The following is a 69728-nucleotide window of genomic DNA, read 5'->3' on the forward strand; positions in this document are numbered from 1 at the left end:
CCCCAAATTTCTCCTACTTGTTGCTGAGTGATACTCACAGCCTATGACCACGTGTCTGTCCTAACCTCTCCTCCACGCCCTGCCCTCCCTGGAGGCATCCACTGGAAGGGTTTGGGTGACGACTCCAGGTCTTTCTGCTCTGATGACGCGTATATCTGTGCACACTTTTAACTAAGGCCACAGTTTCCCACATGATGACCGGGTGACCTTCATTCTTGTCCTCGGTTGGTCAGTTTAACAGACAAGGGAGGTCATGGCCTCCATCCCCCTGCTGCTCAGACAGGGTCCAGCAAGTGCCCATGTCTACAGATAAAACCTGCACTCTTAGTGGGGACAAGGGCTTCGTTTTTTTTTGTTTTAACAAACCCTTGTGTCGAGGACTGACATTCAATAGATGGTAGCGAGGAAGCTGCTTTGCCATGTATGAAATCCCAGCCCTGACAAGGTTCTTTTAAAACCCAAACTACTTTTGCATTAACAATGTTTTATGTATTTAAAAACTCATTTTTCTCTTGAGCTAGGTACAGCTGTAGTAATTCATGCGATGTTTAGCAGGGAGGAGTCTGAGTTCTAACAAAGCACAAATCGGCCTAAGGAAAGGATGAGAGCTAAAAGGGAACGTCTGAGTCCTGCATCTAGGCTTTAAAATATGTCGTGTGATCTCACCTGCAAAAAAACCATCCTGGGGTTGATGTGATCCATGGTGTCAAAGAGAAAAATCCAGCCCGAAAGGGCTTCAGAAGAGAATCAACCCTCAGAGAGGCATTTCTGGGAGAGTTCTCAGGGAGCTGTTCTAGCTCTTTTGTTGTAAGGAAAACTGAGGAAAGTATTGATGCTATAAGGAAACTGCAGCCAAGGAGTTTCCTGCTCAGAGACCACGTGGAATGAAACTGGGAAATATTCTAGTAGGTAGACACGAATGCTGAGAATGCCAATCAATGGAGATGGGTGTTATTCGAACCAGGTGATGGGTGCACCAGTTACAAACCACTAAGCTCGTCACTGGCATAAATTAAAACCTGAGTTTCCAATAAAAATAGTTGTGCCTTTGCATTCTCTCGCCCTCTCCCAAATGGCAGCCCCAGCAAAAAAGAAGAAGAAGAAGGGGAAGACTATCTCCCTGACAGACTTTCTGGCTGAGGATGGAAGGAATGGTGGCAGAAGCACCTATGTCCCCAAACCAGACAGCTGAGCTGATGAAACAGACGACCTAGAAGGACATGTTTCAACCACTGGCAGAGTAATGATGATGACGTGTATAGGGCACCTCCAGATGACCGTTCCATCCTGCCCACTGCTCCACGGGCTGCTTGGAAACCCGAGCCATTGACTGGAGCCATCTTCCCGAATTGCCACCCTACACTGCTTTTCTAGGGAACCTGCCCTATGATACGGCAGAAGACTCCATTAAGGAATTCTTTAGAGGATTCAACATCAGTACAGTGTGTCTACTGGGTGAACCCAGCAATCCTGAGAGGTTGAAAAGTTTGAGTTATGCTGAATTTGAGGACCTGGATTCCTTGCTCAGTGCCCTGAGCCTCAGTGAAGAGTTTCTAGGTAACAGGAGAATTCTGATTGTTCTTTCAGCTGAGACAGAAATCAGGATTCTGAAAAAACAGATACAGATTGGAGGCCTGTCGTGCTGCAGCTTTGATGGCCACCCACCTAGAACAGGTGATGAAGGCTTAGAGACAAATATAGAGATCGTTATTATTCAGACCGATAGCGTGATGGGTATCGGGACAGTTACCGTGATGGCCCACCCCAGGACATGGATCGATATGGAGCCAAGATTGCTATGATCACGGAGGCAGCAGAGATTACAGTAGAGGCTGCTATGCCAGGATGGGCAGTGGCAGAAGAGCGTTTGGTAGTGAGTACCATAGGATGACGTCTACAGAGGAGGTGAAGACTGCTATAAAGACGGATATGACAGACGAGATGACCAGTCATGGAGCTCCAGAGATGCGTACTCTTGGGATGACTGTAGGCATGATGATAGATGTCCCCCCAAAGACCCAAACTGAACCTAAAGCCTCGGAGTACTCCTAAGGAAGATGATTCCTCTGCTAGCATGTCCCAGTCCAGTCGAGCAGCCTCTCTCTTTGGAGGAGGAAAGCCTGTTGGCACAACTGCTAGAGAACAAGTAGAAGAGCCACTATAGAAGGAACAGGAGAAACTGCGACATCAGCTGGATGAGCCAAAGCTAGAACAACGGCCTCTGGAGAGATACCCAAGCTGGCAAAATGAAGAAACTCAGGAACGGGAATGGTCGAGGACAGGAAGTGAGTCATCACGGACTGGGACCTCAGCCACATCTGGCAGAAATGCACGAAGGAGAAAGAGTGAGAAGTCTCTAGAAAATGAAACATCCAATAAAGAGGAAAACTGTCAGTCTCTAACTTCTAAGCCTCCCAAACCTGAACAGCCTCTAAAGGTAATGCCAGCCCCTCCACCAAAGGAGAATGCTTGGATGAAGCGAAGTTCTAAACCTCCTGTTCGATCTCAGAGCTCAGACACAGAGCAGCAGCCCCCTACACGTGGTGGAGGGAAAGTAGTTCCAGCTCAGCCATCTGAGGGAAGACCAGCAAGGAAAGATGAAAATAGAGTAGTTGGGGTGAGTGTCCCAAAAGACCAGAGTGGTAACTCCAGCCGTGGTCCAGGAAATGGAGGGAACAGAGACCACTGGAAGGGGTCAGAGAGGAAAGATGGCAAAAAGGATCAAGATGCCAGATCTGCACCTGAGCCAAAGAAAACTGAAGAAGATCCAGCCTCTAAGTTCAGTTCTGCAAGGAAGTACGCTGCTCTCACCACTGATGGTGAAAATGAGGGAGAAGATGACACCAAACAGACCTCTGCACTCTGTGCTTTCTCCTAGTCTCTCTCCCTGCTGGAACATTCGAGAGCAAATCAAACCTCTATACAGACAAGAAAAAATAAAACTCACCATCTCTGGAAAAGAAAACTTTGTAAAAAGCACATACTCTTCCCATTCTCAAAGAAGTGTCTTCACTTTGTTTCTTAGAGACCTCCAACTCCACGTAAACTGCCTAGTGGTAAAGTGCACTCGACACCCAACCACACACTCCAGAGTTGCTGGGACACTCACGATGTTCTCGTCACAATTTCTCTACAGTCCTGGGATTGTTGATTATAATACTAACTGTATATTCACCTAAGAAGCTTTCTAAAAATCCAGTATGAACACAATTCACAAGTCGAAAAATGTATTGTCAAGTTATGCATCCTGCTTTTGAATTCAGGAGTGATGGTCACTAGCTCTGGCAGATGAAAGATGGGGTCGCCTTCTTTGACATGCCTTCCATGGAGACATGGGGTCTATGTCCCCTCCCCTTGGACCTGGGCCAGCTCTGTGACTGCTGACTAATAGAACACAGAGAAATGATGTGACTTTTCAAATCCAGGTCTTAAAAGAATGACAACTTCCTCTTCTGGTCTCTTGGAAAACTCACTCTTGGAGCCCAAGGTAACCGTGGAAGAAGTGTGACTCTCTTGCTGGAAAGATCATCTAGACAGACCTTTAGACAAGCGGAGGGGATGAGAGGCCCAGATGGGTCTGCCTTCCAGCCATCCCTTTCAAGGTACCTGAGAAGTGAGAGAGAAATCCACGTGAAAAGTGGACCCTCCTGCTGCAGCCACCTAGCCTGGCATGGATCAGTGAAACCTACTCAGAAAATCCCTTCCTGCACTCCTGAACCTACAAACCTTGAGCAAATAAATGGTTTGTTTCAAAGTATGACGTTTGGAGATAATTTATTTCGCAGTAATATCTTCCAGGAACTGAATTTGGTCCAGGGAATGGGGACCCACCATACCAAAAACTTCAGACAAGTGGCTGGAAGGGCCTTGAGCTGGTGGTGGATGAGGGTTTGAAGGACAGAAAGAAGACTGTCCTTTGGGGGCTAGAGAGAAGGCAGCCCACACTACACAGCAGCAGAAAATCCAGCTGCAATGCATCCCGTGCAGCACAGAGAGGAGAAAATATGCTTCCTGAGCTGGTGGATTTGGTGAAAGTATTTCCTGGCAGAAAGCTGAAAGTACCAACGAATTTCCTAGACACATATGATAGGATACAGACAGAGAGATGAGGGTATAAAAATATAAATAAATAAATAAGAAATATTTAGTTTTCAGACAGAGTTAGAGGAAACATAAACTGGGACCTGCTGAGTCAAAAAATAAGACTGCCTCTTGACTGGAGCCTCTTCAGTCTGCAAAAGACTCTCAAAATAAGAAATGACCTCAGGGAAAACATCAAACCAGGATGAGCACAGTTAAATTGTGGCCTTAGTATGAAGATCTCTGGGGTAGTTGTAAGACCCTTTGTTGAGACCTTAGAAGTATGTCTAAGGTCTCAACAAAGGGTCTTACAACTACCCCGGAGATGTACATAAAGGGTCTTACAACTACGCCCAGACATGTACATTACGATCTCTAAGAATCTTAAGAATTCTTTCAACTTGACTAGAAAGTTGCTAAGGATCTTATGACCCTGGCCCCATAGTTCCTGACGTGCAGTCCTGGAAGGGCCTGTTCCAGAAAGAGATGTGGTATAAACAGAATATATTATAATCTGATACACAGGAATCCCACAAGGTTTTTAAAGAAAATATATCCTCCAAGACTGAAAGAGGCAGAGACAGGACAAATACAGGACTTTGACTTTCCCCCAATTTTCACACACAGGAAGCAGGCAGAGAAGTCTTCTGATCTAGAAACATCCTGCCATTTCTTATGGAAAAGGAAGGATGTCTCAGAGGACAGAACCAAGTGCAGGAAGGTCCCAATCAAGTAACTGCCAACATGTGCCTGGTTGGACATCAGGGTTGCTGGGGACCAGTGACTTCACATGCTCTCTGCTGTCCCATTTTTTGAGCAGGCATGTCTACTTTCTCCTGTGTACGTCTCACCATTTTACACTGGATGCAAGAGGGAAAGATAATTTGTCTTCTTAGCTCAGAGCTTTTAAGATCAAAAGGAACCCTTTTAATGGAATCCTGCCCAAGGATCCTTATCCATTGGTCTGATTTAGTTCAGGAAATCCTGGACTTTGACCCTGAACCTGATGCTGTGATGAGATTAAACTTGCAGAGATCTTGGGAGGGAAGATGAGTATATTTCACATGCAGGAGAAACGTAAACAATTCCTGGCCAGAGAGAACACTGAGGCCCTCTCGAGATGCATATAAATGCATGCACTCTCCCTGCTTTGGGGTGTGGGACCTCTGTCGCCTCTCCTTAAATCTGGACAAGGCTTGTGACTGTTTCACGTGACAGAATGTGGCAGATATGGCCCCGGTTTCCAGACGCAGACGTCAGAGGTAAGGAAGGCCTCCACTTTCTCTCTTTTGGAATACCCGCTGGGTCACCATGTCAGCAGTCCAGCTACCCTGCTGGTGGCCATTAGGTGAGGCCCTGAGACCACGTGGAGTGGGGAAGGACATAGCTGCCCATCAGGCACCAGATGTGTGAGTGAAGGGACCGTCTTGGAAGTGGACCCCGAGCCAGCACCTCAAAGACCAGGGACAAGCCATCCGGCTGAACCCTGCCTCAGCTTCTGGCCACAAAGTCTGGGGCGAAACAAGGTGGTGGCCTTAAGCCACTGTTACACAGTGCTTGTGGCCTTGGAAGTACCCGAAGTATCCTCCTTATAACTTGTTGGCTTCATGTCGCTAAGAAACTTTACAGAGAGTGAACACTCCCTGCCTTAGCCTCCAGACAAGCAGAATGGCTACCAGTTACCAGGGCAACCAAGACCTGTGTGATTCATCTAAGATTAGACGGCAACAGCCTTGCACGAGGACAGCAGCTGTATTCTCACCCCCTCCTCTAAGCCCTGGATTTTCATGAAGCTTGGCATCTCCAGAGCCTACTTAGACTGTAACTTACCTTGTAAGTGAATGTCCTTTTCCCCGATTAGACTAGACTTGCAGTAGAAGGTGCAAGGAAGCCGCTTTCCGGATTCAGAGCTGGCAGATCCTTTAAGAGCAGTCATTTCTGAGCTGTCTCAGGTCATGATTGCTTTTCCTAACATTAGTTATACTAGAAATGATAAAATATTTACGTACGAGTGTTAGATCTTTATGTCCTTAGACTACAGACATTTAACATCTCTTGAAGTTTTTATTTACTCAGCCCATCAGCGTTCTGCAATTTGACCATCCAGTGATCAACCAAAACTGAAAAGTTTGTTTCTCACGAATTTTTGAAAGCCCTTCTACAGTTTTATCAAAGTCTTATAACTAAGAGGAGCTATAAAATGTATTATTTCAAAAGTTGAGAAAACGAATATTTGAACTTTATTATCGGAGCTCAGAGTCTTAAATGTGAACTATGCCATGAGCTACCCCACACCCTCAGTTTGCTCTGGAACCGACCAGAAGAGCAGAAAAATAGTTGTTGGTTTGCTTCTTTATGCAAAACCTGTCATCCCCAAATCAGCAAGTGCTCCATGGACTAGATCTGTGATGGGACCTGCGGGGTGTTATTATGAAGATACACACTTTCTCATATACTGTTATGTCACTCCCAGGCCCAAAGGAAAGGCACAGAGCCTAACATTAGATATTTGTAGGCTCTTCATGCTCGTGGAAAACTATGTGTAAGTTCTGCCCCTTTCCGAAGATTGGTCGTTGTCTTCAGTAAATTATCATTTAAAAATCAGTAAAGCACTCCATATGAAAGACAGATGGGGACTTCCCTGGTGGTACAGTCGTTAAGAATCTGCCTGGCAATGCAGGGGACACGGGTTCGATCCCTGGTCCGGGAAGATCCCACATGCCGCGGAGCAACTAAGCCCGTGCGCCACAACTACTGAGCCTGCGCTCTAGAGCCCGCAAGCCACAACTACTGAGCCCGCGTGCCACAGCTACTGAAGCCTGCGCACCTAGACCCCATTCTCCCTAACAAGAGAAGCCACAGCAATGAGAAGCCCGCGCACCGCAACAAAGAGTAGCCCCCGCTCGCCGCAACTAGAGAAAGCCCGCGTGCAGCAACGATGAACCAACACAAAGAAAAACAAAAAAAAAGACAGATGTATGTGTTGAATAACAAACATTTTGGAATAAAGCAATATTATTTCCAATGTGGCTTATGCTATAAGTATGGAACCCACAACAATAAAATTAGTTAGAAAATAATATTCAGATTTTTATTTCTTTGACTTTTAGCTGCAAGACTTGAAAAATACGTTCAGCCTTAGTTCATCTGAACGGCCAGAGTTCAAAATCCCAGCTGATTAGAGCTTTATTCTTAGCAAACAGCAATTCTGAGAAATTGAAGGTATATTTTCTGTGCAGTTCATGTATTCATTTCATTGTACAACACAACCCAGGAGATTTGAGGCATTTAAAAGAAACTTTCCTGTTTTCTCTCCCTGGCGATAGATTCTCACAGTACAGACTCTGCCAGTTCCACTGCTGACAACCCCAGCTGGTGGGTGAGGTGCGTGCCGAGCCCCCCTTCCCGGCTTCTCAGGCTCCCTTCCGGACTCCACGGCCAAGCAGCCAGCCCCTCAAGTGGTGACCTCGGTCCATCGGGAAGGCCGGCCTCAGGCAAGGATGGGAACCGCATCACGGGAGCATCGCTTCTCTCGTCAGCCCTGTGAGCCCCCAGACCCCCCCGCCTCCTGCCCCGTGGCTGCCTCCCCTGAAGGGGCCAAGGCTGATGCTGGGGTCCTGGTCAACCCGCTGGGCACCCTAGCTCCTCTCTGGCGACCACAGCTCCCACATCGGTGGTTTAATCCCCCAGCTGGTGGTGGGCCCGTGGTCCATCTGGGACCTCGGCAACCCCACCCTGAGCCTCCAGCATCTGTGCTCAACACTGTGGCACGTTGAGGGATGGGCCAACCAGAAGACCTCTCCACCCTCCCAGAGGGGCATCGAGGCCAGGAAGGAGGGAGCAAAGACACAGTCTAAAACAACTACCTGCAATGCAGAGGAAGCATGGTGTGTGGCGTGGGTGGGAGAGGGAGGCTGAGCCAGGGGGTGGCCAGAGGGAAGGGGTAGCGCGCGGGGGAAAGGTCTCAGATCTGGACGACCTGAAGGCAGATGCCAGCCCAACTCACAGCAGACCACAGGGGCCACACGCAGTCCCACGGGGATGGCACGTGGGCCAGCGAAGGAGAGGCTGGTCCATCTGTGAAATGCCAGCTGAGGGTCCCAAGCTGGGAAGCAGCGTGATGTGAGTTACATTTTTCGGGGTCTCTCTGACAGCGGTCAGGCAGGAGGCAGACCAGGGTGGACGCAGGGAGGGCAGGGCTCAAGGCAAGAAGTGGCCGAGCCCTGGAACTCGAGCACGAGAGGGCCTGGAGGGTGGGCAGGTCCCCCGAGCTCTGGGCCTGTTGCTGGGCTGGGGTCACCATGGGCCCCTCTGCCCAAGCCACGCTCAACAGGACCAGAGGCTGCCGTGGGCCCATAGGTGACCCCGCTGCTGCCCTGGCCCCATCCACTGCCCTCCCCACAGGGCTGCGGGCGTCCAGCGGGCTTTCCGGGCGGGAGACAGGGAGGGGCTGCTGTCAGGCCCTCATCCGGGACAGTGCAGGAATCCCCCCGCCCCGCATCGTACCCCCTCCTGCAGCTCTGAGCAACTGCGTGGCCTGTGCCCACCTCCTGCTCCAGGTCTCAGGACCGAGGTTTCGAGAATGGTGGGAGAGGCGGAGCCCGCGTGGCTAGTGGTACCCGCAGAAGGGCAGCCTCCCTGATGCTCATCTGACCGGGAACTCGGCAGCACAGGCTGGCCCCGAGGACACACGCCTCTATTTCTGAAGGACAGCAACACGCGTCTCACCTGTAGAGTGGGGGCTGACTTTCTGGAAAGTACCACCACCCAACGGCGAGACCCACTCCCCGCTGACACTGGGAGGTTCCCAGCTAAGGGGACCAGCACACGCTCGGTCGCGTGATCGTGTACGTCGTACCAGCAAAGCCCCGTGAAATGCAGAAACGCAGCCCCCAAGCAGCCCATCCTGGGAGGCCCTGAAGAGGCTCCGGGTCATCCAGAGGAAGGTCCCCCTAAGGCAACCGACAGACAGAACCCACGGCCCAGCCCCACGACTCGGCCCCAGCCTCGCCGTGGAGAGCATTCCTCGCTGTGCAGTCACAACGGGCCAAGCTGTCCCAGGCGGCTGAGTTTGGGATGATTATTTCCAGACCCGTTTCTCCCCTCCTTGTTCTAAGCTTCCAGCATGACCACGGGAGGCTGTACATTCCCATATGGGGACATTATCTGGTGAATGACTTTAACCGATGACTCGGTCCTGGGGTTTCTTTCTTCAGCTCGAGAACCTGAGGCCACCAAGCCTGATCTTCAAATTATTTATCAGTCTCGGCAGAAAAGTGAAAACTGACATTTAGTTCGAAGGAAGCCCTCTGTCTACTCATAACGCTCGCCCTAAGGGGTGAGGTCATTGTACCTGCAGCCTCCCGGGACACGCAAATCATTTCCCAGTCACATTTTCTAAACGATAACAGTGGCGTTACAATCGAATTCACTGGATAATGACTAAAATTTTAAAACACTCTCTATTTAAATCAAGGCATTATTTTTCTGATTCTTCTGTGCTTTGCAATCATAAGTTTCAAACTGGCTGATTAGCCATAAATCAAAATGTAAGGCTCTGGTATTACTTTTTTATACAGATGAAGATGTCTGAATCTTTGCCGGTGCTCACCCGGTGCCCTTCTGCATGCTTTACTCTTTCTTCCAGGTGTGTTGTGATTCCACAGGTGAGTAAACCGCAGCCATCGACATTGGACTAGACTCGACCTTTCCTACCCAGACATCCCTCTGCATGGAAGGTACGTGACTCAGACACAGTCCTCAGAGACCAGGAACTGCACGCCTGGCACACAGTGCTTCCTTTTACGCAAAAAGGACCTTGAAAGCAGCAACTTCCTCTAAACCTGTAAATTACACCGTAAAACCCTCAAGCAGGCAGGGCCTCTCCAAGCCTGGTCTGCACTGAGGGTCCCCGGCTCCTCCAGCACCCAGGTGTCCCCAGCCACAGGCCGAGGGCAGAGACCTCAGCAGGAAGGGGCCGCGCGAGGGGGAGAGGGGGGAAGGCGAGTCCGACGTAAAGGGCGCCCGGCGCACTGTTAACTCGCGGGAGGGCCTGACGGCGCCTCCCTTCTTCTCCCTGAGCCACCTGGAAGTGAAGGTCCAGGCACCTGCATCACACCTTTGTTCTGAAGCATCTCAGGTCCGGGTCCGTGCAGATGTGGCCCAGGTGGGAGCCCCGGACTTCGGCAGAGAGAGGGCAGATGCCTGCGATTGGCCAACGTGCTGAACCTCCACCCACCCAGAGCCCACAGCAGCATCGCCCTGACGAGGGCAGAGGAGGGAGAGATACCCCAGAAGAACACCAAACCCCATCTTCACGGAGAGCATCCTTCGTCATAAAGTCTTAGAAAGGAAAGACGGAGGCAAGGAGGAGTGTTCCAGCTTTCAGGTCTTGTAAACTGTGATAAAAATCCAGCAGTGATAAAGAAACTCAAAAGTTCAGAGAGAAACTACTTTTACGACATTCTTCTTCCTTAATAGCAGGCTTCTGGGGGCGGGCTGCAAGCTACAACAGCAGGCAAGCACCAGACATCCTGATACATTTATCAAGGAAATAAAAAAGACTTTTCCGTTGCAGAAGTATATTTAAGGACAGAGAAATATGTCAAAACTAAGATGATGAGGAAAACGTCAGGTTCAGAACAGCTGCTCCGTGTGAATGCATTTTGTTCAAATAATTCGGCTCTAAAGATGGAGAAGCCCGAACACGTGTTTGCCGAGCTGTAACAGTGGTGATCTCTAGGTATTGGGATTATTATTATACATTAGTATTATTATTACTGCTACTATCATTTGCTTCTCTGATGTGCATTTGCCATTTGTGTAACATTTGCAAAGGTAAAAAGGTCGTTAAACACTTTTTGGACAAATAGCCTACTATCGCTTTCATGCTAGAAATTGATGCAAACCTGCTCTTCCTATCATTGGCACTTTAGAAAGCGTAGCCTCTGGAATTTTTGATGAAAAAGTCCAAGAAGCCTGCCGTCCGTCCCGTCTGTAGGGGGGTGGGGCGCATCCCCCAGACCTCCGCTGCCACCGTTGTTTCCTCGGCAAGCCAGGTCCTGCGATGGACCCTCCGTTCAGCAGGGCAGAGTCAGCGCCGGCCCAACCAGAGGAGGCTCCCCAGAGACAGGCCCCAGCTCCCGGCGCAGCCCCGCCTGTCCTCGGGGGTCCCCCGTGCAAGGCAGCTGCACCAGACACTTGTTAAGACAAGACTCAGCCCAAGGCCCTGCAGCAGGATGGAGCCTGAACTCAACTCCGAATGCGACGGGGCAAGCGGCGATTTGCAGGGACAGGACGGCCCCTGAGAGCAGCCGGCTGGGGTCTCAGCAGGGAGGGTCCTAACCGGATGCCGGGGCAGAGGGAGCAGGTGCAGCCGCTCGGCAGGACGCTGTCACAGCCAGGCAGCATCCCTGGCGCGTGGGAGCCATGCCGGCCCAGATTGCACGCACGCCTCCCAGCCCCGCCTGCCTTCCAAAGACGCCGTCCCTCCGGCCTGGGCACAGAAATCCACTTGCTGTCGAGGAACGCGCGGAGGCTGTTGGCTGTCACGACTGCGCTTCACGCTCTAGGCTCCTGCGCTCGCGTCCCGTCTGACCAGGGCCACCTGGACATTACTGTCCCGCAGGGTCACGTTCTCCCCAGAACCTGGGAGGAGGACGGGGCTGCGGGCGCATCTCAGGCGTCACCCACCTGGAGGGTCCCCCGGGCATGGGCGGAAAGCACGGTCAGAGGGCAAAGCGGGGCCCTGTTCTCTTTCTCCGTGTCCAAGGTCGCACACAGAATCCTGGCCTGAGCGCGAACGTCCCCACAAAGGAGCAGAACCCGGCACAGTGACATGGGGCAAGGGGCCGTCCTCACTCCTCTCATACATTGATTAATCTGATTCACAGATGTATCCAATCAACCGATCGGAGCATATTGACTGCACGCCTGCCGGGCCAGACACCAAGCAGGGCCCTGGGCAGAGGGTCAGCGGGGGGGGGGCGCGGTCCTGCCCCGTGGCACCAGGTCTGCTGGGGTGAATGCCACGGAGTCCTTAGAACAGCTTGTGTCTCCTGGTTCTTAGGATGAGGATGAAGCCACTAATACCTGGGGAAAGAGGCAGGATAAAGAGAAGCAGGGCATCTTCTGCTCCAACGTACGTGTGGCCGTGCGGCCAGGGTGGCTTCCCCCGCGTGCCAGCAGACAGCCCGAGAGGCAAGGCTCAGGCGCGGCGTACAGAAGCCCTCGCCTCAGCTCCAGGCCAAAGGAAACCTTTAACTTACTGTGTTCACTATGATGAAGCTCTCATTTCTGCCGCCCCTCTGTGTGGGCCACGGGGAAAGGCCGAGAGGAAGGGGAGGTGGGCAGATCTGGCAGCCGGCCTGGGACTGGACCCGAGGGCAGAGGGCACAGGACGAGCAGTGGATGCTGCCCCCGGAGCCCCTGTGCCTCCGAGTGGAAGGAGATGGACGTTCTGATGCCTGGATGGTCAGGCCACCTCCAAGCTGCTTGCTCAATTCCCACTGGCTCCAGAGAGAAAGTCTGGAAATGCAGTGGCTGGAAACCAGAGGCCACAGTAATTGCCCGGGGTCTGCTGAGATTCACTAACTGCTTCCAGAAAGGGAAGGGGGTCCCTGAGCAGTGGCAGCGAGCCCCTCAGGAGGGCCCCGGCCAGGCACCCGCTCAGACGGAAGTAACGTGCATCTCATCACCTCGACCTCGGGATCCAGGTGTGTGGGAGCAATACCACGTGGCAGGTCCCTCAAGGCAGAAACTTCTCCAACTGCCTTTATTATTCCACTTTCTTAGGAAAAATGCTCTTTCTTTGGATACAACTTTGGGCTTTTCTTTAAAAAAAATCTTTTTAAAAATTATACGTGTAAATCTAAGCATATTTTCCAACTGATTCTCATTGATTTCCAAGCCATCAGAAGTCCTTACCTGCCTTGGAGCCCCGGCTAAAGCTGGGTGAGGGGGCTCAGGTACACTGACTCACCAAACTCCCGTAAAATAAACACTCAAGAATGCTAGGAGACAAGCGGAGAGGCTCCGAAGGCCCTCTGAAGCGTTTATCTTCTCTTCACAAATTTCAAGCTTTCTTTCTCTTTTAAGATTTTTTTTTTTGATGTGGCCCTTTTTTTTTTTTTTTTGTGGCACGCAGGCCTCTCACTGTTGTGGCCTCTCCCGTTGCGGAGCACAGGCTCCGGATGCGCAGGCTCAGCGGCCATGGCCCACGGGCCCAGCCACTCCGCGGCATGTGGGATCTTCCGGACCAGGGCACGACCCCGTGTCCCCTGCATCGGCAGGCGGACTCTCAACCACTGCGCCACCAGGGAAGCCCGTGATGTGGACCATTTTTAAAGTCTTTATTGAATTTGTTATAATATTGCTTCTGCTTCATGTTTTGGTTCTTTTTGGCCCCAAGGCATGTGCGATCTTAGGTCCCTGACCAGAGATCGAACCTACACCCCCTGCATTGGAAGGCAAAGTCTTAACCACTGGACCACCAGGGAAGTCCCTTCAAGGTTTCTTAAAGTGATTACACACATACTCCGTGAGCCCTGTCAGGACACAATAGCCACGGAAACGTGTGTGAATATTCAAGCAGCATGAGTTGTAATAGTCAAAAACTGGAAACAAAACACATGCCCACCTAGCAGTGAATTTGTAGATGCAATATAGCACATCCACAGATAGAGTCCAGCCCTCAGTGGAAAGGAACAAACTCCTGATGCATGTTCCATGTGGATGAACTAAAAAAAAATGCTAAAAGAATTTATGCTGACACAGGAGAACATATATTGAATTACTCCATTTACATAAAATTTCTAGAAAAGGAAAAGCTATACAGATAGGAAACTATGGAGGCAGTGGTGGTGAGAGTGGGGATTGGGGCACCGTCACACTATTTGATGTGTCTGGACGTTTGAAACATTATCAGGCATTTGACAGATGGATGAGAGTGTGTGGGAAACGTCACGCTAGTTTCCTAGAAAATTAAGCAGTGAAAACAATTAGGCAAATATTAAAGGAAAAATGCAAAGTTACACAACCAAAGGAAAATAATCACAGTGCATCGCTTGGCCCGGCAGTAAATAAAAACGATTTAACCAAAACTAGTGATAAAAGTATGTTGAAAAGACAGGGGGAGTCATGTTAGAAAAGATACAGGTTAGGACACGAGAGGGTTAAACTGCAAGTACCAGGAGGAAGTCGATAGATATGGTCTAAAATGAGAAACCAAGACATAGTAGGATAACAGTATTATTTATAAATATAGACAACAATCGTTGTAGAAATAGGTAATAGAAAGAGAGGTGTTTCTGGGGAGAAAAACTGGTGAAGCCGGGATCTGGAACAGGATTGTGTTCCATATAGTATTGTTTGATTTTTAAACTATGTTTGTGTTATTTTTGAAACAAAACTATTCTGAAAAGCAAGGGCATCAAACAAAATGTCATTACAATCTACTTTTGCCATCTTTTCAAAAGTAGATTTTAACTCCAAAAATGTTGAAAGAACAAAAATTAATTTAGTTCAAGAAAGACTCATTCATATTTTTTTCTTATTTGTATCATTTTGCTGCAGATAAATGAAAATTTCCTCATGTTCTGGAATCAGAACCGTCAGCACCAAGGAAAGTGGCCAATCAGAGGAAGGAAGACATTGTTGGGTAAGGCTTTCAGGACAGGCCCTCTTTGCCTTTCTCCCTCTTTTTCTGCCTCTTGCCTGGAATGCAGATGTGATGGCTGAAGCATCAGCAGCCACAATAGGACCATGAGGCAAACTGAGGAGGGAAGCCTAACAAGGTGGAACAGAAGGGTAACAGGAGCCCTGATACCTGAGGAGGCTAGAGCTCCCATGACAGCCATGCACTGCTCACCTCCAGCCCCCTTGGACGTGGGAGAAAGGTGTGTTTTGTTTCGTTTAAGCTACCAGTGTTTTCTCTAGCCACCTCAGTTCCTTGTAGATATAGCTTTGCAGAATCCTCTTTCTATTCTCGCTTTATGGACATCTAACTATCCCTCTGAACGCTCCCAAAATTAATCTATTTCGTCAGCAAAGATTATATCCATGGGAGCCTGGCAAGGAGCTCAGAGCTGGAATTCACGACTTTCTATACAGTAACCTGTTCGTATTTCAGATCCCCCTCGTTAAAAAGCTTCTCTGAATATCGATCAGCAAACACCTTTTCAGCAATTCACACCCACCATCCTACTTCTGTCCTTAGGCCAAAGGTACCCAATCGAATTCCTCTTCCCAGACAGTTACTGAGCTAAACATCTCCGGTGGTTTCTGCCTCCACCAATGAGATGCGACTGTTGGAGGGGATTTCCTGGGGGTGGGAGGAGTTCCCAGAAGGTGAAATCACACCTAAAGATCCTCTGGCCACAGCCCTGATCAGTCGGGCCACTCGCTCCTCTGCTAAGGGGACAGCTCACTGGGGCCTGCACCAAGTTGGTGGGCACAACCGTGGGTTGAATGGTGGCCCCCCAGAAAACACACCCACACCTTCTCCCCAGACCTGTGAATGGAACCTTATTTGGAAAAAGAGGCTTTGTAGGTGTAAGTAACGCAAGGATTTTGAGATGAAGAGCTCACCCAGGATTACCTGGGTGGGCCCCAAATCCAACCACAGAGACCAGAGGAGAAGCCACGTGAAGACGGAGGCAGAGACTGAGAAGATGCGGCCATGAGCCCAGGGACACCTGGGGCCCCAGCAGCCGGGAGAGGCCGGAGGACCCTCCCCTGGAGCCTCCGGAGGCAGTGCGGCCCTGGGGCACCTCGATCTTGGACTCCTGGCTCCAGAGCTGGGAGACAACAACTTCCTTCTGTTTTCAGCCCCAGAGCCTGGGGTGTTTGTTGTGGCCACAGGACACTAGCACTCCCTTCTCACGCCCCCTGCCCTGTGGCATGTTCAGGACCCCCCAAGCTGCCAGGCCCCGGGTCCCCCCCACCACGCTTCTCCATGCTGCCTCCTTGCTCCTCACCTGGGGGTTTCAGGTTTGCTAAGTCTGTGCCCCAGAGACCTGGGTGGGGTGGGCGGCCCCCAGCCGGGGACCCAGCCCCTCCAGGGGAGAAGGGGCAGACTCTCCACAGCCGGGGCTGCAGGGCGGGATCACCCCACTGTGTGGAACTCCAGCAAAGTGCTCGCCTCCCTCCACACACACACACCCCCAGCTCCCGTGCCCTGGGCGCCTTCCTGAGCCGCGTACCCTAAGTGGCCCCTTGATGTCCTCTCCCCAAGCACAGATGCCCGCGAGGCTTGTTTCCGTGGTTCATTATTTTTCTCAGGAAAAGTAATCAGTGTTAAACCTGTTCACCTTCCAGAGATGAAGGTCTGGCGGGGAGCACATTAACTCTACCTGACCCTGCACCCGCGCCGCACAGAGATCTTTGAAAAGGTCCCGTGCCCGTAGCTGGGAAGAGGTCCTGAGGGAGGAAAGTGACATTCGGATATTTTCCTGAAACGCACGCACAGAATTTGGGGAAGGAGAGAAAACTCCCTTTACGTGGTGCTTTTCTATTTGGACGGGTACACTGGCCACCACCCGTGTCGTGGATGGAGTCCTCTAAGCCACGGCCACAGCCGGGCGCAGCGTGGCCTGGGCCGCTGTCACCGCAACGCGGAGTCCCCGCGACAGAGACCACGGGGCTCGCAAAGACCAAGATGTTTCCTCTCCGGCTCTTCACGGGACAGCTTGCTGCGTCTGCTGACACAGGACAGCGGGCGTCTGCGGGAAGGGCCGTCTGCTGACACGAGGACAACGGGCGTCTGCGGGAAGGGCCGTCTGCTGACACAGGACAACGGGCGTCTGCGGGAAGGGCCGTCTGCTGACACAGGACAACGGGCGTCTGCGGGAAGGGCCGTCTGCTGACACAGGACAACGGGCGTCTGCGGGAAGGGCCGTCTGCTGACACAGGACAACGGGCGTCTGCGGGAAGGGCCGTCTGCTGACACAGGACAACGGGCGTCTGCGGGAAGGGTCGTCTGCTGACACGAGGACAACGGGCGTCTGCGGGAAGGGCCGTCTGCTGACACGAGGACAACGGGCGTCTGCGGGAAGGGCCGTCTGCTGACACGAGGACAACGGGCGTCTGCGGGAAGGGCCGTCTGCTGACACAGGACAACGGGCGTCTGCGGGAAGGGCCGTCTGCTGACACAGGATAACGGGCGTCTGCGGGAAGGGCCGTCTGCTGACACAGGACAACGGGCGTCTGCGGGAAGGGCCGTCTGCTGACACAGGACAACGGGCGTCTGCGGGAAGGGCCGTCTGCTGACACAGGACAACGGGCGCCTGCGGGAAGGGCCGTCTGCTGACACGAGGACAACGGGCGTCTGCGGGAAGGGCCGTCTGCTGACACGAGGACAACGGGCGTCTGCGGGAAGGGCCGTCTGCTGACACGAGGACAACGGGCGTCTGCGGGAAGGGCCGTCTGCTGACACGAGGACAACGGGCGTCTGCGGGAAGGGCCGTCTGCTGACACAGGACAACGGGCATCTGCGGGAAGGGCCGTCTGCTGACACGAGGACAACGGGCGTCTGCGGGAAGGGCCGTCTGCTGACACGTGTGTCGTGTCACATTTTATCACAGTCGCCGAAACGAAATGAAAGCAAAGAGCCGAAGTGCTCGTCTCTGGTTATCTCTGGGTGGCGTGACGGTGCGCAATCTTTGTTTCTCTGATCCTTTCTATGTGCCCCAAATGTTCTACGATGAGCATTACAACTTATCCCAATAAATGGTTTTATAAAAGTTATCATCGAGTAGCCCCAGCCCACACTGCTGTGTTTTCCCCAGAAGACAGGACCTTACGTGGGGTTAGGGCTCAGCCAGGGGCAAGCGGAGGGTGAAAGAGCAGAAGGACCATCCCGGAGAGGAAGAGGGGGAGACGACGGCCCGGAGCACCAGGGGCGCCGGGTGGACTCGCGGCGGGCAAGGGGCAGAGTCGGCTGGGACGGTCAGGGAAGCTGGCGGTGGGGGAGGGATCCCGCGTTCCATATTCCCAGGAGGGAGTGAACCCTAGGATCCCAAGGGCAGGGCGAGCACAGCTGAGGCCTCGCTCCGCGGGAAGTCCCAGCCCCCTCCTGGCCCTTCGCCACCCCCCCAACCGGACTGAACAGAGGGGCAGCAGACACTGCAGGTCCTCTGAGGGCGGGTCTGGGCATCGGGAGGACAGAACAGAGGGGTGTACAGGGGTCACTCCCACGACACGGGGGTCACTCCAGGACACGCCAACATGGAAGCAGACCCATGGGTGAGGACGTGGCCATAACTGCCGATCACTGACCTCCAGAGCTTTGGGAAGTGTCTGCCGTTTGGGTGTGGTTCCCCTTATCTGCTTCTCTGTAACCAAACACCCCGAATTTGGTGCCCCTTGGCCGGCATGGGGCCGGCGGGGGTCCAGACCTGTTACACCGTGCTGGCCTCCTGGAGGCCAGGCCCCTTCGGGCCAGCCTGGGAGGTCCCAGCATGGCCGTTCTCCGAATTCTCTGGTAGTATGTACAAAGGGGGAGGCAGCGGGAGCCGCGTCCAAAGAGCAGGTCTGAGAGGCTTCCTGCACTGGTCACCATGTCCTGGCACAGGTGTGATGCAAACGTCCCGCCGCTTGCGCGAAGGAGGACTCGCTGTGGACAGACAGACGCGGTCCTGCAGCACCCACCTGGCTCCCGGCTGTTCTGGCAGAGGCCTCGTCCGCAGAGGGACAGCAAGACGTCCCCCAGCCGTGGAGTTTCCTCTGAGGCGGGAGCAGCACAGCCCTATTTCCCACAGATTGTTTTTTCTTGATTAAAAACTGATTTTCCGCCGTGCTCTCAGAATTGCTTTTTATTGCCTTTGGAGGAATAGAAGGGAGAGGAATAAAAAATCAACTGTAAATAATCTTCCTCGGAAAGGAGACTTGAAGAGAACAAAACCCAATTTGTCTGATTTTCTTCTTCGTAAAATAAGCGCGTACTTAATGAAAACGGTTTACGCCGCGTGTATATCATCTTTATGTTCCGAGGGAAATGCGGAGAAATCGCGCTTTTAAAACACGCCCGGGATCAACGCAGCGGCAAAGGAAGCCCAGCACGGCTTCCGTGGAAACCCCTCTGCACACCAGGTGGCTTTTTTTGTTCCCCGATACCCCAAAATTCAGGTAACATACACTGTATCCTACGTGCTCAAGCCAAAACTGGATAATCTGGGCATAGTTGAAATACTCAGGTTACAGCGAGCGCCCTTTTGAAATCACATATCTCCTGTTTACTATAAATCCCTTTACTTGAAGGAAACTAACAATTTAATAACATGTCTCCAGGCCCTGCTCTGATGGGTCGGCTGAAATATAAGATTAAAAAAAATGAGAAACAGCAGATAGGAGAGACGACCTCTAGGACCTGGGAGACCCCACGCGCACGGCCGTGGGTGAGGACCTGGCGGCTGCGCTGAGCCAGCTGGTCACCCCTGAGCGGGGGGAGGGGCCCGTTCCCCTCCCCAGAGGAGGCTCCAGATGGGGCAGAGCTTGTTCTCTGTGGACAGTGGAGGTGGCTCCTGTGGGGAAGCAGAGAGGTAGGGGCTTCCCCCAGCCCTGGCAGCCGATCTGGGGTCAGGGAGCCCCAGGGTGGACCTGCCCACAGCTGCCATCCAGCCTGGCTTCGGGCTGGGCCCCCGGCCATCGCTTTGAGCTCGTGGCTTTACGTACATCTCGGCCGAGGAATCCCCGTCTGATGGAGCCCTGGTACCCGCTGACGCGACGCAGAGGTTGAGGACGTAGACCAGGGGGCAGGGCCCTCCGACCCAGGGCCGCGCCGACCATCTGGCTCTGCTCACAGCTCCACGCTCTTGCCTCCCGATCTCCCTCCCCCAGACGGCTCTCAGGGACCCAAGGGACAGGCGTGCCGGGGGTGCCCCACCAGACATGCACAGGGCATGGCCCGGGGATGGGCCCCCGTGTGGCTCTTAGGTCATCGCCCCTGCCAGCCTGGCCTGAGGGGACTTATGTCCCCCCACAGGGACCCAGAGGTGCCATGGGGCAAGGCCACGCAGACAGAGAAGGGACCCAGGACCCTTCTCCCACGAAGGACGCTGAGGCTCTGAGAGCTGTAAGGGCTGAGACCGGCCTTGGAAGAGGCTGGGGGAGAGGGGCTGCCGGTGCCCGACTTGGTGAGCCCCGGGCGCTGCAAGAGGCTTCAGCATGCCCCCCACCACCCACGTCTGGGAGGAGGACAGTCGCGGGTCCTGAGGCTGCCAACTGTCATCAGTGCCACTGTGCGCACTGACTCCCTGACCTGCTTCAGCTCAGGCTCGGGGCTGAGGACAGGTAGACTGACCGCAGACAGGTGGGCTGTTTCCACTGCCCCTCGTGCCACCCCTGCAGAGACGCCGGCCCAGCAGCCCTCACACACCCTGCGCAGCAGGACACGGCCGTGCCCTTGGCCTTTGGATCCCCAGCAGCGCGAGCCTCTGGCCTGCGTGTCCTCCAGGTGCTGCTGAACGGAGGCCTGCTGGGAGGGCAGCAGCTCTCCCCTCGCCAGCTAGGATGCTCACTTACGAGAGTGACAGTTTGTGGCTTGTTCTTCCCAAGCTCTGTGTGCAAGAAAATCGTGGAAATTTTGGCTGCTCGATGGGAGAAGCAACCAGCTGAGCATTCTGGTTCTCCGCCGATCCCCAGGTCCAAGCCAGCATTACGCCGGATGAAAGCAACCGTTGCCTGAATTTTCTCCTTTCCGTGTTCTGACTTATCACCATCTTTGTATCTCAAAGTAGTGAGAATGATCTTTCGTATAAAATGCAAACATCACTATTTGTAAACCCTTTGGCGTCTCCCCGTAGCTCTTGCAGGAAAATCCAGCTCCTCTCCAGGTCCCCAAGTCTCTCTCTCCTCCCTCCCCCCTGCCCTCTCACCCACCTCCCCGCACCACCATTCCTTGAACTTCCGGGAAACCCAGGCAGCTCCTTCCCTTTTAATCACTCTCTGACTCAATCTTGTCCTTCAGGTTTCAGCTCAGATATAACCTCCTCCAAGAAGTCCTCTGACCTCCTGTCTCAGATGCCCCGCCTCCACTGCTCTCCACCCCTGCTTGTCTCCCTGGAACCTCCAGCCTGGACCCTGGACCAATGCTGTCACCTCCCTCCAGGACATAAGCTCCACGTGGACAGGCCTTCCTGGCCTGGCAACTCATTAGTTTACACATAAAACAGATGCAGAAGAGAAAGCTGCTGCTGACCTCATGCACCTTATTTTTCATACTCCGCGTAAACGTGCACGTACCTGTGCATAGATTATACACACGCATATGCTTCTACCTATGCACGTATGTATGCATGGGGCTCGTATGTGAGCACCAAAAAAATAAAAATCCTAATAAGAGCCTGACTTGCCTGCATTGTGGCTTTTTGATCTTCTTCAACCCCCCATAATAGGGAGAACATTTCTAATTACCACCCATTTTCTTTGTAATGTATCATCTCTGATGCTGGGTTTGGCCTTGAACCAGGCCCCGGTCCCGCTCAAACGATGACATGAACTGACTTCCAACGTCCAAGCGTGTTTTTCAGAAGCACCGTGGCCCGGGACCCTTGAGGGACGGTTGTCGCATCTTTTGCTGATGAGCAAAGAGTCAAAACTCTGTGCTGCTCAGTGCAGAGGTGGGTTTCTCCACATCCAAGGATGCAGTTTTATGCAAATCAGGATTTCAACCGCCCACAGGGACACAGAGAAGTCACCTGGGAAACGGACGCGTCTCCCAGGCTAGCAAGGCAAGACGACGGGTCCCTTACCCTCTCTCCGGTGTCCCTCACTGTAGGGCCATAGATACTTGGGGGTCTCACTGTTTGCTTGTGCACTGCACCCCCAGTTCCCACCTCCTAATTGAATAGAATGGAAGGGGAACAGAATGTGACCTAAGGCACAGGCTTTCACACCAGACCCACTGTGTCCTAATCCTCTCCTGTCTGCGTGAGAGACTGGTAGGTTACTTCACTTCCCTACATCTATTACCTCATATGCAAACTGTATAAATATCCTGAAAGTGTGGTTTCTGGGACTGGATGAGATAAGATGTTATCTTACCCTGGGTCCCTCTCCAAAAGAGCAGAGCCTGAGGCAAGGGTCTGCGTGCACACGGGCAGGTGAGTGGAGAGACAGGCCGGGGGTACGGTGAGCGGTGAGCGACAGCTGTCACCAGTGTCAGAGTCGGGAACACAGCGTCTGGAAAGTACTTCCAACAACTAGATGACCAAATTCGCTGACTGGTTTCCACCTTTAGCGTTTAGGCTCATTTATCATTTGGGAGAAAAGAGGCGCGGCAAGGGGAAGCCAGGAGGGCAGAGAGTGACCGAGAAGGAGAGACAGAGAACCAAGGGGCTTTGGGGATTGCCAAGTCTGCCTCTGCGGGTTCTGACTCAGCAGAAGATCGTGTCTGTGGACAAACGTTTGTCTCCCTGGTGGACGCTGGGTTCCCCCCCTGCCTCTCTGCTCCAACCCCACAGCCTCTCAGCAGGAAACTCAGATCAAGCAAGCCGGTGCTTGCATCTTCTCCTTTAATGGGGAGAAGCGTGTGTCTGTCCCACGCCTGGCTCACCCGCAGTTGCTCCCAGCCGTCCCTGCCACGAGGCTCGTCAGGTTACAGGGTCTAACTCCACGGCTGGTGCAGGTGGGTGCTATCCTTCTTCTTATACAAAACTACTCACTACCTACTTAATCTACCCTGCTCTCTCTACCAACCTATGGAGCCAGTGATCAGAAGGCAATCAACTAAACCAAGAAAGAAAATCGGGTCTAAGAGCTCAATGTCACTCTTACTATTTACTTGTAATTGAAACGAGTTTAACCTCTTCTCCGCTGACTTGAGTTAATGGTGCCCCAGAGACCATCAGAAGCTCTGCTCCGTGTGAGGTTGGAAAGTTTAGTTGGTTAAGGGGATCCAGTAACCCAGCACAACCGTATGCTCGGAGAGAAAGTTCAAGAACACGGTCACGAGAGACAGAATTTAGGATTTTCTTGGCCGCGAGCATCAGGGAGCCTAGCCGCAGGCTGGCTTCACCCACAATGGACTCGTCACCCACAGTGGGGAGTCGTGGGCAGCACGGGACCCACTCTGACCCCCTATAGGCCCTTCTCCATCCTCGGGCCACAGTGACCACGTCCAGCAGAAAAATAGGTCCTCTCTTTCTGTCTCTTCTTATCACCAAGAAATCTTACCCAGAACCCGGAGCAGACTTCCCTTTACCTCTCGGTGGCCAGCACTTGTCGCACGCTCGTGCTGGTGGCTGACAGCTTCCGAGGCGGCTTCCAGCAGCCCTGCCCCCTGGCTTCAGGTCCTCCCTGTGGGTGTGGGCTGGACTGGTGACTATGTTCATCATATCTGAGGTCAGGCTGCACACATCTTAGGAACCATCTGTCAGGGAGATAAATCACTAAGCCAGTGCTTGGCCAGTCACCGGGGCAGGGAATCAGGATTCATCCTTAGAGCTGAGGTCACGGTCACTCTGGGGGAAGGGTGGGCACCTGCCCAAGCCAGGGTTTCCCACGAGGGAAAGGATTAGGCAACCGGGAGTTGCACACTGCTTGGGGGAGCGACTGTGAATGCCTGAATTCCTTCATTCAGGCCCATCTTCTGAGGGCCCACTTCTCCTCTGGAAATAAGCTACATCTTAAGTAAGTGTTAACAGTGCCCTGTGGAATTTTGTGAGCCTGGGCCCTGACGGATGATGGCGGGCACTGTTTCCCAGCAAGCAGAAGAGTTATGTGTCTCTCGCCTGGCATTGGGCTGAGCTGTGAGCTGACGCACTGCTGGCGCTGATGTGCTGTGATGAGGGCCTCTTCCGCGATACACTACGATTCCTGTTATTGGCTGGACCTTCCTGAAGTCTCAGCAATGTGGCAATGGATTAAACCATGGAAAAGTGGTCGAGCGAATTGGGTTCCTTTTCTCTGTCAACTTGCTGGCAGACACTACTGAAGAATACTTTTCCAATGAGGTGCTTATGAAAATCATTTCTGAGGACCATAAAATCAATTGAGTGTAGAAGAGAAAGCTCTCGTTCCAGGAAACTTTGCTAGAAATTCAGAGTAAAGGGATGCAAGGAATAAGCAAAAGAAGGAGATGGAAGGCAAACCAACAAAGGACTCTTGAGCCCAGCGTCCAGGATCACCAGCCCCGGCCCAGGCCGAGGGGGCGGGGAGCGGGGGGCTGCTTGGCGACACACGTGTGTGTCGGGAAGTTCCAACAACACGTACCACCCAGGCTTCCTCTTCAACCAAATGGCTGTGTCAGGTGAAACATGAAACGGGTGACAAAAAGGAGTGGGGTCTCCAACGTTCAGAAAAGCTAAGTCAAGAGGGAGATTCACCCCTCACGTCCCTCTCCCTAGAGCTTTCAGGCTGACAGCCACCTTGACCGTGACCATCCGGACGTGCTCGGGGTTTCCTTGTTGGAAATGTGCTGGTCATTGCAGACCTCCCGGGAGGGTTATCTGGGAAGCACGGGCCTGGCGGACCAAGACAGGATGACCCTGGGGTCCAGGAGGAAGGGCTTGGCTGGAACAGCCAGCTCTGACCTGCTCTGACACCCCCCCCCCCAGGGACCCAGCAGCCCCTCCTGATGGGTTTCCGGTTAGGGGATTTGGGGTTCTAACAGAAAAAGGGTTTGAACATCCATGTCTCTCACAATCCTTCCCCTTCGTGCCACTTCAGGCGGGATAAGAGCCCCAGACCCCCTACACCGTCTGCTTCCACTTCTACCCCAGCAAGATGGCTGACTGATAGAGTCCCCGACACAAACCGCAGTACTTCTCACACTCTCGCCAGGATGTCCGGGTACTGTGTCGCTTTAACGAAAATCACACCTTTTTTGCGGAGGGGTGGTGAGGACAAAGGTCGACCGGCCTCTCTCAGATGGTGGCAACAAAATTCATTCTGAGGAAGAGAAACATGTTTTCTCAATAGCTACCACAAAACGTTATCCTGTAATATAAAGCAGGATTCCCTTTTATGGATCAAAACATTATTCCAAGAATAAGTGTGTGGAAAATATGAAATGTGGATGGAAAACGAAAGTGTACCCTTTACCATGGTGACGGTTAGACTCTCGAGCTAGACTCCAGCCCCACGTGAGAGCTCCAAGTCCCCGCGTGGACCCCATGCCCCTGGGGAAACTGACAGGACAGCCCAGGGCCTGCTGCACCTGTGAGCAAACCTGCAGCCCATCCTCCACGTCTTAAATGCAGCGACATGGTCCCAGGCTGTGGCCCAGGAAGAGCACTTGTCTGTAAAAGTAGCCAGGACTTGAGGGAGAAATCGCTAATCCCAGGACTGGGACAGGAAGTACGCAAGATGAGCCCAGAGCCTGCTGCCGCGCCAGGAATCAGGGAGCCCTCCAAGACCGCTTCACCAGGAAGAGGCTCCCGCAGCCAAAATGGGACGGTTTAAGCCCCAATAAGGACAGTAACTGCAACGGATCAAAATACACGAGCCAGGTTCAAATCCAGGTGGTGATATTGACTCTCCAAAAAAATCCCTTCTATCTCGCCTCTGGCGGATTCTGAGACATGAGCTCACTGTTTGCCCATCTCTCCCGTGCTGTAACGAGTGGTGGATCTGGGCAAGCTTCTCCTGACAGAAGTGTTCCAGCTCACAGGGGCAGAAAGATTGGGAAAGTTCCGACGGCACCGTTTTCCAGATCCCTGCTGTCTTCGGCAGTGGTTCCCAACATCACAGAAAAAACAATACCCCTCTGAATGGAACGCCTCGTTCAAAGTTGTCTTGCCCACGCTGGACCCAAAGCTGATCAGGTTTCCAAACCTAACCGCGATGCACAGGAAGTACAGCAGACAAAGGAGAATGTTGATTAAGTCCATAAGGACAGGGTCGGCAAAAGCAGGAACAAAGGAACTTCGAAGGACAAAAACCCCCGCTTCTTCAACAGCCACAAAACAAGACGGCAGCAGAAAAGGGAAAGACAGACGGGAAGTCTAAACGCTCAGAGGAACTTGGGAGAGCTGTCAGTTGAGCACAGGCTTGACCCTCATTGAATCCTGAGGTTGAAACAAACTGGGAAAAACAGGGAAGTGCAACCCTGATTGCGTATTTGAGGATATCAAAGAATTATCGACTTTTTAGGGGTGATATTTGTCCCGGGGATTTTTCATATCTTTTAGAGATACTGAAATATTTACAGATATGGTGCCCTGAATTTGCTCCCAAGCAAACAGGTTGGGGACAATGGGTCAGATTCTCCATGAATTATGTAAAAACTGTTTGATCGAGGGACACCTGCTTCTCCTCTCCAGTCTATGATTCTCTTTATCTTTGTAAATGTTTGGAGCTTTCCATAAGCAACTTTCCAGGGAGCGCTAGCGTCTTCACGATCCCCACGTGTGTCTTCTACTTTGCTTGAAAGGAGAGGCCGAGCGGATAGCCCTGCACACCATGGGTCCACACAGTTCCCCTGCCTGTGGTGCAGGCAGGTCCAGCCACGTCCCCTCTGAGCGGCTCGGCCCTCTCTCCCGGGTGGGCTGCTGGAGAGCCCCCTGCACTCAGTAACAGGGTCCCTGCAGCCCTGTGGCAGCAGGAACAGGTGTGTCTCAGTGTGGCTCCGTCTTCACACCTCCGGAAGCAGGGCGTGACTCCGGGCCACCAATGTACCTTGGCAAGCCTGCGGGCCACGCTTCCCGGCCTCTGACCCACTGAGGCTCCGCTGGCCACTGACAAGAGGCTTCTGTGATGTCAGCCTGCTGTCAACCAGAGGCCAGATATGAGGCGAGGCACCAGACAAAACTGAGATCACAGGAGAGCATCGAGATTAAAGCCCACTGCAGCCGGTGGGGTGGAGTCCACTCTACAGGCAGCCATCCAGGAGCAGCGAGGGGCACACCATCGTGGCATGGTGTCAGTGCCATGATCGCCCAGGAAGCCTGTGATGTGGGGGGATTTAGCAAACTTGTAAGCCACGGTCGGAGGCCCACTGTAACATAACAATATCAGACCTAGAGAACAAATCAGAGGCGAGCACACATCCCGGAGGCGAGGCAGCGAGGCCAGGCAGATACACATTGATTTCCTGTCGCGCACAGGCTTGCAGGGGCCTCAGCCAGCAGGAGACTCAGCCCCGCCGTCTAACGATAACGCTTCGCCCGCCTCGCCGTCCGGGACTCAGCTACGAGCCGTGTTTCCCGGAGTCGCAGGAAAACACTTAAAACCACCATCAACTTGGACACAGCGTTCTATTTCTGGGTTTCCCATGAAAGCATGCCCTCCCGTGTAATCCGCCCCTCTATCTTCGTGGCGCATTTGGCTGCGATAAAGGTGGATGCTTCCAACTCCTCAGTGAGCTCCTCTGTGCCCTGGCAGCTGCAAAGACAGATTTGTGTAAAATGTAAGTTTGCAAACTACCGGGTCAATGGTTTTTGAAATTTTTAGTCCGTAGAAAATTTCTCAGAACTCATGATCTTTCAGACCACTTGGCCCAGCGTCTGGTCTGGGAAGAAACCCTTAAGAATTAAAGAGAATCCCAAACTCCATGGATAAACAACAAGGTCCTACTGTAGAGCACAGGGACCTATATTCAATATCCTGTGATAAACCAGAATGGAAAAGAAAATGAAAAAGAATAGATACATATGTATAACTGGACGCAGACATTAACACAACATTGTAATTCAACTATACTTCAATCAAGTAAGTAAAGAAAGAAAGAAAGAAATCTGGGGTGGGGGGAATAGAATTAAAGGGAAAACCAGCAACATCTTCCCAGTGCTGTGAGGATGCTAGCCTTGACCGTGAAGACCAGATGCCGCCTCTTCCAACTGGTGACCGACGCCAGTGTCAGTGGTCAGGGATGCCTGGTGTTTGTTTCAGGGGTGTCCATTCTGACCAAAATGACGACCACTCCCCACCCCCAAAGAGAGGCATGACCTGGGCACCAAGAGCAAGTGTTATCTCGACGAGGGTGAAGGAGGGTGGGGGTCTGGGAGTCTAAGACCTGGCGGAAGGTCCACCAAGCCCCTCCAGGGACTGTGGACACAGCACAGACATTCTCCTCCACGTGACACCCAAGGCCAGGGCAGGAGTCCAGCCAGGTTGTGAGCCTGCTGCTCTGGGGCCAGGACCCCAGTCCGTATGTCAAACTTCAGAGACCCTGCAGCTTGTCACAAGATGTTAGGTGGCCGGGAAAGCAACATCTCTGATGACTTCATTTTTGATATTCTCCTAGCAAGAGACCGTCCTACAGACAGGACACAGGACAGCAAGAAAGCCCTGTCTGGGAAGGGGACAGTTTGAGCCGCACGTTTCGGCCAAGACGTGGAGTCCCAGGCCATGGACACTGCGCCAGCCTGAGAGTCACGCGGAGCAGAGAGCCCGGCCCGAGCCTGGGCTCTCTGACGGTCTCCGGCTGCGCAGGCTCCGGGGAACTTCTGAAGGCGACCCCTGTGCACACAGGAGCCCATTGCACATGCGATGAAAGTGGGATTTTTAAATGTGGTGGCTCCACCTTCTGGAAGGTGCAATTGAAAGAACGTGCAGCCTCTGAGATGACGTCCTGGTAACTGGGAGCTCTGACACCTCAGGAGGAAGCAGCGGGCCTCCCCGGGCCTGGCAAACCTTGTGAGTGATAATAGGGAGAGTGGCGCCCATTACAGACCCCTGCCTCACACATATCACAAAAGATACACGCGTCAGATAGATCAAAGGCCTACATGCGAAGACTGAAATTATAAAAACAGGTGAAGGCCAATGGGGAACACGACTATAAAACATAAATAGGTAAATAAATAAAGGGTAATGATAGATTTGACTGTGTCAAAATAGAATATTTCGGGCTTCCCTGGTGGCACAGTGGTTGAGAGTCCGCCTGCCGATGCAGGGGACGCGGGTTCGTGCCCCGGTCCGGGAAGATCCCACATGCCGCGGAGCGGCTGGGCCCGTGAGCCATGGCTGCTAAGCCTGCACGTCCAGAGCCTGTGCTCCACAACGGGAGAGGCCACAACAGTGAGAGGCCCACGTACCGCAAAAATATATATAGAGAGAATATTTCTGTTAGACAAAAGACAATAGATAATATTAACTAGTATTTAATATTGCTATTTAAAGTATTGAATACTAGATAAAATATATAAAATAAGTAGTATTTAATATTATTATTTACTATGAATTTTGTAAGATTAAATATTCTTAATCCCTTAAACTACAAGAAAAAATACTTTGGATTTTTCAGGCCACCCTAGAATTTCTCTGTCCTTTGTGCATTGGGAAGGCTGGTTTAAAATGCAGAGTTTCATCATCGTTTCTCCGTAAGAATTCAGAGCTGTCAGAACAGTCCTCTCTCCCCCAGTCCTGAAATCCTTGCAACTAGCAGTCAGCGCAGTAGCAGGGCGTCGCCCAGAGTCCTGCCCCCAGTGCAGGCAGCTCCCAGGCGGTAGGGACACTCGGACAGCCCGACGGAGAGAGGTCCATACGGTAGTGGAGTAGTGGCCAAAGAGACCGTCTCCTGGTGGAAGGTCAGAAGGGCCAGAAATGTTCACAGATAGAAGCTGTTTATTTCTTTTTTCTATTTTTTTTTACATCTTTATTGGAGTATAATTGCTTCCCAATGGTGTGTTAGTTTCCGCTTTATAACAAAGTGAATCAGCTGTACATATACATATATCCCCATATCCCCTCCCTCTTGCATCTCCCTCCCACCCTCCCTATCCCACCCCTCTAGGTGGTCACAAAGCACCGAGCTGATCTCCCTGTGCTCTGCGGCTGCTTCCCACTAGCTGTCTGTTGTACGCTTGGTAGTGTATATATGTCCATGCCACTCTCTCACTTCGTCCCAGCTTACCCTTCCCCGTCCCCGTGTCCTCAAGTCCATTCTCTAGTAGGTCTGTGTCTATTACTCAGCCATAAAAAGAGACGAAATTGAGGGATTTGTAATGAGGTGGATGGACCTAGAGTCTGTCATACAGAGTGAAGTAAGTCAGAAGGAGAGAGACAAATACCGTATGCTGACATATATACATGGAACTTAAGGAAAAACAATGTCCTGAAGAACCTAGGGGTAAGAGCGGAATAAAGACACACAAACAGAAGCTGTTTATTTCTAAGTTTAGCAACTTCCTTGAAAACATCTGTTTTTCCACGACTGTGAAAGTAAGGAAAGAATGCTTAATTTCTACTTCGTCTTTAAAGGCATGGTATATTTTGCCCTTACCTTATACCTTCCCTTTAAGATAATGTTTCTGCCTAGTTGCTTCCCCTGTACTGAAAATTATAATATATAATTACATAATAATATGCAATTACCATTTTGTAATTATATCTTACAGTTATAGTATGATCACACAATGATATACAATTATAACATTATTAATCTGCCTTGCAAAAGAATAAGTGCGTCCGGTAGATGGGGTAGATGGTGTTGCTATAACAAGCAATACCAGCAGATCAGTGGCTGAAAACGGTGCTGGATTCCTGCTCCTGTGACCTGTGCACCCAGCCAGCTGGGCTCATTCACGAGCCAGGCCCGGGGAGCCTCTGCCTCTGAGACGCTGCTGTTCCCACGGGTGCCTCTCTCCCCAGCTTCCGCGTGGCAGTGACACGGGTCACTTCTGCTTATGTTTCGCTGGCCACAGGCAGTCACAGGGTCACACCTGACCCAAGGCGGCCGGGGAGTGCAATCCACCCTGTGGGCAGCCACGAGCGGCCCCCAAACTGGGCAGGAAGCACTGACCCCACCCCTGCCGCTCAGCACCTGCTCACCGCAGTTCCCTGGCCAGAGGTGGAGCCCGCTGGGGACCAGAAATCTCCAGCGAGGTCATGACCGTGGTCCAGTCCCGCCTGCACAAGCTTCACTACGTCCTCAGAGCGAGCAAAGGTGAGAGAACCTGCTACTCCTCAGGCATCTCATCAGGAGGCCAAGTCAGAGGAGGGATTACCTGGGGAAGAGCTGGTCTGATGGTCAGAGCCCCCGTGAGATCCACAGACGCCCCCAAAGCTCCTGACGAAGCTAGTCCAGCAGAAGCGCTGCCGGCTCCGACCAGGAGGGACAGAAAGGGCACAGAGGGAGGCAGGTGGCTGGGCCTCAGAGACGCAAGGCTCCCCTGGGAAGCTGCAGCCGACCGCGCTGAGCCTGCGGTCACATGGTGACACGGGGACAGTACCCAGCGCAGAGCTCCCTCCTGGCGGCAGGGAAGGAGGGTCAATCTCAAGAAATAGACCAAGGCCACGACGTGGCACTTGAGGACACCCCTGTGTCATGGGCTGAATTGTGTCCCCCCAAATTCACATGTTGTCACTCTTATTTGGAAATAGGGTCATCACACATGTAATTAGTTAAGATGAGGTCGTTAGGGTGGCCCCACATCCAGTATGACTGGTGTCCTTATAAAAGGGGACGGTTGGACACGGACACCCGGACACATGTGAGGAGACTGTTTTGTGACGGTGGTGGCAGAGGTCAGGGGCTGTGTCTCGCAGGACAGCGGGGACAGCCCGGGCCACAGGGTCCAGGAGATGGGCCTGCACGGCTGGAGGAACCACCCTGCCCACACCTTGGTCCTGGACTTCTCGCCTCCGGAACTGAGAGGCCATACATGACCGTGGGCTAAGCCACCTGGTTATGCAGCCCCAGGCTGCTCACACCCCTGCCTGGGGGGCGGCCCTGAACCCCATGCAGTGGCGGGTCCCGACCAGAGAGCCGACCCACTTCTGTCCCAGGTGCTGGCCGTGGTCCTCTTCGGGAGTTTCTGTGTCCCCAGAAAGAAAATCATCTCTCTGTCATTTTTCAAACAGAAAATGAAAAGGTTGCTAAATGTATAAGAAATTTTAACTGAGTCATTGATCTCGATACTTTTAAAGTAAAACGGTTAAGTGTTTCTGCTGCACTTTGAAGTCGGCCCAGCTCCTTGCCTCCCTCCGGGTTATTTTGTAGCCATTAAGAATATGTTCCTTTTATCTGGGGCCTTCAATTAATTGAATTTCAAAAATACTCTGAAATGGTTTTTTTCATATAAGCATCAGCTAAGTCCTGGAGAACATTCCCACATGATTTACTGCCACAGTAATGAAAAGCCAGTGCATTACACTGGGCACTGCTGGGGCGCCACCGGCTACGCTGGGGTCTAATTCGGGATTTGTAGTGTTCCCTGGACACCGGGGGACGGAGATACCACCTTCAGATGGCTTTGGACGGCAGCACACCCTGCGAGTCACCCCTGCAGGTGGACACACCAGCTCTCCCAGGACGGCTAAATGCAAACTCGACGGGGCGGGGGCGAGGCGCTCCTCCCCGCCAGACCCTGCAAACCTCCTAGGGGCAGTGCACTGCTGGGGGCGTGGGCTGGAGCCTCTCACAGACCACCGAACCCCAAACACCCACCGGGAGGGTGGAGGAGAGGTCGAAATGCCCAATCGCGGAGGGCACCCAGGGGAGCAGGTGGGCGCACGATGCGCTTTTCCTCCGAGGGACCGGAGTGCGCCACGCCTCCACTGCGCCCTCTCCCTTATTTACTGAGCGGCCTGTGCCAGTGTCACTTGGTATCTTGTGGCCTTCTATCTGTGAAAGTATCACGAGAGAGCAGCCCACGTAAATGAGTGCCCCGGGGAAGCAGCTATACCTCTTCCCTCCACCGCGGGGAATATATTTTTTCTTTGCGCAAATTCCAGGCGGAGGCCCAGTGAGGCTCCTCCTTGGAGGGTCCTTCCCCCATCCCCCATCGGATGTGCACTGTTTGGGGAGGTCCCTTACACGAATACTAGCTAATACCAGCTCATGCACTGAGTACCCACGTTTAAGTTCCTCTTCTCCCTGCTAAAGATTTTCTTTTGTAACTCTGTGTCAAGGAATTCAAAATAATATTCAAATTCCAGGGCGATGGTGTGTACTGTTACCTTTACTTGCAGTTTAAGATAACATCCCGTCCTTTGGATGTCTTTCTTGGGCTGGGACACTGGCGATTCTTGAGGCCGTGCGCAGTATGTTTTAAGTTTAAACATACAGACCACAGACATTGTTTGGATTAACAGCGTTTCACTTTTAATAATAGAAATCTCCCCAAAATCTGCTGACGCATTTCAACATCACAGACACACATATTCCTGAAGTGAGGGGAAAAGAAAAACAACTTTCCAAACTTTGCTGCCTTGGCCTCCTTCCAACCTCACGAGGAAGGGAGGTGAGACAGGGAGGCATGACGCCCGCTGCCCACCTGTCCCCTCAAGGTCACTCCGTGCAGTGGCCGGGCCACAGGTCACCGGCTCTAACCCAGACACCACGCTGCTCCCAAAAAGGAAACACGCTGACATTCTGCTTGAAGTAATTCCGAGTCGGGTGCTGCACTTCAAAGGGGGGAAAGGAAGGGAGAAAGACTTCCCCTGCGGTCCCAGGGCCGGTGGGGAACAGGGTCCCAGGGGACCCTTGGCAAAGATGAAAGGGGTTGCTCTCCATTCTGCAACCCTGGGATCCAGGGCCCATCACGCGGCTCTGCAGCTGAGCCGGGCCAACGAGCGTTACCGAGGGCTGGGCCCTCCAAGGACAGCAGTGTCTTTGGGACAGCAGGGCCCAGTGGTCTTTCAGAGGCTGTCCTCCCCAGGACCAGTTCTTGCAGCCTCCTCCTCGGCCTGGGTGAGAGCCTCTTGCCCTCCCTGGGTCCCCAGGGAGCAGGGGAGAACGAGGCCGTGGACCCCGGGGCCCCCGGGCAATGGCGGCACCGGGGGCGGTGCTGGAGCCGGCCCAGTCAGCACCAGCGTGGGCTCTCAACCCCCAGATGCCTCTGCAAGTCGCAGCAAGGTTCAGGCGAGGGGGGGAGGATGCAGGCCCAGCCAGGCCCTGGGGGCGCGGAGACTGTGCTTCACAGCGGCTCTGCCAACAGGAAGAACAAAAGATATATTGAAACGTGCTCCTTGGGGAGCCAGGACCGACCACAAGTGGGGTCACGGCGTGGGCTGTGCGGCCCTTCAGAGGGGCCGAGGCTGCAGACTCGCTTTCGGACTGACCACTCCGCCTATGCCAAAGAGAGACCTCGCCTGCCAGGGGTGTTTCCATCACTTCCCCAGAGCCAGGAGGGCCTGGCAATGTGGCAGGAGGGCTGGGCCAGCTCCCTGCCCTCGAGGGCAAGGGCTGAGGGGCAGAGGACGGCCGCTGATGCTTCTGGCCACTGGGTCAGGGGTCCAGAGCAAGGTCAGGCCTGACGGCATCCAATTATGGACTTTGGGGGAGTCCAGTGAAGGGAGGCCCTGCCCCCCAGGAAAGGACGATGGAGCCGCACTCCCGGGCTGGTGCCGCCTCCAGACGCGCCTGCTGTGGTCAGGGTTACAGAAACCCAGCAGGACCGGACGCTTTCAGGCTGCCAGCGCTCCCTAACTCCGCAGCTGTTGTTGTTAAAAAGGCCTCGGTGAAAGTGAAATGAGTTTATCACCCAATCAAGGTCGTAAACACAAAACCTGCCTTTGCTCATCCTTAGCTATGAAAAGAATCTTAGTGCAGGCAAGCTCTGAGGGGAGGGTGACGTGCCTGTCCCTGTTGGCCCCGGGGCGCTGCTCAGAGCATCAGGGACAGCAGGAGGGAGGAGGCGGGGGGAAGAGAGCCGACCACCGACCCCGGGACTGAGACCCAGGCAAGCCCCGCCCCTCCCCAGGGTGCACTGCGCCTTCCCTCCCTTCCCGCTGGGACCAAATGGCTCCCCCCACCCCATCCTTACTAAGAGGACACCCCCCAACCACCCTTCCTCAGCCCAGGGAGTGGGCTACAGTGACATGCACCTCTGGGAGGATGCCTACAGGCCTGCCGCCTGAACGGGGCCCACCCTCCTGTTACAGAGCAGGCCCAGAGGCCACAGCTGGGTCCTTCCCACAGAAGCCACTGGAAGCTCTGGACCCGGCACCAGGGCAGGAAGCCAGGGGCTGGCGCCCCCCTTCTCTCTCAGTGGAAGCCCTGTTCCGCGGGGAAAACGAAAAGATGGCAACGCCTGGAGACAAAGCCAGCACAGCCCTGCACACCAGCAGTGAAGCAGGCAGAAGGCACTGCCTTTCCGGTCCCTGCAGGGCTTTGGAAAACAAGGCGTGGGCGGTGAGGGGGACAGCAAGGAACTTTCTCAGACATCATCCAAGTCGACAAACCTTAACCGTCATTGCCTGGCCACGAATCGCAGGACAAACAAGTTCATGGTTCTTTGAAGTGGAAATGATGAGGGTGGGGGAGGACACCAGGGCGAGGGGTTCCAAGCTGCCTGAGTGAGGGTCAGGGGTCAGGGAGGCCCAGACCTGGGCCCACCACGGGGCCTTCCCTCCCAGCCGCAGGCTGCAGAAGCACACAGGCTGTCCTCGTGGACATGTGTTCCCAGGCCAGAGGCCCAGCCCAGCAGGGCTCTGGACAGGCCTGAAAAAGCTCCCCTGGCAGGTGGTCCGGTCCTGGGCAGGTCACAAGCTTGCTGGTCCCCAAGCAGTTTCTGTCACCTTGATACACTCACCTCCACCTGCCCAAGCCTCGTGCCCATACCGAGGCTCCCGCCCCGCCCAGGGCCTGCTGCCCTGAGAGCCTGCCCAGGTGGGAATCAGTGTGGACCCAGCGGGAAAAGTGGGCTCCACTGGGGTGAAGGGGCGCACGTAGGGAGGGCGAGGGAGGCAGGCCCGGGAGCCAGGAACCCAGCCTACTCGGAGGGGTAGCTCGCAGGCCTTCAGCGGCCAGGCTCGCAGTTGGATCCCCAGCACCGGGAGACTGCGGCCAAGAGGGACTGAGGAGGGAGGAGGCGGAAGGAGGCGGGACTAGGGGGCGCTGTCTCCGGGCGCGGCTCCGGGCTCTGGAGGCCCCAGGCAGCGCAGCCTGGGCGCGGGGAGGGCCCCCGAGGGCTCCTGAGGAGCCCCAGGCCACCTCGAGCGTTTGGCCAAATCGAGGCTACCCTGTTCCGGCTGGGGTGTCCTCTCGAGCCAGGCGTCCCCGCCCCCACCTCGCCTCCCGCCCCCGGGCGCCCCTCATCCGGGCTCCCGCGCCCCGCGCACCCCGCGCCGGCCGGGCGGAGGGGAAAGTTGGCGAGCGCGCGGCGTCCGCGGGGGAAAGCGTTAATGGGCGGCCGGGTGGGAGCCGCGCGCTCGCTCGCCCACGTCACGCCGGTGCGGGCTCGGCTGACGACCGCGGCGCCTGGGGACGCCGGCGCGCTCCGCTCGCTCGCCAGGTGCTCCGCCTGGAGATGTCTCCATTAGTTGTCGCCCGCTCCCCGCCGGAGCGCGCGCGCCGAGCGGCCGCGCAGAGCCCTCGCGGGCGGCCGTCAGCGGCCCGGCGCCACCGCAGGTAGGCGATGTCCCCGCGCCCGCGCCCGCCCCCGCCCCGGGGTTCCGAGACCCCTCCCCTCTGCGGGGGAGGCGGAGGCTCCGCGCGGCCGCCGAGGGGCGCGGGCGGCGGCGACGGCGGCGACTCCCCGGTGCGTCCCGGGCTGCGCGCTGGTCCCCGCGGCCCCGGCGCCCGAGCGGCGCGGGCGGGCGCGTCCCCGGCGCAGGTAGGGAGTGGGCTCAGCCGCGCAAACTTTGCTAGGATTGCTGCTGCGCTGGGGGCGCAAAGTTTGCTGCCCGCTGGTGGGGTCTCTGGAGGCCGCCGCGTCGGCCGCAAGTGGCGGAAAACGGGGGGCGGGGGGCGGCGCGGGGCGCGGAGGCCGCGCCGAGCCGGGCGCCTGCGCTGGGACACCCGGCTGCCCTCCTTCCCGGCTCGGGCGGCGCCCTGCGTGCCAGCGGCGGGGCCGCGGTGGGAGAGCCGGAGGGAGCGGGCCGGAATGCGGGGCGTTTCGGGAGGAGGATTCACCCCGCGCGCCTGCAGCTCGCGCCTTGGCTTCATGGGGGACCCCAGAGGAGAGCCTGCGAAGGAGCGACCTGCCACCCTCGGGGTTCGCGAGTGCGGCGCACGGACACCTGGAACGCCCTGAGCCCCACACCCCGCACGGGTGTCCACGAGCAGTGGGCGGCCCGCGCGCCACCAGGGCTCGGCCCTGCGCCTTAGATAAGAAGGCCCCTGCCCGGGGCTGTGAGCTCCCGCCCCTGCCCTCTGGCTCGGGTCAACTTCTCTGGGCTGGAGAGAGCCCCTCTCCCCGCCCCCCGCGGCTCTCGATGCGGGGGACCGCGGTGGCCCCCGGGGCCGAATCGGCCAAACCGCGGAGGCTCAGCTGGTGTCAGGGGTGAAGCCCCGCCGGGAGCGGAGGAAGGTCTGGAAGCGACCTCTGTACCCAGAGGCTCTCCGTGGTTCCGACGGCCGACATCATCCTTGGGCAAAAGGGGGGGGCTTGCGGACCCCTAGCATTTGGGGCTAATCGTCCTCAGACCCCCTCGCCCTGGGCTCCTCTCGAGCTCAGCAGACAGTGGGGGCACCCGACCAAATCCTAGCCGCCGCCCTGCCCGTGGGGAACCTCGTGGTTTCTGGCAGGTCGTGCCCACGGGTGTATTTAGAACCGGGCGTCCCTCGAGGGACGTGGGCTCAGTATAAGCCGCGTCTATGCAGGTACGTGTAGCTGATGGTGCCTGCGATTCTGACACTCCTGTCTGTCTGCTCTGGGAAGGAAACCCGGGGTTCCTCAGCTCAAGGCTGGGCCTTTCTGGAAAGAGCACGGGCTCGTTATTCCTGTATTACCTAGGGGGCAAAGATGGCCCAGAAAGTACCCGGGTTCCGGCAGACAGGTTGTCAGCGGGGTGTCAGGGGTGTGCCCGCAGCTGGAGACAGACGGGCTAACGTGGCCTCCATGGGGCTGCGTGAGCGGCCCGCAAGGTCGCGCGATTCCTCCGGCAGCCCCAAGCTACCCCAAACGGGGGCGGGGCGGCCCCTCACGCAGCCTGGGCTGGGCCTGGGGCAGGAAGCGGAGGATCAAGGTGCAGGGCCCTGAGAAAGCGCCGCCGGTGAGCGGGATTTCAAGATCATGGAAAGAAGGTGGCCCGCGAGAAACGGGCGGGCGGGCGGGAACTGGGAGTGTCTATTTACGCACTAAGGCTGGAAAGGAAAACCGGAGAACGTAGCAGCGATGGTCACGGCAGCCCCTGAAACCTCTTCCCGAGAGGCCCCCACGGACCGGCTGTGCCCACCCGGCTCCGAGGGTGAGCACGTCTACTCAGGTGAATGGGGCGCGTTCAGGGGTACTGTTCCCCGCGAGCTGCGGCCCGAGTCTCCGGGGACGGAAACGGAAGGGAATGCAGGCCTGGGCGAGGCACGCGCGGCGAGCGGTAGCCCCGAGGCGCTGGCCGCTGGGACCTGGGCGGTGGCTTCCTCCCCGGCGCTGAGCGCTCACAATCGCCGGGGCCGGGGCCACGGCCACGGGAATGGAGTGAGGAAAGGATGCTGAATGCCGTCCTCCTGTGGAGGTTGCTGAGCCCTCAGCTACCCTGGGCTCCCGCGCCTTCCTGCCCCCGGCCTCATTGCCGGGGGAGAGTGAGTTGTTTGTAAACAAATAATGGAAAGTAGGAGGATGTTCCGTAAAAGCCTCAGCAGAAGCCAGAAAACTGGAAGGAGATGGGAGGAGGGAGAATGGGGGAGGGGAGGCGCAGAGGAGGAAGAGGGAGAGAGATTGAGAGATTCATTTCTGCCCGGAAGCCCCGGTGGCTAGTTTCTTATTATTTACAGGAAGGTGATATTAGCAATTCAGGTGAGAAAGAAATAAACACGGCCGCCACGAAATCAATACAGAACTCCAAAACAATTATTAATGTTATTTGACTCGTGTTCTTTATATATCTCTCCCGGCTACAGACGCTAAGCTGTCTGAATAATTTGCATGGAGCGTCTATTCATTATTTCCGATGATTTTCCTTGCGAGCAGCTCGGACGTGGCCGGCTGCGGTCCAACAGGATCGGAGAACTCGCACTTTCATCTGTAAATTAAAGCAATTACGCAGCAGATATTATATGATGTGCGCTGTGGTCTCTAGATACTCATCAATCACCTTCAACCGAGCTGTCAGAGCGGGCAGATTCCGTTTCTGGGAGGCAGGCTTGCAGCTGGGGAGAGGGCGAGAACGTCGTCATTAATTAGAGGGTGACCCCGGGGCGATTCACAGGTCTGAACCCAGGAATCTTTCCCAGCAAGTCAGCACAGCGCCGCCGTGCACGGCTCCCTCCCGGCGACCGCGGGAGGCCAGGCCGGGCGGGAGAAGCAGGGGCGAGCCCGGTCCCCGGAGGGTGGCGGCGCAAGAGGCGGGCCGGGGTTCCGGGTGGCCCGGGCGTCCCCTTACCGCCTGTGCGCTGGCCGCCACTCTGGACTCGGGCAAGGGCCCAGGGCCGGGACTGGCTGGGGAAGTGCAGGGGTGGGCGCTCGACCGCTCCCCAGACTGCTCCCTGTGCCCTGGGCAGGGAAGGGCGCCCCTCCCCCGTACCTAGGCCCGAAGGTCGCCGGGCGGAGCGAGCGCAGCAGGAGGGGCCCCGGAGCCGAGTCGGGAAAGCTGCTCGTCCGACCGCGCTGGGCTGTCTGGCAGTCCCGGGTTGAGCCGCGAGGGGCAGGGGGAGGCTTGAGGGAGGGCGGCCCGCGGGAGCGGGTGGGGGAGAAAAGGGAGGGCCCGTGCGCCGAGCTGGAACTTGCTGGGCGAGGAGGGGGTTGTTCCCCGGGAACACGGCGGCCGAGAGTGGCAAGCCCTCTTGGCCCACCGAGCCCTGGGGCGGCGGGCTCTGGGGAAGGCCCAGACCCACACACTGAGGGCATTCTGGCCTCCAGATGCAGACGCGCTGGTAGCCGCGCTGCTTCTGGAATTGCAGCCCGCTGTAGGGTTCGAACTGGTGGGAGGCTTTGCTGAGTCCCGGTTAAACAATAGTGGGGCCCGCGCCGCCCTCCTTCGCCGCGCGCCGGCCCGCGGAGCTGCCTTCCTTCCACCTGGAGGGGCGCGCGGAGAGCAGAGGCCCGGCCGGCCGGCTGGCCGGCTGCGCCAGCGCGCGGCTAATCTTAACTGTTGATTACATCTCTGGTGAAGACTCCCTCGTAGACCCCTCATATGTCTCATTTGTAATTGAGACTAATGATTACAGTGGGGTGGGAAAGGAGCAGCTGCTCATTAATTAATTTCTAATTAAAAGTGCCTCCCCTCCTCGGTGACTAAGGAGAAACACGGTTCTTTGGGGCACTATTGACTCCGCGGATGAAATTCATTTGTTACAGCCGTGCGCCCTCCGCCCGGGGCTGCGCGGCCGAGCGACCCACGCGTCTGCCGCCCGGCCGGGCTGCGCGGAGTGGGGCTGACGTCAGAGCCTCCGCCGCTTAAAGCCGCGCGCCGCTGACTTGACGGATTCGCACGACTCATTTTTTTTTTCCTTTTTTGCAAAATATGTATTTGTGTCGCCGCTGCGAGGCCGGTCGGTCCCAGAGACCCCTGGAGGCTCCGGACTGTGAAGCTAAAAGGATCGCCGCGTCCGTCGCGGCTCACTTTCCTACCCCGTTAGAAAAGTTTGCGGAGTGCGTGTCTGAATTAACCCGCTCTTCTGCTTTGCCCGCCCAGCGCCTAGAAGCCGGCGGCCCCGGAGCAGTGGCCGCGCCACGCCGTCCCCCTCGCGCAGGACCCCGCCGGCCCCGCCCGTCGACCCCGGGCCGCGCCCGCCATGTCCTACCCGCAGTTTGGGTACCCCTACTCCTCGGCACCCCAGGTAAGGGGGCCCCGCTAGGCCAGCAACTCGCTGTCGCCTCGCAGTGAGCAGGGTCTGTGACACGTACCCCTCGCGCCCGACCCGGGGGAGGGCAGAGGCGCTGAGGAAATCCGACCGGCAGGGCCCCATATCCCGTTTCGTTTGTCCTCCACCCCCTCCTGGGCTCTGAGGCTGCGCCCCCGGGGAGCCCAGCGACCCAGGATAGACGTGTACAAGAGGGCGTGAGCCCTGCGGCCTTGGAAACCAACACCCCCCACCCCGGGGAGGGTGTGAACATTCCGGGCCAGGTCGGGCTGGGCCCCATGTGGCTGGAGGAGGCCAGGAGCACAAGCTCGCCACGGGAAGGAACGCGCGGCCCGCTGTGGATGGCGGGAGCACCGAGGACACGGGGTGCGCGCTCCTGGGCTGCACGTGGGGCCGACTGAGGCCCAGGGCAGCAGCCTCGCGCCCGGGGGCCCCGCCCTTCCTCGCGGCTCCTCTCTCCACAGTTCCTGATGACCACCAACTCCCTGAGCACGTGCTGCGAATCCGGTGGCCGCACGCTGGCCGACTCCAGGCCGGCTGCCTCAGCCCAGGCGCCCGTCTACTGCCCGGTCTACGAGAGCCGGCTGCTGGCCACCGCGCGCCACGAGCTGAACTCAGCGGCGGCGCTTGGCGTCTATGGGGGCCCCTACGGCGGCTCGCAGGGCTACGGCAACTACGTGACCTACGGTTCTGAGGCGTCTGCCTTCTACTCGCTGGTAAGGGGAGGGGGTGTTTGTCAAAGCTAACCCCTGCCGCGCATGCCCCTACCCCTCGATCTGCCAGACTCACTTTCCCCGCACTCTGGAGGCAAGGGGGTTGGGAGAAGCACACCTTCGGCTTTGAGCCGCCTAGCTTGGTCCTGCGGAGCCCCATCATCCCCAGGGTGGGGGTGTCCTGGCAGGTGGGCCGTTGTATTTAATGTATTTATTGTTTTCTGCTTGCTGTTAAGTTGGGGTCAGATGTCTGGTTCTGTCGGAGCTCGCTCCAGCCTGCTGGGTCCCCTGGGTCCCCTGTCCCTCACTCCTCCCGGTCGCCCTCTTCCTCCCTCCCCCTCACTTCTCTCCTCCCCTCCTGTCACCACCCCCGTTCCCTCCTTCACCCTCCTCCTCTGCTGTCCCCCAGTCGCTCCCCCCTCATCTCTCCCCCTACCTCCTTGCCTCCCCTTCCCTCCCCCATCCTCCCCCTTCCCTCCCCCATCCTCCCCTTCCCTCCCCCACCCTCCCCTTCCCTCCCCATCCCCCTTCCCTCCCCATCCCCCTTCCCTCCCCATCCCCCTTCCCTCCCCCATCCCCCTTCCCTCCCCCCATCCTCCCCGTCCCTCCCCCATCCTCCCCTTCCCTCCCCCATCCTCCCCTTCCCTCCCTCATTCTCCCCCTTCCCTCCCCCATCCTCCCCCATCCCTCCCTTCCCTCCCCCCATCCTCCCCGTCCCTCCCCCATCCTCCCCGTCCCTCCCCCTATCCTCCCCCCATCCCCCTTCTCCTGTCCCTTATTCCCCCAACACCCCCCAACTCTGCTCCTCCTCACTCCACGTCTTGGGGCTCCTTCGCTGCCTGGGCCCGAGGCAGAGTCTGGGAATGGGTGATGCAGATGGGGGTGGGGAGGATGGGGGGCGGCCCAGTGGTCTGTGAGAGTGAGGCAGGAGCCAGTGATCCTAGGGGAGGGGCTCGAGCTGGGTCGCATCCGGGAAGCTGCGACCCCAGGCTCACCGGCTCCTACAGAACAGCTTCGACTCCAAGGACGCACCGGGATCTGCGCATGCGGGCCTCGCTCCAGCAGCGGCCACAGCCTACTACCCCTACGAGCCGGCGTTGGGCCAGTACCCCTACGACAGGTGAGGGATCTCACCCCTCCTCACTGCCCCTCCCCCTACGGAGCACCAAGCCCCGCCCCTACCAGCGCCACGCCCCCACTGAAAGTTTGGGCGGCAGAAGGAGGGGCATTGCTCGGGTCACGTCCCGCTGACCTTGGGTTAGGACCATCCCGGCCTCCTAGCAGGCTGCCGCCAGGGTATAAAGGCATCCCATCTCCCCTTCCCCGCCCCCACGCCGTCTGCAGTGTGGTTTCCGGGGCCCGATAAAGGAACTCAAAGAGACATAGGTGTACGTAGACAGACGGAGACCTGGCCGGGCCTCGCGCCCGCGCTCCTCCCCCACCCACAGAGACCTCTCTGGCTCCATCTAAGTTTAATCAAATATAAACATTAAAAGGCAGTGCCTGCCTAGGTAAAACCCAGGTCTTGCCACCATAAACACACCTCCACGACCGGGACTGCAGCCGCGTGGGCCTGGCGCTGGCCGCCTGCCCGCGACGCAGGGGCCGCTGCCGGCGCCCCATTGCCCAGCCTGTCTCCAGGTACGGGACCATGGACAGCGGCACGCGGCGGAAGAACGCCACGCGCGAGACCACCAGCACCCTCAAGGCCTGGCTGCAGGAGCACCGCAAGAACCCCTACCCCACCAAGGGCGAGAAGATCATGCTGGCCATCATCACCAAGATGACCCTCACGCAGGTCTCCACCTGGTTCGCCAACGCGCGCCGGCGCCTCAAGAAGGAGAACAAGATGACGTGGCCGCCGAGGAACAAGTGTGCGGATGAGAAGCGGCCCTACGCGGAGGGCGAGGAGGAAGAGGGGGGCGAGGAGGAAGCCAGGGCGCAGCCCCTCAAGAGCACCAAAGGTGCAGGTGCGTGGGGGGGGGGTTGGCGATGCGGGGGTGTCGCCTCCCTGTGGCGTCTCGCTGGTTCCTTTCGGAACGGGGCAAACTCCTGGGCCTAGGCGGCAAATTAATGCCCTGGCCCCGAGTGTGTGAGGCCCTGTGCACGAGGGGTCCTGTGGCAGTGAGCTGGGAGCACGCTCAGAGACCCAAAATCCCGTTCGAAACACTAGCCCCTGCCGCCTTTGATATGAGGCTGAGATCAGCTAGGTCCGTGTAGGCGTTTGGGAGCCTCCGAGGAGGTGGGAGGTAGAATAAGGCGCAGGTGCTTTGCCTGGCTCCCGGGTGGGCCCGTAACCAGGTCCCTGGAGTGAGGAAGGGGGTTCCCTTAACCTGCCATCCCGTCTCCCTCCACTGGTCACTCTTTATCTCCTGGCAGAGCTCACAGACAAAGAGAAGGATCTGGAGCTCAGCGACTTGGAGGACTTCGACCCCCTGGAGGGGGAGCCCCCGGAGTGCGAGCTGAAGCCGCCCTTCCAACCCCTGGATGGAGGCCTGGATCGAGTCCCCGCCGTGCCAGACGGCCCCAGCGCCCCAGGGAAGGAGGCTCCGGGCGCCCTCCGGATGCCCCTGGCCGCCGGGGGTGGGGCCACTCTGGACCAGGACCTGGAGAGGGCCCGGAGCTGCCTCCGGAGCACGGCGGCTCGGCCGGAGCACCAGGCGGGCGCGGGCGCGGGGGTTGGCCCGCAGGCCTGCGAGCCCAAGCTGGGCTTTGCTCCAGCGGGGGCGTCGGCGGGCCTCGAGGCCAAGCCGCGCATCTGGTCCCTGGCACACACGGCCACCGCGGCCGCCGCCACCGCCCTCGGCCAGACTGAGTTTCCCTCGTGCATGCTCAAGCGCCGTGGCCCCGCTGGCCCTGCGGCCCCCTCCTCGGCGCCCGCCTCCTCCTCGCCTGCGACCCCGGCTCCCGCCGGTGCCCTGGACAGGCACCAGGACTCCCCGGTGACCAGTCTCAGAAACTGGGTGGACGGGGTCTTCCACGACCCCATCCTCAGGCACAGCACTTTGAACCAGGCCTGGGCCAGCGCCAAGGGCGCCCTCCTGGACCCGGGGCCGCTGGGCCGCTCGCTGGCGGGGGGCGCCAACGTGCTGACGACGCCCCTGGCGCGCTCCTTCCCGCCCGCCGCGCCCCAAGACGCCCCCGCCTCCGGCGCCGCCAAGGAGCTGCTGGCCACGCCCAAGGCCGGCGGCAAGCCCTTCTGCGCCTAGCTGGCCGCCTGCCTGGGCGAGGAGGCAGCCGGCGCCCGGGCTGCAGGCTCCAACTCTTTTTCTACCGAGTTTCCAAAGTGAGGCAAGAGCTCGGCAAAGCTCAGGTCGCCAACCCACCCTGGAGGGAGGATCTGAACTCGGGCTCCCGGGGCCACGGACAAGCCCCCGGAGCGCCCGGACAGGAGTCCGCCCGGCCGTGCCAAACTCGGGGACCGAGCAGGATAGGGCTGCTGTCAGAGCAGCAGGGAAACACCCTGAAGCAAAAAGTTTACGTGCAAAAGTTTACACACAGAAGACGTTTCCGTTCCGAGGCCTGTCTGTGTACTTGTCTGCTTTGGGTTGAGGCTTTGCCGCCGTTCCTTGTGAAGACTCCTCAGCCTGCTGGCCTTCCGATTCCATCCTCCGCGCGTACTTTTCACCAACAACACTTCCACCGAGTTTACACTATTGCACACTCTTAACTCGATAAAATTACGTTTTTTTAATGTATGTTCACACCGATAATTGCCTGCTTCAGAGGCTAATATAACAAAACCAATAAAACCGAGTGATGGTGTTTGCATTGCAAAATGAACGCATTTGAAACCTAGGGATTTGGAAACTTGGAAGAGGAAAGCTGCCCATCCCCGGGGGCAGGAGTGGGGAGGGCTGCTGACGCAGAATCCTCGCTGGAGTTGCTTGCAGAGCCCAAGACTTAAAGCCATTGTTTTAAAAAGATGGTCACAGTAAACTTACAGGATTCTGTTGAATTCCCGAATAGAAGGCGATGAGAGACCCCAAACTTTTCAACTCTCTCCCATTGCCAGACTCCAGAATTTTGAGAAAGTAAAAGTTTCTTTGGCTAGATACGAATAAGCTTTAAACTTCCAAGTTCCCTGGAACTGTGCCCTGGTGGGGAAGGGATGAGGGGCCGTCGCTGCCCTCAGCCTCTCCTGGGCGGGAGTGAGGTGCCCTCCTTGACGCTGCGGCCTCCTAACTCCGCCTCCGGGGGGGGAGGGGCGGGGACCTGCCGAGATGCTCGCAGCTTGTGAGTGCGGCTCAGGGAGAGGGAAGTGCTTAGCAGGACGAAGACCCCAGGCGGGGCTGCAAGGAAGGGCCTAGGGGTGGTGCGGGAGGACGTGAGCCTCCCCGGCCTCCCGTAGGGTCCTGCGGACCCCTGGCTTCGCCCAGAAACCCGGTTCCCCCACCACGGCAGAGCCCAGCTCGCTGGCAGCCAGAAGGTCTGATCTGGAGGAAAATCGCTGGCTTCCTCCCCACGGTGGATTCTGCGCAGTTCCCCGACCCCCCACAGGCTTCTGCCCCCGGCCCCCCAGCCCGCGCAAACGCCCCTCGAGGGCGGCAGGCGAGCGTGAACTGGACTCAGCGCTGTCCGCTAGCCTGCAAGCCCTCTGCTTAAGGCTGTACTGGGCCTCACAGAACCCGAGGTGCCCGGAGGAAGGACGGGCCGCCAGGCAGGAGCCTGCAAGGGTGGAGTGGCCCGAGGGTGCAGCGCAGCGAGAAGGAGATGGTGGCCTTTGGTCCGTACGCGGACAGACTGACAGCCGCAGAGACGCCAGCTGAAGACAGGAGTCGCCTGGCGGGCCGGCGGGCAGCCTTCGAGGGACATGGGAGGCCCGGGCTTTCTTTTGCGATGGGCTGGGTGGTACTGGACTGGGGCCCCGTGGATCCCGGTCCACTGGGAAAGGTCAGGGCGGCCGGAGCGCTGGAAAGCGGGCCCGATGGGCCGGGCGTTGGGGTGACTTTACCACCTGGGACAGGGGAACGGCGAGGGGCACCCTTGAGCGATGGGCCCCTGATGGCCGGACCTCGGCGGCCCCGACTCTGAGTGGTGGGACCTCGAACCCCAGTCCTCGAGCGGAGAGAGCGGGCGCGGACCCTGCGCCCCGCCGGCCGCGCGGTAATTGGATTGTATCCGCCCGCGCGCTGTCACAGTATTGACTTTCGCTCTCTTGGATGATATTATCGGGATTCGGAAGCTCGCCGCTGATGTGTCTGTCAAAAGGCTGCGGCGGGAGGCCCCGGCCTGGCGAGCAAGCATCACCAAGATAATTTGAAGTGAAATTTTCATTTTGACAGTAAACCCCTCAATTTCTAAAGGCTCCGCGCTCCGAGAGCTCGCTGGCAGGGGGAGGCTTTGAAGAAAGCCCACGTCTTAGACTGAAAAGGGCAAAAGAACTCGAATTAGTTGTAATAGATAAAAGGGCAAAAATAAAGAGTCAAGGGTACTTGACAGTAATAGCGAAAGTGGAGTCTCGGGGGAGACGCTGCGGCCGAGGCTGGGACGCCAGGAATTTTAATGTGCGGAGGACTGCCGCCTTGCGCCCCCCAGCCCTAGACAAAGCCAGGCATTTTGAGCAAAACAAGGCTTGGACGCAGGCGGCTTGGCTAGGCGGGAAAGGGGCTGCGGGGCCAGAAAGCCCAGGAACCCCGGGCTGCGGGCCCCGGGTGGCAGGGCGCGCGGCTGGGCGCGAGCTGCAGGCCAGGCTGCGTCTGACTCCGGATCCTTCCAGAGCGGGCCCTTCCCGGATTCGGCCCCCCATACCCCCTTCCCCGGGCCAGACGGCTCCTGCTGCCCTAGCCTGTTGCCCTCGGGAACGCAGGCGCCTGGCAACGCCAGGGCGCAGAGGCCCTCCTGTCCCCGCAGAATCCCACCCTGCAGGAGCCCCCAAGTCTTGGTGGAAATGGCTGACCGAAAGGTTTTATTGGATTAAACTGAAAAACTGTGAAATAAAGACATCAAGTGCAGAGGAGGGATTCAGCCACATCCCAGGGGCGACTCGCCCAAAAGGACGCCCCCAGAGCTGGGACCGTCACTTCGACCCACACCCCTGACCTTTGGGGCTCACTCTGGAAGGGTCACTGTGGGAACTCCTACCCACCCTCTGGCTGATCTTCAGAGCAGGGGTCGGGGGAAACCCCAAGGCGAGGGAGGTGGGGGGCGGGAATGAATTTTAGGAGTGGCCGCTGCGGGGGCAAGGTCGCTGTCGGTGGGGTGAGGGCCCACTTTCCTCCCAGGGAGGCTGTCAGAGAGGAGCGCGGGGGACCGATGCTCTCAGCCACTCAGGCGTGGCAAATTCACACACACCAAGGAGGGGATGCTAAATTAACGGTGCTCTTTACATAGAGCCCAAATAAAACTGTAATCAGCGGCGCGTTACTTTTCATTAAGCGAGTCTGACAGCGGCATATCCAGACCCGACAGGGGAACAGGCGCGGGAAATATACGGCTCTCCTGCCGGCGGGGCTAAGATAATTCCTTAAGCGCCATTAACAGCTCTTAGCCGCAGGAAATGGTCTCCCAGAAAACGTCTCCAAATCTAAAAGCTTTATCGACCCTCCAACCGCCACTGATGAGTCCATTTTTTTTTTCTTTCTTCTTTTCCTTTCCTTTTTTCCTTTATTTATTTTTTTTTTTTTAACTAAAGGGAGAGACATCCAGAAAGGTAATGGAGTTTGACATGACACCTTCTTAACTAGAGAGAGACGCAGGGAAGCCAGCCCTTAAATGATATTTAAAAGGCAACCAATTAAGATTTAAAGTGGTCGTCTCCCGAGATTATGCATGGATTTATGCCACCTACTTTCGCTGGGCTCGCTTGCCTGCGCTGCAGACGGCCTGGGCCCCTCTCTCCCTCTTCCCTCCTAGCCATCTCTCTCTGTCTCTCTCTCCATCCTCCGTCTCCATTTCTGCCTGTCTACCTCTCTCTGCGCGTCTCACTCGCTCCCAAAGAGAACAGGAGAGGGAGAAGCAGCAAGATCTTCTAAGGCTCTTTCCTTCCCAGCGGAAGGATTCTTCTTCGGTCGGTCGCGCGCTGAGAAGGGCAAGCCCTCCCAAAGCAGGTGATAGCGGATTGAGAGAAACTGAGCCTGACTCCACCACCCCCGCCCCCCCCGCAGCCTGCTGGTCACCTGGGGCAGCCTCTATAGTGGGGGGGCGGGGCCCAGGCTGCAGGCGCTGGCAGGTCCACCTTGCCCACAGTGGATGGGCCTCCAAGCAAAGGGGCAGCCCAGGAGGGGATGGGGTATTAATATCAGAGGAGAAGCTGGGGGCGACCCTCAAAGCCCCGCAGTCTTTGGAGCCTGTGCGGTTATGGCGGAGGGATCCCCACTCTCGCACTGCGCACTCACGATCCACGTCCCTAATGCAGCTCTTCGAGAGAGCCCAGATGGGTCAGACCTCTCCCTCACCGTGATGCAGGCCAGGGCGCTTGTGACGTTGGTGCCACTGAGCTGAAGAAGCAGGAAAGCCCCCTCCCCAGGGTCATGTCCTGGGAAAGCAGCAAAGCCCAGGGAAGGAAGCAACCATGACCTTTGCACCTGACCCTGGGCTCAGGCCCTACAGGAAGGAAAGCAACGATGAGACCTGGAGGGGGAGAGGAGTGGGGGAGAGGGAGGGGAGGGAGGGAGAGGGGAAGGGGAGAGGGGGAGGGGAGAGAGGAGGGGGAGAGGGGAGAAGGGGAGAGACGGGAAGGGGGAGGGAGAGGATGGAAGGTACAGAGGGGGAGGGGAGGAGGAGGGATGCAGGGGAGGGAGGGGAGGGGAAGGCCAGCAGGGAGTGGGGGGGCAGAGGGAAGAAGAAACCTAGTGGAAGGTGAGGGGACTGCCTTCCAACATCAACTTTCTGAAGAGATATTTGTGAAAAAAACGCCTTGTGCCAAGATGACTGTGGCTCATGGGTGAAGGCGTCAGGTTCATCTGAATCCAGGGACCAGGTAGCCCCCCCACCCCCCACCCCCCACACACACACTTTTCTGCTGAGGTGGGATCAGCTCTTCGCAGGTTCTCGGACCTCAGCCAAGCCCACTCAGGACCTTAAGGAGCGCAGCGGGAGGCCCGTCTCACCAGCCAGGGTCAGGGGAGGCTCAACACCCCCCACCCCGGGTCTGGCGACGTCTGAACAGCAAGGGTGGAATTCGGGGCGCAGGAGCTCCACCTGGTAAGAGCCTTGGTGACTTGAGCTGAACCCACAGTGTAGGAAGGCTCTGAACACCCGGAGCAAGCATTAGACGGAGGACGGTGTTTCCAGGCTCCTCCTGGACCCTCGCCCGAGCAGGGCGCTGAGGCAGCCTCCCAGCCTGTCACGGTTCTGTGTCTGCTGCAGCGCCGTGGTCGTCCCGGGGGCCGTCCCAGAATAGGAGCGTGAGACGGGGCCTCAGGAAGGGCAGCAGGCTATCAGAAGCATCTTATACCTTTTGGCTTCTTGAGTCCTTGTGCTGTTTTCAATGCGTCATCGTCCTGTTCGTTATCTCATCAGACCAGTGAAGGACAAACTGATGAAGTCGTGTGCACCACTTTTGTGCGAAGCCGCATTTCCCACTGGTCTGGGGCTTGCAGTGGGCGCGCGAGGCCCCAGAGGGGCTGAGGCTGCCTGCCCGGGGCCAGCAGATGGCTCAGGGGACACCAGAGCCGCAGCTGGGGGAGAGCAGAGGGTCCGGCACACGCCCCTCTCTTGTTCCTCCTTTACTGCTTCCCTGGCTGTGCTGAGCTGGGGGACCCTCCGCTGGCCCGGGCTTGGGGCTTAGTGAGAGCAAGTGGGGGGGTGGGGGGCATCAAAGTTTGAGGGAGGGGCTGGTCCAGAGGCCAGGGCACCGGAAGGAGCAGTGCTCATTTTAACCAGGGACACGGGTCAGGCGGGGTCAGGGGTAGCGACATCAAGGGGCCAGGTTGGGGAAAGCCTGGGGTGGGTCAGTGAGCAGGGTCATCGCGTCCAGTCCTTTGTGGCCCCCATCCCAGGGCTGGGAGCCCCAGGTTGCCTGGGCAGGGCTGGTGTAGGCAGGTAGGGGCTGCTCACGCGGATCTGTGAGGCTCCCGGCTTGGGGTGGCCAAGGATTGAAGGGAAATGTCTAGCAGCCCACGAGAAGGCAGGCAGAGGGAGCAAAGCGCAGGACAGAAGGAAACATGGTTTCTGTGTGACAATTTTACGTCTCTTAGGGTCCTAAGAGGACACAGCAGGGAGGACTCCTGTGTCGGGAAGACTCGCATATAAACCAGGAAGATGAGGAGCATTTCTTGAAATAGACAAACGGAACCACGGGCGAACGCGAACACTTGGCGCTACAGGCACAGCTCTCCCTCCTCTTAGGCTGGCCGGGGAGGACGGAGCTCGCTTGGGGCTCAGGGGAGGCTGTGCACCTGGAGTGCCCGTGGGCTGTGGGCCCCAGTCGCATGCGGCATGTGGGGAGGGGCGCAGAGTGACTGGAGGGCAGGACGGAAGGGTCCCGGCGCCTCTAGCTGAGGAGCTGTGGCTGGACAAAGCAGCAGCTTCGGGGAAGCTCTGGGCCACTACGATGGGCTGGTGGGAGGGGTAGCCCTGGAGGAAGTGACCGCTACTTCACACGTGCGCGCACACAAGTCCACGCGTGCACACACGATCACGTATAGTACATGCACTCGCCCCCACGGGCACACAGGCACATGCGAGGTGAGAGGCTCCCACGGTCACAGGCTGGTGCGGCCTGTGAAGCAGGCCCTGGGGCACAGGCAGCGGCTCCCTCACGGCAGGACAGATGGGGCAGAAGGGGCACGGGGCCTCGGGGGGGCTCAGAGATGGCCTGGACGGGACCTGGGCACCGCTGACCTAAAGAGGGCGTTGTCTGGGGGAGGACGGAGGACAGGCCTGTGCAGTCCGGTACTGTCACAGGCGCCCTGGGGTTGCACAGCTGGAGAAGTGTCCACTCTCTGAGCAGGGTCGGGTAGTCAAGCTAGGGGGGAAGGAAAAGGAGGCAGTTATCCTCGGCCAGTGCCGTGGGACATGGGCGAGGGGCCACAGCCCATCCGCAAGGGGCTCAGCACGGTCCTCCAGCCAGCCAGGGGCCCCACCCACACAGCCTTCCTGGCCCCGGGTGGCCATGCCCTGGACACGCACTCCTGGGGTGGGAGCAATGCCCTCCAGGCCCCACCCGGCCCCGGGACCCCCACTGCCGCACTCCTGCCTAAGAGTTCTAGTGCAAGCCCCAGACCCCAACCCGGAATCAGAGGGCATGCTTCTGTCAAGAGGCTGGATGCCGGCCCCCCTGCTGCCCTTCCTGCCCCTGGAGACCAGCAGTGTGTTCACGGGGCCTCACCCATCGCACAGGGGACTGCCATTCACCGGCAGACGCCAATGGGACCTAATTAATGAATTTGATGATGGAAACTCTGGCTTCTTGGAACAGTAGCCCCAGTTCAAGGCCATCAGCCTGAACACCAGCTCCAGCTTCGCCACAGCCCTGGCCTGGGACAGGAGCATCGTTTATGTCGGGCAAGTAGGTGGAGCCCCGCGTCCGTGAAGGTGGCTCACGGCGTCTCTGCGCAGAGGCTGTGCTGCGCTGGGGAAAGACCCTGCTGGGGTGGGCAGTCGGCACAGACGCACACACGTTGTCATGGGCCCCCCTCTGGGCCCTCAGAGTCCATTGAAGGGGCAGTGGGTTCACCTCTGCTTGCATCAGTGTGTGGGCCTCTGCTGGACACTCCTGTCTGTCCAGGAGGCTGAGATGAAGTTTCCGGGTGCCTCTGAGGTGACCCCATCTTGGTGAACATGTGGCCCTGAAGGGGGAGGCAGTCTCTGAGGACCGGGAGAGCCTCCAAATTTAGGGGCCACCCTGGCCTGCCTACCTGGCACTCGTGTAGTGAGAACTGGTCGTGTGCTCGGTTAGACGTGCGAGTCCATCCCTGGCTGCTGGGGTGAGGGGCCCCGCCAGGTCCTGGGTGCAGGCTCTGCCCTGGCTGGGTCCCAGGGGAGGACAGAGCCGCACTGCGCCCCTCCGGCCGGCCCACAGGACCCAGGAAAGCTCCCCCCGGGGCCCTGGCACTGCCTCCTTCCCCTCTGGCCTCAGGGGTGTCTCCTCTCCCGCCCGCAGACCTCACTCCGCCGGCTCGGGGCGGAGAGGGAGTCAAGTGCTCACACTCCTGTTTTCTGTCTTTTCAGCAGTAATCTAGCTTAGGATTTCCCACCGAGGGGGACCCCCAGGCTGATCCGAGGGGACGGGGGACCGCAGCACCAGGCCACCATCCAGGCGGGGCTGTGCGCGGACAGCGGGGGCGCCCAGAGCCTGGGGTTCCCCCGCCGGTTCTGCATTCCTCGACGGCCTGGTGAGAGGGGACGGAGGAGGCCGCCTCCCTGGAGCGCGGTCCTTCCCCTTATCATGGTTCCTGCACCCACCGCCTATGGAGGACAGAGACTGGGGGCTATCTTCACCAGCAAGGGGCGCTGCAGGGGTGCCGGAAGCGGTGGGGTGTGTGTGTGCGGCTGTCTGACTCATCACCATCCGTTCCAAAGAGCCCCTACCTTCTCTCTAACCGCACGAGCCATGTTGTCATTTTGCTTTCCTTCACCCGCTTCTGGAGATCAGAGCCCATTCATTTCACTCCTCCGGTGTCAAGTACAGAATAAGTTATTATCCTTGACATTGAACATTTTCTTCCCTCAATGAGTGTAACGTCCTTCCTTCGAATATCTTTGATACAGACATACCTACTTAAGGAAATATAAAAATCTCTGAGATCGGGAAACGGAGAAAGAGGTAGATCCTCTTGTTCCAGATGCATCCTTACCTGCCACTGAGCTCATCTGAAAATGCTGTCCTTGCATTTAAAATAGCTGTGTGTGTGTGTGTGTGTGTGTGTGTGTGTGGTACACGGGCCTCTCTCACTGTTGTGGCCTCTCCCGTTGAGTAGCACAGACTCCAGACGCGCAGGCTCAGCGGCCATGGCTCACGGGCCCAGCCGCTCCGCGGCATGTGGAATCTTCCCGGACCAGGGCACGAACCCACGTCGCCTGCATCGGCAGGCAGACTCTCAACCACTGCGCCACCAGGGAAGCCCCTAAACTAGCTTTTGATTTACCGAAACCTGAACCACAGAAAGGGGGGTTAGTCTGCACCTTCACTGCATCCTCGTCCATCTTTTACCAGCACGGAGGTTCATGCCAGGCGCCGCCCTGCACCCGACCCCACTAGGAACCCCTGTGGCCGGTTCTTGAACCCAGAGGGTGGGGGCCTTGTTGGGCAGTGAAACTGCAGGATCCTGAGATTACATCCTTTGTGAAGGGGTGTGAGATACAAATCAATAAACAGATACTTATGTATAAAAGCAACACATCATTTAAGTGTGGGGGTAAATGTCGAGAAGGGAGAGGTGGTCTTATGGGCATTTTCTAGATGGTTGTGGTAAAACAAGTTTCAGCTGTTTCGTCACAGCTTTGCTCTTAGACAGTATATTTCTGCTTTTATTTTGCACACTTGCCTGATTTCTCACTCCATCCAGGAAACAAGAAGCGACCGTAGCAGAGACGTGGAGAGGAGCCTGCGGTAGTCACCCCGGACCTATTGTCAGCGTGGCCCCTGGGCCTGGGCATAAACCCCTCAGCTTCAGGGGCCGTCTCCTTGTCAAGGCTGCTCTGACACTGGACGTAACCCACGTGCTCCCTGTAAAGTGACACCAGCAGTTCACAGCACGGCGTGCCACCCTCCTGGGATCTCAACTAGGTGGGTGTATAGGGCGGGAACCAGGGGCCACCAGGCTGCGGCGACCTGTGCAGCCCCAGAGTCACCACCGCTCAGGGTCACGGAGCCCCAGCCTTTGCGCGGCGGAGGGGCTGTCACCTCGCCCGGCACGTGAGGCCAGGCTGGGCGTCAGGCCTCGTCAGGGTGTTGGAGCTTTGGGACACGTCCTTGTCTGCACGCTGCTTCATGCAAACTGCAGGCAGGGCCCATTAGACCCAGAGGGTCTACTGTGAGCACGTCTCCGGGGAAACAGGAGGGGAGGGGGAGTGGCCTCATACTTGGGGAGCCCAGGCGCCTGCGCCCCCGAACCCAGGCTGGACGATGTGCTGCCGTTTGCGCCCACCAGCCCCTGAAGGGTCCAGGTGACCGTGTTCCTGAGAGGGTGGGAAAGCAGAAAGGAAGGAAGAAAGCCTCGATTTCCAGAGGCCAGGGGAGGGAGGGACAGCAGGCTGTGACACCCAACAAGTCAGGACTGGGCCACGGAGGGGAGGTCTGCAGTGTCCGGGGCCGACAGAAGACCCCCCCCACCGCTCCCAGCATCTCCCACCTTCTAGAAAGCATGAATTCCTCCTTTATGCCCCAGATCCACGTAATGACCATCACAGTGGCTCATCCAGGGACAGAAGCTCCAGGACAGAAGTCTAGTGAGCTTCCCGACCTGCTGAGATCGAAAGGCATTAACGACCCCCACTGCCGTGGGAGGCGAAGCGCTGGTCGGTTTTGCTCAGGGTAACAGAGTAAGCGCTCGCTATCACCTGTGGTCATCGGGAGCCTGTTCACAGGGAGGCTCCGATGACCAGGGGCTGCTGCGCTCTCCAGGGCACAGGCACCGGGCTCCAACGGCCCCCGGCGCCACAGTCCCATCCTGGAGCTCGTAAAGGCCCGAGAGCGTCTGTGTCGGCCTGAAAGAAGCCCTTATCGCCAGTAAGCAAAAGGTCACAATTCCTGGAAACCAGAGTCACGGGCTGCGCCTGGTGCAGGCCAGCCAGCTCCCGATGCAGCTGGACTCCCAGCCCTGCGGGGCCCCTGACGTGGAAGGCCCGGTATTGGGAGGAGCCAGGAGGGCAGAAGCCATCAGGATGAGACTGAATCCTCCTACATGCTGGGCATTTCTCCCCATCATCCGCCGTCCACCCTCTCCTTCCCTGAAAGAACCTGTGTCCCTCTCACCTCCCATCGTGGTGAAACCCAGAAACAAGCTCACATCCCAGGAGGGCCCCGGGTCAGGTGCAAACTTGCCCCCGGAGGATGGATGTGCACCCGGGAGAACCGCGAGACTGCAATCACTGCCCGAAGCCCGGGAACGTGCGGGGCGGGATCCTGAGGGCGCCAGGCCAGGCTGGAAGGCGTGCAGCGGTGGTTCAGGGCACGTTTACGGGTGTGGCTGCCTGATGCTGTATCCTGGCCTCTTAGCATCGGTTTGAGCAGCGGACAGCGACTCCGAGTTGTAACCGGCTGGTGGCAACACGGCCTGGATGGCTGCTGGCATGAAACGACATCAGAGCACGGGCAGGAAAGGACCCCAATGCTTAGGGATATAAGGATGCGGCAGGGGTGGATGTATAGTGAATGATCGCTTCACCCACTGCCGGTTTCGCTCCGTCCAGAAAGCGTCCTTCCATGAGGCTGTGAAGAGTCATGGACGGAGAGAGAACCCCCGTTGTCCACGCCCCTGCCACAGCTGCTCTCCGCAGGCCGCCAGTGACCGTGAGAGATGCTGCCACCAGCCGGGCCCCATCCGACGGGGAGCGGGTCCCAGAGTAGGCGGGGCCAAGGGCAGGTCTCGGCCACGAGAAATGGGGTGGACGTAGCAGGGCTGCCCGAACACAGCCTGGGCCACGAAGATCCTTGACGCTGCCTGTGAATCTTGGCCTTCTTAGGACTCAAATACACACCAGCTCAAATCTTACTTGATTTGTGTAATGAAAGGGACAGACGCAAAAACAACACAAAACAACCTGCAGGTCTGATCGTCGAGGCTGCACTTGAATCTCAGCCCCCTGACCAGCACCCACTTGAGTCAGTTCAGGGGCCCAGAGCCCATTACACAGAGGGGAGACTGGGTCCCCCAGAGTGGACACTACCAGAAATTTCTACAGCAAGTCTCCCTCCTAGCCTTCCCACAAGGGATCCTCCAGGGCCCATTACCAGGGAGGACACACCCGGGCCTCCTGGTGATTTCTAGATGGTTGGTCAGAACCGACACTAGTTCCTGGGAGCCCAGGAGGCACAGTGGCCGCATCCAGGGCTCCAGGGGCAGGTGCGTGGCGTGTGGGCCGCAGCCAGGCTTCTCACTCTGGCCTGCTCACCCCTGAACCCGCCATGCAGTCACCCTCTGGGCTGCAGAATGCAGACATTGCAGAGTCCCCAGCGAGGGCTGAGGAGGTCAGAACGGCCAAGGGGGAGACGGGGAGCGGCTTTTTCCCACCAAAATGTAACCCGAGGTCTTCCAATGTCGTCCTGCAGTTGGAGGACCTGCCAAGACCAGCCACCACCAAGATGTTGAGAGATGCGGGCGGCGATCACCACCGAACACCCAGCCACCGCCCCCGTGGCCTGGGAGGAGGACAGGGGATTGTCCGAACCCAGGAGGCCCGTGACCCCAACTGCAGCTGGCCATCCAGAGGCAGCTTCTTCAGTGGAAAAAAAATCAACGCATCCCCCGTTCCTCAAATGTAGCTGAGACCTGGGAGCACAGTTCTCTCTCTACCAGTTGGTAAAGCCCACCCACACGTGTTCCCCTGGAGACAGCAGCTCTGCCGTAAAGCCTGCGTGTCACTGGGGGCCACTGCAGCTCTCCAGCCCGGTTATAGCCTGGTCCACCTGCGATGGCCCCCAGTGCGCTGGGGTCCTCGTTCACTAGGCCTCAAGGGATGTGGGCCCCGCACACGAGGGGGCAGAGACGACAAAGCCCGAGTCAGGAGTTCTCCAGGCATTTCGGACTCCCCTGTCCTGTGGTTAAAGTCACAGCAGCCTGATACTCCAATAAGGGGGTGGCCTGTTTGGAGACGGGTCTTTAAAGAGGGAATCAACTTAAAATGAGGTCACTGGGGGGGCCTAGTCAAAGGCGGCTGGATCTCTATAAGCAGAGGAGGTGAGGACACGGGGAGAAGACAGCCGTCCACACACCAGGAAAGAGGCCTTAGAGGGGACAGCCCCGCCAGCAGTCTCGGATCCCAGCCTCCAGGACTGGGCACGATAAACGTCTGTTGTTTTAAGCGCCCCAGTTTGCGGCCCTCTGTTGCAGTCGCCCCAGGAGCCTAATAGAGGGGCCGTGTGGATGGTAGAACCTGTGGAACTCTGCTTCTGAGGCTCTGACTTTCCTGCGACCCTGGAGTAGACCTGAACTTGTGCGCTTAGCAGGAAGCGGCATCACCAGGTCCATCTCACTCTCCTGATCCCTCTTCGCTGACATTCATGTAAATGAAACAACACCAGGGCACCGTGCGGACGAGAACGGGAGAGAAATACAGGAGAAGAACAAGGAGAAAACAAAAGAGAAACACACTCACAGATACAGGGAGCAGACGAGTGGTGAGCAATGGGGAGAGGGAAGGGGGAGGGGATGGGATGGGGAGATTAAGAGGCACAAACTACTATGGATGAAATAAATACGCTGCAAGTATGTGAGGAGAGACAGTGCTGCTGTGAGCCCCCACTGCTACACAGCTTAGAACTAGCGGGGACCTAACCCCCAGGTGCCAAGGTGGGGGTACACCGGTTGGTGCCTTCCCTGAGTTTCTGACCCAAACGTTAAGGGGTGGGGGGACCGGCAGTGAATCTTCCTCCTAAATTAGTCCAGGCTGAGAGTCAGCCGCCCGCTGCCTGGACACAAGCCCCCTGGACGCACGCAGGCCCCCAGCCAGAGCGCACCCCTGTGTCTGCGGTCGAGGCCCCCAGACTAGAGGAGGCGGGCCTCGGCACGTCCGTCCCTCGGCTCAGGTCCCTCGGGGCCATCTCGTGAGGGCGCTGCCCCGCCAGGGACGCAGGGTCCTGGACACACAGGGTGAGGGTCTGTCCCGGGGGCCGGGTGCACGCACCCACTCCCACATTTCAGTGGAAACCAAGCCTGGGGTGCGGGTGAGCCTCTGCGTCCCCTGGGGACACTGGGACCGTGTGGTTAGGAGAGAGACCCTGGAGGACGGGGCAGCCGTCACGAGACTTCTCGATTCACGGCGGGGACGGGATGAGGGCTCCTGTGACAGGGCGCGTGAGACGGGGTCCTCGGGAGCCCCTCAGCCAGGGTTAGTGGTCCCTGCAGCCTCTCTTCCTGGACACCTCACTCTCCCACCTAGAGCAAAGTAGAGGTCGCAGGTCAGAGGGCTCAGGGTGGCATTCACCAAGATCAAAGGAAATCTCGGAGAAGCAAACAGCTCTGAATGAAAGAAGCGACTTTGGAATGAAGGTCCCGAGAGAGACAGCTTCGGGGCGGGGAAGGGGGGGCGGGGATGCGATTGCATCGGTGTCCCACGGGGACAAAAGGTGGCCCCTTCCTCCCAGGCAGTTCCCCACCGCTGGGCCTCGCACCCTGGACCTCCAGGCAGAGCCTGGAACCAGCCTGTGAGATGCCCAGCTGGGGGGCAGGAGGGGGGTTGCGCTGCCGTCAGTACCGCGACCCGCCCGCCGCTGGCTGCACCCGCACCCGCACCCCTGCCTGCACTGACAGCTCATCAACTCCTCCAAGGACAGATGGCCCCAGGTCACCCTGCAGAAGTGAAATTGTCCGTTGACCTCGCCCACATGATCTCACCATTACTCGTGTCGGAAAGAACTAGGGCATAAATCACACCCCCTCCGGACCCCGGCCCCTCACCACCCCCCCTCCCATGTCCCTCCCAGTTTCTGGCTGAGGGGCAGGGTCTGCGCGGCTGGGCCAGTGATGAATGTCCGGCAGGAAAAGCTCTGAGGCCACGTGGCGATCACGGGCGATGGCAATCCCTCCCCGTCTCACAGCGTTCTTCTGACCGTTACTATGGACACCTCTGCCGAAAGCTGGGAAAACACGAGGGAGTCTAAGAAAATAAAAATCATGTGTGATGCCCTCACTCGGAGCAGAATCTGGGCAAAGTTTTTCCAATTGTTTTTTACGCACATCTTTGCAATTACTTCTCTGTGACGGTGACAAGCCTTTTCAAGAAAATTGACTCCAGGAAGGCAGCTGGTGGCCGACAGTTTCCTAGGACTTGTCCACCCGGCTCTGCCAGCTGCCCTGGGCCTCTCTGTTCTCACCTGGGCGGGGACCATGAGCGAATCCCAGTGAGTCCTCTGCGCTCCTCCCGCCCCATGGGAGCAGCAGCCCCAGCGCTAAGATGGGCAGAGACCCAGTTACCGTCCCCCATGCAACAGCTCCCTCCCCCGCTGGTGCAGTGTCAGGAGGAGCCCCAGGGGTCCGACATGACTGCGCCTCCTTCAGTGGGAACTCCACGGCATCTGCTGAACCTTGACCATCACCGTGTCCCCCGCCGTCACCACTGGCTGTGGCAAAGGCCCGACAGATAAGCCACATGGGTGTGCAATGGGGTCAGCAGCGTGGGCATCTCAGGACACTGGGGTGGCCCGAATCTGCCCAGCCTTGTTGGGAGACGGATGGTGTTGCTTCTGATTTATTCTCTTGACTCACAGCGGTGGTTTCGGGGCTGCAGCCAGGACTTGCTTCTCGATGGCCCAGTGCCCGGGGATGCAAGGCGAGGATGGTGGTGGCCGTCCTAGCAGCCCTGTTCGGGGGGGCGTTGGCTGACGCCCCCAGCATTTTCTTCCTGAATGCCGGCAAAGGCCATCCGTCCACAACCTTCATAACCCGCGAGCCGCCACCTTCTCAGCCCACGGCAACGCCTAATCTCCACCCCCCACGCCCCCAGTGCCACTGCTGCTGCCTGCGGTGCTTCCACACACGGAGGGTCCCTGCCTACTCCCCTCCCTGCACACTGAGCGTTCCCATGCACACACCCCCCGGGCACACTGAGCGTTCCCATGCACCGCCCCCCCCGGGCACAGTGAGGGTCCCCATGCACTGCCCCCCCCCCCGGGCACACTGAGGGTCCCCATGCACCGCCCCCCACGGGCACAGTGAGGGTCCCCATGCACCACCCCCCTGGACACACTGAGGGCCCCCATGCACTGCCCCCCCCGGGCACACTGAGAGCCCCCATGCACTGCCCCCCCCGGGCACACTGAGGGTCCCCATGCACCGCCCCCCGGGCACACTGAGGGTCCCCATGCAACCCCCCGGGCACACTGAGGGTCCCCGCCCACTCCCCCCAGCACACCGAGGGCCCTCCACCTTCCCCAGCAGCAGGCCCTGGCCCTCCCCGGGTAACGTTCCAGCTCTGAGCTGCCCGCTGAGTGCCGCTGGGGCTGCTCCTGCCACAGCTGTCAGGCCTGGGTCTCTGAAGGCAGAGGAGGCCCTCAGAGTCTGAGGCTTTACTTGGGAACATGCCCCACAGACGGCTGCGGGCGGGGGAGGGGGAACCGGGCGGAGAGGAGACCAGAGCAGGTGCCTGCTGATGGCCCACCCTGGGGTTGCCCAGGCAGCCCATGGCACCCTGTGGAGCCCGAGGCACCCAGACCCACCTGCGGGGGCGGAAGGAAGCAGTGCTTCCCAGGGCACCCAGTCCGGCTTCACAGCGGGAGGAGCCTCCCTGGAGGTTCCCGTGAGGGTGTCCATCCCGGGCCTCGGAGACCCCCGCCAGGGAGGAGGGATGGCCGGGTGAAGCAGGTCCACGGCACATGGACTTGTCCCCGCAGTCATAGGTGGTGTGGGGGGGCCCGGGGGACGTGTGTGGGACGCAGGAGGTGTCCCTCCCTCCCCAAGCCCGTCTCCCCATGTGTAGAGCCAGTGTCATCACCTGCACCCCTGGGATAGCCGAGTGTGGGCTGAGCCCCAGGCACCTGCCGACACAGTCCCGGATATACGTGGGCCCCTCGCCCTCGGCCCCCCACCCCCTCCCCAGCCACTGGGATGGGCTGGCGACGCCGGGACACCCACACCAGCTCCAGTCGGGAGGCAGGGCCTCTGCACCTGCCCGAGCCACAGAAACGGGCACCTTCGTGCAGGGATGCAGGGAGGGCTCCTTTCTCTATGGGACTCTATTCTGAGGGGCTCACGCTTCTCCCTTCCAACAAATGAGCCAAAACCCACATTCTAACCTCACCCCAGCCTCTGCTGGCCCTCCCATCCCAGCCCAAGAGCAGGCGTGTCCGCTGACCTCCATGGGGACAGCAAGCAGCTGGAGGTGTCTGTCCTTTGCTACAAATGGGGGCTGGAAGGCCCCGGCTCCCTCGAGTCCCACCCATGGGGATGCGTCTGCACCTCTGGACGGCCGGGTGCAGCGCTGCAAGGTGAGCGGACCCCTCTGGGCAGCGATGGGCGCTCAGGGCGGACACATCCTACATAGGCCGCGATGCCGCAGTGTAGGCCCCCTAGGGAGCTGGGCCAGGAGGGACGTCAAGGGCACAGCCGTTGTCCACAGCTGCAGCGAGTCCACAGAAAGGGTGAAACCCAGCCACCGTCCCAGGCGCTCAGAAGCAGCCCGGGCGGGGCCCACCCTCAGAGGCCTCGGGCTGGTACTTGGTAGGGGTGTGACCTTTCCCTCCGGCCTTCCTCTGAGGGGCCCTAGAACCCTGCCCTCCAGGTGGGTCAGGGCCCTGAGTCCTACCCATCCCAGGGCCTGGGGCACTGCTGTCCTGAGCTCCGCACCCAGAGCGGCAGCCGCAGCCCCGAGGGGCGGTCGGGCCAGCAGCGCACGGAGCCCACAAGGACTGTGTGGGTGACAGCCTGCGGGACGGCAGCCGAGGGCCGTGGGGGGCTCCGAGGTGCCCCCAGCCCCCGTGCTCCCCTCTTATTCCTGCGTCTGGAGTCCACAGAGCCACGGCCTGGGTGGGCGTCGGGGGATGCTTTAAAGGACCCTGCAGGTGACAAGTGAAATCTCCCACTTCTCCGCCTTGGAAATGTCACATGGGAGCCAGACCTCCGCTGTTTAGCACTTAGTTTGCAGATAATCATCAGAATTCCGGCTTAATGACACACCTTTAGATAAACACAGAGCCGCAGCGCAGTAATTTGTCTTTTTTCTTCCTTTCTGAGTAAGGAGCCTTTCTATCCAATGAGCTGTTTCACAAGATTCATTTTGATGTAAGAAGAAAGTAAGCTATCTCCTCGGTTCCAGTTTTTCGTCTCTCCCGAGCCTCTCCCTCACGTCGGTGCAGTCTGGTTCTTAGCGGCCCATCGTTACGGAGGGCTCTGTTTCAAGAATAGCCCCGCGTCCACGGCGCTGAGCCTCAGAACTCTGTCCTAAGAATCCAGGAACTGCGACGCTGCCTTGCTTTCCACTTTTCCCGGTCTAGAGGAAGTTTGTGGACCAAGCGATATTTCTAATCCGAGCTTCGTTATGTAGTTATGGTGTGAAACATATTATTTTCCCCTTTATTTTTGCTCTCTCAGTTATGGCAAATTTTATTGCATAAATAAATGTCACGTGCCGAACTGCACGCCTCGCAGCCTACACACCAGTTAAACCTGAAGTTGACACAGTCCAAGCACAATTACGTATAATCTGCAAAGTGAGCTGACCATGTATCTGCTCTGCGGTAACATCAGTGCCGTCTCGCTACAGGCTGGCTGGAAGTCTGAGTGGCGGGCCCAGCAGGAAGCATTTGCAGAAAGGCGGGCGGCACGCGGCCTCACCCCCCGGGGGCCAGGGGGCCGGGCACAGGACCACCCAGACCTGACCTGACACAGCTGCCCTGAGGGCCCCACGGGAGAGCTTTGCAGGACTGGGGGCACGCAGAGGGGCGGTGGCCGGCCTCAGGCTCCCTAGCGAGGACGAGCCCGGCCCACAGCCTTGGAGGGAAGGACCCCCCCAACGCCTGAGCGGCTCCTCCGGGGCTGGTCACCGGCGTGTTCTGGGGGCAGAACGGGGCTACCCACCCCTCCGCCTCCCCTTTGCCTCTTCTGAAGCCGTCTCCTGTGTGGAGTCCTCTATGGAGGGCACAGGACAAAAGTCTCCAGAATTCGCCGAGCCCCCATAGCAACTTTTGCCACGGGCTCTCCTGCCCTAAACCCGCCAGCGCCCCGACTCCATATTAGGGAAATATTCACCATGTAACAAGCTTGTGGCGTCCTGACCAATCCCCTAGCGCCATCCTGCCAGCAGGAATTTTCTGTCTTGAGGCTATAAACGTTGCCAACTAGCCGGCAAAGGGGGTCGGCTCTCCCTGGTCCATCAGGAAGTCGCCTGCTGTGCAGCGCCCCTCACTAACTAACTCTGCTCTTCGTCCTCAATAAACTCACTCTCATCTAAAATACTCTGTGTCTGGAAATTCTTCTTCCAACCCGGGCGGGACCACAACATCCTGGGTGCAGACAACGTGTTCATCCTCACAGCGTCACGCAGCCCCCGGCTCCTTCACCTCCCAGGACACCCCCACCCCGGGCCAGCTTCACGGGAGAGAATGACCAGGGGTGGAGGAAGCCGACAGGAAATCCTGGAATGAGGGGAAGCGGCGCTAAAGGGGGAACTCGGGAGCCTCCGCAGACACTAATTAGATGAGGGAGCTGGGAAGTGCCGCCCGGGACAGGAGTTAGAACCACAGGCTCACAGGCAGTGGGGAGGTCTGTCCACGGGGCCACTCGCATCCCAGCGGACGCCCCGAGTGCCCACCTGGGGACAAGATGCACGCGCGTGGCTGCTGCCTCCCTCAGGCCGGCCGGTCCCCGCAGAGCTGCCTGAGCCCCAACACAGGCCCCACCGCCGGTCAGGTTGCCCCGCGGGCCCTGCGGCCCTCAGAGGGTATCAGCCCTCCCTGCGGCCGCTTCCTAAGACTTAGGAATCTTCTTCCAGGAGGAGAAAGGAAGACAGCTCAGCCCGTCCGGGAGGGACTTTAACGGGGCCCGTGGGGCTGCCCCTCAGTCTAGAAAGCGTCCACCACACCCGGGAGGGCGACCGGGACAGCACCATCGCCCCACAGGTTCGCTTTCCCCCAACTGCTCTTTGCAGTGGAGGCTTCTGACCATTTGCGTCTTGGTGGGACCAGAATGTGCCCAGCAAGGGTGTCTGGGGCAGACCCGATGGGCCAGGTCCGAGCAGCGCCTGCCTCAGGGTGGACCACCGCAGCGGCTGTGCTCTCTGTGTCCAGGCCTGCAGCCTCGCCCCCGCAGCGGGCGGGAAGGCCCCGGGGGCTGACCACAGGCCTCCCGCATCTAGAGGCCACGGGACAACCTCCAGCCCCACGTTGCTGCCACCAAGCTCTGAAATCCAAATACGGCCCATAACTGAACTTAAACTGTTGGACTAAACCGAATGGACACCAGGTACTTCTTTTAATCAGTCTGTTTAAACTTGCCGTGGTAGTCACAGCAAGTACCTGTAAACAAGATTCAGTATTCGGTCTAGCCGCGAGTGCGACGTCCAGTCCACATTAAGTCTGATTGTTTGATAAAGAGAATGTGACGTAAGTGGCCCTCACCCCATGCAGATGCTGCCTTACGTGTCCAACACTGCCCCACGGACGATGCGAGAGCCACGCCACGGCACTGCTCTCCTAGTGACGCGCGGGGCCCCGTACTGGATCTCAGGGAGCGCCGTGACCGCGGACTGGAGAGCCGCCCACTGCACCGTCCCCCTCCTGGAAGAAGCCTGTATTCCCTGTGACCTGCCATGCCACCCGTGGGAGGACACGAGCCCCCGCCCCTCAGACGCGAGCTCCACCACACCCCGCCTCGGCCAACGGGGTGTGGGCCATCGCTGGTTTCTGTTCCCCACCATGAGGAAGGCATGTCCCAGGTGCGGCCCAGGATGAGAAATGCAGCAGCCAGCCCTCGGCGCAGGTGGAAGGTGAGGGGAATTGCTCTTTGGGATTTAGAGAAGTCTGTCAGGCAGCAAACCTGACCGCTACACCGCCGGGCTCCCAGCCCAGGCCAGTGCACCCCTGCGACACTGCTGTCACGCGGCGCTTGCGTCCCCACGTTGCCCAGACTTCCCGGATCAGCCTTCCGTGGTGGCAGAGTTGGGAAGGGCCTTCTTGGCTTTCCTTCACCGGACGCTAGGCACTCCAGCTGCAGCACCGCCCTGGACAGGGCTGCTCTCCCCGATGGGCCTCCGCTGCAGGCTCCGTGGTCCCCCAGACAAGAAAAACACCTTCTCCTGACCCGGGGGCTTCTCCTTCCGCCTCCACCCAGCAGGAGGGGTCCGCATGCTGAGGGTTGAGAGTGGACGCCTCCCCCGATGACTATGATGAGTCTGGGCAACGGCCCCCTTTGCAGGCTGGGCCGGAAGACGAGCAGATTCCCCGCCCCAAGGCCCCTCGTACACACCTCCCTCCGACCGTCCTGATTCTCGGCCCAGGCCGGGCACCACCCCAGCCCTCCGGGCCATGAGCACGCCCGTGCCGGCCCGCAGGTGATCACTCTGGGTGGTCTCTCCTCTCCTGCGGCTCCAGCTTCTTGAGGCCAGGAGCCCCAGTCCACCGGGGTCTTGGGGCTGGTGGAATCCGTCTAGAGTTGAATCTCACTCTCTGGCCAGACAGTGAGTCAGACTTGAAGCCAGCGATGGCATGGGGCCCACGAAAGCCACAGCCACGTGGGAGCCCAGGCCCTGGTGTGGGGCCCGGACGCCCGGCTCCCACCAAGAACAAGAGAGAAGGGTCGCCCCCAGGGGTCAGCTCACCCAGGTGCCCAGCTGGCCGTGGTGGGCACTCAGGATGCCCACTTACCTGCGAGATGAGTGAGGTGGACCAGCCTGGAAGGCGTGGGCGTGAACCCCAGCGGCAGCCGAGGCCCCGCCCCCAAGCCTCTCGCTCACCTGGGGGAGGGCGTTAGCGGGGACAAGGAAACAGACCCAGGCTCACAGCTGCTCTGGTTCCCAACTGCACACGGATCTCCCGGCCCCTCAGAGACCCCAGTACAGGGACCCCAGGAAGGAGGAAGGGACTCCCTTGGCCTCATGGGGGGCAGGGAGACGGGACAAATGAATGCAGCCCCCTCAGCTGTTCCAGCCAGCATCCCTCTTCCCAGGTCTGCTCCCCGCCAGGCTCTGGGGCAGCGAGGCTGGTCCTAACCTCCGGAGGCCCCTAGAGTCCACGTGGAGGCATCGCCGTGTGTGTCCACGTGCGGGCGCCGCGTGGGGTGCCCTGGCCTCGGCGAGCTAGTCGGCCTGAGTCTGGAGGGAGCTTATTCTCGATCGAGTTAAAGAGATACTAAGTGTGCCAGCTCGCCACGCCGGGAGCCACCGGGAGCTTTTCATGGAAACCAGGGCAGATTTCATGTCAGCCAAGAGCCGCCCTGAGCCGCCCGGAGGAAGGGGGAGGGGGCCTGCCATGGGCGCCTTCCCCACGAGGGAGCACAGGGCCCGTGGGCAGGCCTGGGGTGGAGCCCGCGTCACCCACGGGAAGCCCGAGGGGCAGGAGATAAAAATAAAAGGCACGGAGGAAGCGTAAACGCATTTACTGAGTGAAAGAGGCCCGTCTGAGCAGGCGCCACGCTGCACGAGGGCAACTCAGGGACGTCTGGAAAAGGCACGGCCACAGGGGCAGCAAAGGATCAGCGGTCGCCGTGGGGAGCACAGGGGACTTTGGCGCAGCGACAACGCTCTGCGTGACGCGTGATGGTGGACACACGTCTTCAGACGTTTGTCCAAACCCGTGGAACGTACACCGCCAAGAGCGAACGCGCTGTGAACTCCGATATCGTCACGTATCGACATCGATTCATCAGTGACGACAATTGGTACCACACCAGGGCAGGTGGCACGAAAGGAGGAACGGGGGTGGGCGCACTACGTGGGCACTCTCTGTACTTCCTGTTCATCTTTTCTGTAAACCCAATACTGCTCCAAAAAATAGAGTCCATCAATTTTTTTCAAATAAAAAGAAAACAGAAATAATGTAGTGTCACCTGATAGAATCCATCTTCAGCTTCCTCCTGTAATGAAGCCACCTTAAAATTATCTTACATTATTAGTCAGAATTTTTATTGCTCCTTTAATGTCAGTAAGAAACACAGGACTTAGTGTGGGACGCCCTTGGCCCAGGTGGGCCCTGCAGACGGGGCACCTCCTGCAGTCCCTTCTCCGCAAGTCCCAGTGTCACCTGTGCTCAGCGTTGGGGGAGAACGTCAGGCCGTTCCCAGTCACGGAGCTGGTGGAGGTGGGGTGTGTCCCACAGCGGCCTGAGAAGGCCCAGAGGCACCTGAGCCAGGTGTGGGGAGGAGAGAGCCCGGCAGGCCTGGACAGGCTGCCTGCCAGCCCAACCGGGGACTCGCATTCCTATCCCTGTGCTGAGGGCCTTAGGCTTCTCGCTGCAGTGAATGACTATTCCAGCCTCTGGGGCCTGGCTCTCCCAGCTCGGGGAGGCTGGGAGGGAGGGAGGGAGGGCGGGCCTTCAGAAGGGGCGGCGTGGCGCCTGACACCCCCCCCCCCCCCCCCCGGGTCACCAGAGCCTCTGGAATGTGCCAGATGGCTGCTGAGGGCCGCTCCCAGCTCGAGGTTCCCCCCAGCGCGTGCCTCCGAGGTCAGGCCCTGCTCTGGCCGCTGACGTGTGTCATCTGGCAGCCGCTGGCTCACGTCTGCAGCAGGGCCGGTGGCAGCAGGGAGGGCTCCCAAATGCCACAGTGGCAGGGGACAGATGTGACAGGGAGAGGCGAGGAAAGGTTACCTCGCCGACACGTCCCCGGCCTTCCAGCTGTCACTGCAGGCACGTCGGAGGCCGGGGGTGACCGAGCAAAGAAACGCAGGTCCAGACGCACAGCACTTCCTGGGCATGTCCTGTCGCATCTGCACGGAGCCCCAGAAAGTCTAGGAGAACCAAGGCGCCGAGGAAAGGCCCGCAGACAGCGGGTGGTGTGCACGTGTGCGTGTGCTCAGCGGAGCCACGTGCAAGTCCCTCTATAAATACCCAAGCCGCCTCGTGATGTGGCTGGTCCTCCCCGCTCGCCACGGGCGAGGGGCCAGGGAAGGCTGTCCTGGGGCCTCAGCAGGAGAGGGCCGGACTCACACAAGCAACAAAGTGCACGGCCCATGTGCACCCGATGACCCCAAGCACTCGCCTCCACAGAGGACCTCCAGCGCCACACGCGGAAGAGATGCACCAGGCACGCCCGGGGTACATGAGGGGCGTGTCCTGCTCCCCTGGCTCTGGACCTGCGCCGTGTTACCAGGTGGCTGCCTCGCTGTGCTTGACCCTCCTCTGTCTCACTGCACTGGGATGGAGCCACTGAAAAGACCACGGGGGTGGGGGGGACAGGGGGAAGGGAGGGGGTGGGCGAGGGGAGGGGATGGGGGGGAGAGAGGGGAGGACGGTTTTGCCCTGATGTCCAGGTGCCCCTCCCCCACACCCCTCCTGCAGCGGCAGCTCTGACCTGGGTGTGGGGGACCGGTGAGTGGCAGGGCCAGGTGTGCCCCGGGACTGTTGAGAGCGTATTCCTTCTGTCAGTCCCTCAGCAGCAGGGCCCCCATGAGGCAGGGCCTCTCTTGAGGAGTCTGGAGGCCAGGCTGCCCTGGAATCTCAGCCTGGGAAGTAAGGCCTGGCAGCCACGGGTCGCAGAGCAGCAGGGGACAGGGTGACAGAGGACTGAGCATCACTGTGGGCCCTGCTGGTCCCTGGGCGGCAGGGAGGCCTGGAGCCACGGACGGACCAGCCTGAGAGTGGACGTGCCCCCTCGAGGGCAGCAGCGCACAGGGATTATTCAGAAACAGTAAACAAATAAACAAACAAAAGCGGCGGGGCCACCATGGCCGCCTGGAGCCCCTCCTCTCCGGAGGCCCCCAGCTGCCCGGCTAGGTCTGCAGAGGTGGCACCTCGGGGGCCCCAGGCTGCCGACCTCAGACCACACCTGCTGGGCACAGAGGTGGGCTTGTCTGCTGGCGAGAAGTCTGCGGCAGAATATTCTAGTGCATCCGTGGTGTCCACGCTTCAAACCTTCTCTGGCCTTTAGTCCAAGGCGGTAAAGTGCTGCCTCTAAATGGACCCGAGAATCAGCCACCTGGTCAGCTGGTGACGCCGAGCACATGCGCCACGTACATGCACGCTCCCAGCGCCCACAGGAACACATGTGCACACGTGTCCAAAGTCACACACTGGAGTGCGTGTGCTCACACGCCTGCAGGCCTACACGCACAGTCCAGCAGGACAAGCAGACAGCCAGAGACTCAGCCGTAAAGATGTTCTGCGTCCAGACACCGTGGCCAATGCCTGCCCAGGGCTGCTCATGCCTTTGCCCACCCCCCAGAAAGCCATTTGCGAAAAGTACTTTCCTCGGTTCCTGTCTGGTCATAACCTTTCCCAGACCAGCCCCTTCGGCTCTCTCGAGCGCCGTCTTCTGGAACTGGCTCGACGCCTGCCCTGCAAGCCTGCCAGACGGGGCACCCTGACCTCTGCAGACACAGCTCGGCCAGTGGGTGCTGAGAGACACAGCAGTGCTGGGAGTGCGTGTGTGAGTGTACATGTGTGTGTGTGCAAGCGCGTGTGTGAGTGTGCAAGTGTGTGTGCACGCATATACGCCTGTACTGCCCTGCGGGGACCGGGCACAGAGCCCTCAGCCCTGCTGCACTACTTCCTCACAGCCAGCAAGGGAGAAAGTCTCCCCACAAGACAGGATCACAGCCCTGTGTCATGCCATCACAGACGTGTGAGCACACGCACGCAGCCCTGTGCAGATTACTATGCAATGTCATCATGTGTGCAGCTA

General features: G+C 58.1%; 1 protein-coding gene and 1 long non-coding RNA gene across 6 annotated transcripts; one reads left to right on the plus strand and one right to left on the minus strand.

Annotated features, from left to right (window-relative positions):
* The first annotated feature begins 35949 nt into the window (after positions 1-35949).
* On the plus strand, positions 35950-45123 carry IRX4 (iroquois homeobox 4). 5 transcript variants are annotated; one of them, XM_060009697.1, is made up of 6 exons: positions 35950-36313; positions 40477-40621; positions 41110-41361; positions 42366-42478; positions 43000-43328; positions 43738-45123. In XM_060009697.1, the coding sequence occupies exons 2-6, from the start codon at positions 40577-40579 to the stop codon at positions 44565-44567; spliced, it is 1569 nt and encodes a 522-aa protein (XP_059865680.1). In that variant the 5' UTR covers positions 35950-36313; positions 40477-40576; the 3' UTR covers positions 44568-45123. The 5 variants fall into 5 exon arrangements, with proteins under 5 accessions (XP_059865680.1, XP_059865678.1, XP_059865679.1 ...); XM_060009695.1 differs by lacking the exon at positions 35950-36313 and adding an exon at positions 36405-36518; XM_060009696.1 differs by lacking the exon at positions 35950-36313 and adding an exon at positions 37979-38112.
* LOC138414046 (uncharacterized) lies at positions 38694-39482 on the minus strand. Its single transcript, XR_011246436.1, has 2 exons — positions 39367-39482; positions 38694-38992 (listed from the first exon to the last, which is right to left on the minus strand). It is a non-coding gene; the product is annotated as an uncharacterized lncRNA (long non-coding RNA).
* Positions 45124-69728: the final 24605 nt, after the last annotated feature.

This window comes from Delphinus delphis, chromosome 3 (assembly GCF_949987515.2).
Source record: "Delphinus delphis chromosome 3, mDelDel1.2, whole genome shotgun sequence".
Taxonomy (NCBI): domain Eukaryota; kingdom Metazoa; phylum Chordata; class Mammalia; order Artiodactyla; family Delphinidae; genus Delphinus; species Delphinus delphis.

Bases quoted from the DNA above. Each gene is read 5' to 3' on its own strand.
- IRX4 (XM_060009697.1), top strand. From the start codon at position 40,577: ATGTCCTACCCGCAGTTTGGGTACCCCTACTCCTCGGCACCCCAG. The intron at 42,479-42,999 runs GTGAGGGATCTC...GCCTGTCTCCAG, and splicing joins GGCCAGTACCCCTACGACAG to GTACGGGACCATGGACAGCG. The intron at 43,329-43,737 runs GTGCGTGGGGGG...ATCTCCTGGCAG, and splicing joins CAAGAGCACCAAAGGTGCAG to AGCTCACAGACAAAGAGAAG.